This window comes from Juglans microcarpa x Juglans regia, chromosome 6D, assembly GCF_004785595.1.
Source record: "Juglans microcarpa x Juglans regia isolate MS1-56 chromosome 6D, Jm3101_v1.0, whole genome shotgun sequence".
Taxonomy (NCBI): Eukaryota; Viridiplantae; Streptophyta; class Magnoliopsida; order Fagales; family Juglandaceae; genus Juglans; species Juglans microcarpa x Juglans regia.
The window spans coordinates 2,012,121-2,084,209 of record NC_054604.1 but is presented as its reverse complement, the minus strand read 5'-3'; the positions used below and the strand labels follow the sequence as shown (position 1 = coordinate 2,084,209).

The window sequence follows — 72,089 nt, the reverse complement described above, 5'->3', positions numbered from 1 at the left end:
TTGAAAAAAGTGAATAAATACAGGATCCAGATGAAAAGAAAATTAATTTTTTAATAATAGACCCTACTCTTTTTCAAAGCGATTATACAACACTTGTACACTTCACGACTATATGTAACATTACTAAAAAAAAAAAAAATTAAGAATCCATTTTTTTAAATAGCATCAAATTGAGACTTTTACTGAACAATTAATACAGCTCTTCAATATTAGATTCTTTTAATAAAACTCTACAATAAAAAACTCTATTATGATCTACAACAGTAGTCTTAAACAGACATTAAATTTCTAGACTCATATCTTAACCAGAGATTAAAAACCTGTTTTGCTTTTTACTCATGTGTCTACAGAGGGTAACTCAGCAGCACATTGTCAGACATGCTTGGAATGTTGAGATGTGGGAAGATTGTATTCCAAACTTTCTTCTTCATAAGCTCTTTGGTTTGATAAATGTCTGTAATCTTTGTTTATCTTCAATGAAGTTGATTTTCTATCAATATATATATATATACACTTTCCTAAATATTTCTGAAACTGTATAATATTGAAATTTCTTAAAGAGGTTTTATTTTATTTTATTTTATTGTTATTATGTGGAAGAGGTGAAGCTCTTAAAAAATATGTTTGATCGAATTAATCATATGTTTGATCGAATTAATCATAAATTTTGAGATATTATATATAAATTCTAATCCTATGTGCATGCCTTCTACAAGTCATAATTCCTAAGGTAGTTTCTGTTTGCAACGATGAAATACTCTTGATATATTATAAAGTGCTTGTTTGGATTTGAGTTTAAAAGTTTAATAAGTATTTTTTTTATAAATAAATTAAAAAATTTTTTATAGGAAAAATGGTATGTTTGGAAAAAATATATAAAAAGTGCTTTAAGTTTCTAAAAAAACTAAAATTAAACGTACTTTTAAAAAGTATCAAATATGTTGAAAAGCTCATGTAGATATTGTAAAAGCTATCACAACTAACTATATATACAAGTGCTTCATTAAGGCGTATGTTTATCAACTTAGTAAACATGAACTATTCAATGGTAGATTTAAAAAAAAAAAAAATGATGACACTCATATATATCTTAGATTGAATATAAATTTCCTAGCTAATTAATATTCCTGAAACCGTAGAATGAGTTTTCTTGGAGAGATCTTATATATATTTATATATATATATATATATATATATTCTGGAGATGTGACGCTCTTAATTATTTATAGAGAAATGCTATTTATCATCCTCACACCACATATCAATATGTGATTTTTCATTTTTATCATTTTATTTAAATATACATATTTACACATTAATATGTACGTGTTTAAATAGAATGATAAAAATAATAAATCATATATTGGTGTGTAATGTAAGAGACGATAAATAGAATTTTTATAATTTAAAATATGTTTTGAGCGAGTTCATATAATTTGAGATATTCTTATTGGGATTTGTAGAAGTAATGGGTAGCTATTAGTAACAATTTGAAAATTGTTAATTATGGTTTTTCCTTTTTTCGCCCACTCAAAGAATTAGATGATTGATTAATTAGATAATATTAGTTTTTAAAGGATGAATATATAATTGTTTTCATATTTAAAACATGCATGTTTATTTTGAAAGTGATTATAAAGGTAATATTTCAAATATAACTATATAAATTCCAGAAATCTGGAACATCGATCGGAAGTACTAGAAGATCATGCAAGATAGCTGGAGTACAAAATAGGATTTTTTGGGCGGCAAAACCGCTAATGGTACATGAGAAAATAAATATAGTAACTACGCAAACAGTGAGTTGCATGGAGCAGTAAGCAACCATACTATCTGCAAAACGGCATAACAGACTACGTACTTATTAACATTATTGTCATAAAATGATAAATTTTCTACTCCTTATTGTGAAAACTCAAAAGGCAGAAAGTAGAAAGAGTACTGAAGCCCCCGGCCGTTCATTTATTTCGCCAGTGGTAACGTGATTATGAGCACAACCCCGAATCTGATATTGATGCATGGATCGATCGATTAAGCTGAGTACAGTGTTGGTATCGCATAAAGATGATGTTTCTTAGGCACTGTGAGCCCGTAAATTTCATCCATGTCCAAGTCTTCCGGCTTTACATTATCACCAGGCAACCTCCAATCAAACCAACATAAGAGGTTGGCAATCAGATAATCAAGGGAAGCTGCAGCAAATGCCAATCCAGGGCATTTCCTTCTCCCTCCTCCAAATGGGTGGAATTCAAAATCTTGTCCTCTGAAATCAAATGGGCTATTTATGAATCTCTCTGGGATGAACTCTTCCGGGTTCTCCCATACTGCCGGATCCCTATGGATTGCCCACGTATTCACAAATACAGTTGTTTTCGGTGGAATATCATAACCTGCGAATTTCACCGTTGTTGCTGTTTCTCGAGGTGTTAAAAGAGTTGTTGGTGGATGTAGCCTTAGAGATTCGTTGATAACACACTTCAGATACTCCATTTTACTGATATCATCCAGATCCATCTGTGACTTCTTGCCCACAATTCCTCTGATCTCATCTTGTGCTTTCTTCATGATCTTTGGGTTTTTTATGAGCTCCGCCATTATCCATTCCAAAGCTGTCGAAGTAGTGTCAGCTCCTCCTAAAAACATGTCCTGAAATTGTTGGAAAAGAAAACATTAGATGTGCGGGAGAGTGAATGAATATTGTAGACTATTTCAAACACACACACACACACACATATATATATATATATAGAGAGAGAGAGAGAGAGATACCAATAAAATTGCTTTGAGGTTATCTTTTGTGAAGGCAAAGTCGAGCATGCCATCCCTTTGCAGGTGAAGGAGAATATCAACGAAATCTTTCTTATTAGACTGAGCAACAACACCACTTTCCATTAGAGTCTTGTGGTCTTCAATCACTTGATCAAAGAATGTATCTAATTCTTTGAAAGTGCCTTTCACACTTGAGATGAATCCCGTAAGAACATCAACCCATGCCAAATAAGGGAAAAAATCACCCAAACAGAATTTCATCAATTGCACCATCACCTGTCTTGATAGTTGTCCAAAGGTCATCTTACCATCTTCTTCTTCAATCTTCTGTCCAAGTGTACTTCTAGAGATTATGTTGTCTGAGACTTCAATCAACATTTCGCTTAGATTAACAGGGGTTTGAGTAACGCATGCCTTCCGTATCTTATCTCCAAGTGCGGCAATTTCTTCTTCCCTTATATGCTGGAATGATTGCACTCTTTTGATGCTCAAAAGTTCGAGGACACAGATTTTCTTAGCTTGCCTCCAATACTCACCATAGTGCGCGAACCCTATGTCTGTGCAACCATAGAGCAAGATTTTGGCAGCTGTGTTCTGAGGCCGGTTTGCGAAATCAATATCTTGCGCCTTCATCAATTGTCTGGCCATATCTACAGATGAAACCACAAGGGTGTTGACATGGCCCAACTCTAAGAGCATGACAGGGCCATACTTCTTAGAAAGTGCTCGAAGAGATCGGTGTGGAAGTGAGCCAAATTGGTGAAGATTGCCAATGATTGGTAGCTTTGGTGGGGATGGGGGTAAATGATATTTGGGTTTGCCTCTTCTAAGAAATTTGAAAATAAAAAGAATTGAGAAGAGGCATAAAAGTAGAGAAAAGAGGGAATTCATGGGTAATTCGTGTAGCTCTTGCCACATTCGTTGCAACCATTGTAGCTGAGCCATTTCCTCTCTTAAGTGTGTTGCACTATACTGAACTACGTACCCAGCAGCTCTTTCGTTGTATATATATAGAGCTGAGTGCGGGCATGTACATCATGTCACGTGGTATGTCGATGACGATGTGCCAGCTACCATTATTCAACTCTTCACCTAACACATTTTGTTAAAACCAGGTGGTTGTACACCTGTGGACCCATTTTTACGAGTCTGGCCTCTGATTCTGTTTCTAATTAACACTCTTTGGCATCCGCTCCATTCTGATCGACTCAGTAAAATTGGAGCCCTTGCATCTGCATCTTTCTTTTTTATGTGTGGATTATTTTTTACCATTTAGGGGTTTTTTTAGCATTTCCAACCCCCCCCCCCAAAAAAAAAAAAAAAAAGCAAATCAATTGAAATTACTACATTGAGAAATTTATTTTTAGGGACGATGATAAATCCTTTTCGAAGTTGACTTTCTGGGACGAAATCAAGCGTCTCCAGAAAGAAATTCGTTTGGATGCACTGAAATCCATTCAAACAGTATTGTAATTTACGTTTGAATGCAAAGTTAATTGTTTGAATAATAGTCCTGGCAGGAAAGCACAAAAAAATGTGGCGGGAGAAAGTCAGAAACCATTCAAATGCTATCTTTATTGATACGAACAGTTTTTTTAGTGGGAAGATATAAATAATTCTGGCGGGATGGTTGCTATACTTAGGGCTGAGCAAAAATCGGACAATTCGACTCCAAATCCGACTCCGCTCCGGCTCCGCTCCGACTCCGATTAGTCGGAGTCAAAGTCGGAGTTTTTTTCCTCTTGGAAGTCGGAGTCAGAGTCGGAGTCAATGATGAACCGACTCCGACTCCGCTCCGACCCTCCGCCTCTGAATCCGACTCCGCCTCCGCCTCCGACTTGGCCCTCCGACTCCGCCTCCGCCTCCGATTTTATACATATTTTATAAAAAAAATGTGTTTTTCTATATATTAATCATTTAAATTTTATACAACTATATCTTATATAGTTAGTTAAACTCAATAATATACTAGTTAAATAATATATTTATACTATAATATATAGACTAAATTGACTAATAATAGTTTAGTATATGACTATATGTAAATATCATACTATTACAAATTTACAATATTACTAATTTACTACCATGTAACACTAAATTACTAATGTATAAATATAATAGCATGTAATACTAATGTATATATAATATACTATAAACACTAAGATGCATAATAACATCAACATGTAATACAAATGGATAAACACTAATCTATAAATTTATAATAACATTTAATACTAATGTATAAAGTATAATAACTAAAGTATTATTCATATAAATTTTATATAATAATATCTTGTATTAATTATATTTTTTGACCTAATAAATTCTCAATATATTCCTTTTGATAAATATATTAGTAATACTATATTAGTAATACTAATACACACTATTCATTAGTATAATAATTAGATTTATGGCCTAATACTAATACTATTAGTAATCCACTTTAAGTCTATATATAAATTACTATATAAATCACTATAGTATTAATTACTAATACTATATTACTATATGATACTATTAACTATAGTGAATCAGTGATATACTAGTATTAGACTACTAGTATACTAATACTATCAGTGATATATTTAGTATAATATTTATATTAATACTATTATATAGTTATACTAAATTAAAATCACTATAGCAAATACTAATATATAGTTATGCTAATCACTATAACTAATACTAATACTAATATAGACTATAGTTATAACTTATAGTATTATACCTATACTAAATCACTATAACTTATACTAATATATTATATTAAATTTATATAGTTATACTAAATCACTATAACTTATACTAATATAGTTATACTAATCACTAGAACTATATATAGTATTAATATCACTATTAGTATAATATATAGTATTAATATATATTACTTGTTTTATTTAATTGTATTTTTTGTTATAATCAAAAGTTTAATAAGTTTAGATTGTAATTTTAAGAAAATTGAAATTTGAAAGCCCACAATTTTTTTTTTTTTTAAAAAGTGGGTCAAATATGAAGTTAGAAAAGACAAAAAAAAAGTCCAAAAATCCGACTCCTCTCCGACTCTGCTCCGACAAGTCGGAGTCGGAGTCAGAGCGGATTCGGCACAGTTCGGAGTCGGAGTCGGAGGTCGGATTCGACCTCCAACACAGTTGGAGTCAGAGTCGGAGGATGGGCCCTCCGACTCCGAAAGGGTTGGTGCTCAGCCCTAACTATACTGTTCGGATGGTAATTTTAAGTTCGAACATATTTACAAACCATTGGAATACAAAATACTAGAGTTCGAACCGAGGCGTAATCTATGTAAATTTAATTATAGAAATTTATTGGAAGAAATTCAGTTATTTATTGAAATAATTAACATTTTGAAAAGATGACAAGTGTACATATATGAATTAATTATTATTTATGGTAAATTAAAATATACTACATATGTCGTTCTAGAAATTTTATATAATTAATTTAAAAATTTTATATGTCAAATAGTAAGTAAAACAAGAAAAATGATTTTTGATAAGAAATAAACTAACTATATTTAACAAATAAAAACGATATAGTAATAAAGTTACAACGTTCGATACAAAATAAAAAGACAGAGAGGTAAGTAAAATTACTGTGTCAGACTATCTAGGTCATCCTGGATACAGTAATGCATCCCTCAATCTTTTGCAGTCAAATCATGATGAGCGCAATGATCATCTCCATGTCCTGGATCAAATGTTTGCGATGCTCCTCGAGCATCGATCGCATCTCCTGGGTAGTAGCCTCGGCAACCTCTCTATCAGAACGGGCATTCCTAGAAGCTGGATCACGCTCCGTGCCATTACCTTGTGCCACTGCAACATTAACGCATGCCTTCCGCAAGTGACACTTGCTCTTGCTAAAAGCTAGTGATCTCTTTAAAGGGCCCGATTTATGGTTACCGCCGCTTTGTCATTAGCACTTCAACTCCTGAATCAATTAGGAGGTTAGAGATAATCAATGCATATGGTATACTACCTCCAATTGAATATCATGACTTAAATCGAATGCGCATGACAAAGTATAAAGGTAGATTAATTGGCTCTCCTTGTGCTATTTGTAACATAAATCGAGCTCGTTCTATGCTGAAGTCAGTCTTATGTTTCCTCGGATCAATATTATGAGATACAATCAAATTCATCATGCAAAAAAATGCAATACAATCAACTTGTTTGATCACCTTGCTGCTATCATACGGAGGAGCCGAATCGTGATGCATCAACTGACAAATCTCATCGTGCGTTAGACCGTCGTCTGCTGGAGTCTCATCCTCGCTTGCATCTTCACCATCTATCATTGCAGCTGCTTGTTGTGTAGGGTATGCACCAAAGTCATAGGAGATGCCAATAAAGTCAGCTTTACTGTCTACTGATATAGTAATAGTCACACCCCGAATAACGAACGAGAACGAATCCTCATTAGGATCTATTTGACCCATAGCCCGATAAAACTCTACGACCATATCAGGATAGGCCACCCCTCGCCACAGAAAAATTGGGCTCCATCCTCTATCACTAATAGAAAATAGGCTTCTTTCATCTCAAACAAAATCACGGAAGTCTTCTATACTTATCTTCTGCTCAACCAAGATCGGCCACCTCGGATGATCACTAGCTTCACTGCTAGGTTGACCCTCCCTCCCACGTTTTCTTCCAACATTGGCCATTAATTCACTGTTCGAAAACAAAATGAATATAAATAAAATGACAAGCTGTAAAAGGACAATTATATTTTTTTTTCTGACCATTGTTGAAACAACCAGGTAGACTATTCGAACTACAAAGAATATTGAACGAACATAATTGAACACAATTCAAACGATTTATGTTTATTCGAACAAAACAGAATCACTGTTCGAACGGACTATACACATTCAAACGAATAAACATACATTTCTCTTGTTGAACTTAACGTTCGAACAGGTTTACAAATTCGAACATTCCTCAAGCAAGTTCGAACGAATTATTTATGTTTGACCAAAAACCAAGTTGTTCTAACAAAATTAAAGCGTTTGAGCACTGCCTTCATTCGAAGAGGCTCAAATAAATTCATCTCGTTCAAATTAAATTTTCATGACGTCTGAACAGATACCCAACTATTGGCATAGATTTTTTCATTTTCAAACAATATATTGGGAAGAAATCGTTTTGTCACAAAAAAAAAAAAATTCCGTTCAAACGAGTTCGGACTGGTCGGCCACATTTCATCCCTAAAAGTACATTTTTGAGATGAAAAAAATTTCGTTTCCCAATACTTTTTGAGACGAATTTTTGTTTGTCTCTAATTTTATTTTGGGACAAAATTCTGATATTTTGGGATGAAATTTTTCGTCCTAAAAAACATATTTTCTTGTAGTAAATATTACAACCTTAGTTTAAGTTCTGTTTGGTTGCTCTGATATTGAGGAGCTTTGGCAAATGTGACACATGAAAATCGTCAAGAAGTTTGAAATGATTATGGTTGTAATGTCTCCTTGCAATTAGGGCTGATTTGGGAAGTGAGATGATATGACAATTTTGTGAATGATTGTAGTATAGTTTGTGAATGGTAGTGAGATATATACTTTTGTATTTTGTATTTTTTGGAGTTTGTGAAATGAGAGAGAAAAAGTTGAGTAAAAAATATTATAAAATTAAAATATTATTATAATATAGTTTTATAATATTATTTTTGTTTAAAAATTTAAGAAAGTTGAATTATTTTTTATTTTTTATTTGAACGTTTAGAAAAGTTAAAATGATTAGTTTGAAAATATTTGTATTTGAATTATATTTAAAAATGAGATGAAATGAGATAAAATGAGATAGAAAATTTTAGAAAGAGATGATTTTGGCACAAGTAGACATTTCAATTTGTTTGACACTACAAGCAGCTAGGGGTGATAAATAGTCTGGTCCGAACCAAATCGGACCGAGACTGAAACAGTCGGTCTCGGTCAACGTTTTAGAAGACCGAAAAGTTTTGGTCCGGTCCACAGTCCAAGGTTTTTCCGAACCGGACCGAATGAAAAATAAAAATAAAAAAATATTTTATATATATTATTTATATAATAATTATAGAATTAAGAATATAAAATTTTAAATATGTTATTCATACTTGTTAATATTCTATAAATTAACAATATTTTATATATATTTTCATCTAACTTATCACTATTAACAATATAAAATTTTAAATATGTTATTAATACTTGTTAATATTCTATGAATTAACTAATATATAATATCAATTAGTTAATTATATAGTAATTATATAAATTAATAATATAATTTTCATCTAATTTATTATCATTGACTATATAAAATATTTTTTTATTGAGTTTGTTACATAATTCACATTAACTATCGGTCCAGTCCGATCCTTATGGGTGTTCAGTCCGGTCCAGTCTGAAAAAATAATAGATAAAAAATATTCAATCCATCACTAGATCAGACCGAATCAGACTGGATCGGACTATTTTCACACCAACAACCAGCTTCCAACGTGAGTTGGATGGGCACATTTTTCAAGTATTGCGACTAGTTGGCACCGGTTTTTTTATTTGCTAATTATTAGTTTATTCGGGTTGACGAACTATCACATGATTATACAAGACAAAAATGATTTATGCAAGTGCGTGCAAGTCCAGTACGTCATTTGAAAAGAAAAATTAATTTAGAAAATTCACTTTTTAATTAGAAAAGTACTAGTTAAATCGATGAAAATGAACGATTAAATTTTTTATTTTTATTATTAATTTTTTTTATTTAATAGTTAAAGAAGTGAATATTAATAAATTTATATATTTTTTATTTTTTTAAAATATTTAAAGATGTATAAAAAATGATTTAAAAAATAAAAAGAATAAAAAATTAAATTTATACTTATCAGTTGATTTCTTCAGTTAATTCATCAGTCCGTGTAGAACGTACGATCCATTAAATTATATCTAATATTACTCATGATATCCCTGCATACATGGTCTTCGTGCTTCAATAATAATGCTTCAATGAGCTAGTGCCGTTACGTTAATTCCAAGTTTCCAACCATAGTTTTTTGGATTTAACCGACAATTAATTCCAAGTCAAAGTACAAGGCCGAATAGAAAAAGGAAAGGAAAGCACCATGATTGAGATGGTCCGGATCCACAAACTCAGGACTGAAGAAGTGCATCCGAATTAATTATTTGATATCAAATAATTCTATGCGCAAGTGTCTTGGCTGAATAAATGCATGATTGTGGAAAATAGTGCTAGCTATTAATACAAGTGTCCGTGATGTTGGAGCGAGGGAAGGGGGAGGCCGTATGAGATCAGGAAATTATCAAGTGATCTATGTATATATTACTATTGCAGTCATGCAATCATGCATGCATGGATCTCAACACATACATATATATATATATATATATATTTAATTTACTGGTAAATGTTTTCTATACATTCGAAAGTGGATTAATCCGTTATATATTATATTGACCTGATCAATCCAGATTCATGGTCAATGAGGCTCATGATCCTTCTACTGATCCCTAAACTTTAAACAGTCGTCTTGATCAATATTAGATTGCTGTAGACTGTAGTTTCCAATGTGTTGTGCCTTTTCGGGAGGTATTTTTAGGCCACAGGTACACCACACACTAATAAGTGATTTGTCATTTTTATCATTCTATTTAAATACGTAAATATTAATGTCTAAATACATGTGTTTAAATAGAATGACAAAAATAAAAATTATATATTGATGTGAAATATGAGATTGAGAGTAGTATTTTTCAAATAGATATTTCCTCCTCGGAGATACCTTGACATATGGGATGGTGTTTCGTAAATTAAAATGAAACTTTCTTTGAGTTTGACTCATATTTATAGAAAAGGAAATTATTTATAAGCTGACAGATCAATTGGTAATTAACACATTGAACTTTTATATAAGCTTGAGTTTTTGGGATTTTCTTGGAATACAATCATCTTTGGAAAAAAAAAAAAAAAAAAAAGAATTTGTAGAATAAATGTGTGTTTTCTTACTTAACCGGGGCAGCTTCTTGATCTTCATGTTATGTAAATTCATATCAATGGATGATTTGGCCTTATATTTTACTTATGCATGTATGTGTACGGCTCAGCCTCATAATTTTGTTCCGTCAAAGTTACCACAAGTTAGTATAATTAATGTATTTTTTTTTTCTTTTTTCTTTCAAACATTTGTTAAACATCTTTAAATATTTAAAAAAATACATAAATTAACTAGTAGTCACTTATTTAATTACTAAAAAAATAAAAATAAAATACAGTTGCAGTTAAAATGAGGAGACGACAAAACTAAAGGGCCACCTAGAATTTTTCAAAAGCATTTTGAGATGTTGGTAGTTAGTGGTTAGCATTACGGAAACAGTACAAATAACTTACGTCAGTTCTCACGTACCCTTAATGCTCTTCCCTTGGTGTTTTGACTCCAATTGTTTGTAAGGTTGTGGACATGCAGATTTGGTCCGTGTTAGAATCGAAATTTTCAGATTTGGTAAGGAAAGGCAGATGTCAGATTTGGGTTCCTGTATCAGATAATGACTGATACTTTGAGCTATTTTTCAATCTCCAGGTCTTTTTGGAGTCCATTTAAAGTCTTCTTTATGCACATGTATCAGATTTTGGGGCTTTTAAAGTGTTCTGGGCTCCAGTTCAAGCCCAATTTCTTTTGGGTTGAACCATTCAAGCCCAACATAACCAGCCATACTCCTTAACAAATTTACAATCACAAACATAAACAGTAAACTCCAACATAATGGAGGCGAAGCTCTATCTGTAACCAGCCGAAACAAAGGAATATCGGGAAATTTCGTAAAGGCCAAATCTAAAGTCATACGAACAATAGGAAAATATTAAGGGTTTTTAAGTATTCATTTGATGATCATGATTATTTACATTACTTTTGACTTATTCCCCACCATCACTCCCTCTTCCCACTTGAAGTCACTTGATCCTCACTGCATGTACAACTTTTTAAGGAAAATTAAAAATATGTTCTTCATGGTGTTGTGTGCACTTCTATGTTGATGTGTGTGTTTGAGAGATATTAGCAGCTTTGATTCTTGGCCGGTTTATGAAAATGATATCATGCATGGGTCTTTCATGATTTGATCTTCGGCCATATCTGCAGATGACACCACGAGGGTTGTAGAATGGCCCAACTATAAGAGCATCGGGGCCATATATGAAAAAAATACAAAGCACACATGAATATTTTGGTTTCTGCACCGTAAAACTAATATTGCATTGATTCTAATTTTATACAAAGTACAGTATACAAGAATAAGGAAATATACAATCAAGAGAATAACTATGAATATTTTTTTATCATGTATAGCTAGATACAATTCGAAGTATTAATACAAGAAGTCAATGGTTGGATATTTCCTTGTGAGTCTTGATCTATAGTGAGGTCCTTTGATTCAAGGATGCAGTGATCTTGTTGTCATAGCTGGAGCGGAGTATTGATCTGCATATCTATTAACATCCCCCAACAAGCTAATGGATGGGAGACACACCTTTAGCTTGTCTCTAACTAGTAGAAATTGAGTAGAAGTTAGACCTTTGGTAAAGATGTCTACAATCTGTTGAGCAGTAGGAATATATTGAATTGAGATATGATTTTGCACTACTTTGTCACGAATAAAGTGGTAATCAACCTTGACATGTTTAGTTCGAGCATAGAAGACAAGATTTGATGCCAAGGTTGTCACACCAAATAGTAGGAGTGGTTCTAAGAGGAATTTTGAGATCATGAAGTAGCATGCAAAGCCAAAATAACTCAGTTGTGGCGAGGGCAAGAGATCTGTATTCAGCTTCAATGCTAGACTTGGAGACAACTTGCTGCTTCTTAGCACTTCAACTAATGAAATAAGGTTTGAGAAAAATAGCATAGCCAGTGGTAGACCTTTTATCATCTGGATTGTCTGCCCAATCTGAGTCACTATATGCATTCAATTTTAGGGAGCCTTTGTTGAAAAATAACCCTTGAGTGATGGAACCTTTGAGGTAACGAAGGACTCTCTTAGCTGCTGTCCAATGTGTAGTGGTAGGATTGTGCAAAAATTGGCACAATTGATTCATTGCGAAGGCTATGTCGGGCCTTGTCAATGTACAATATTGCAGTGCTCCTACTAAGTGCAATATTTAGTTGCATTCTCTAAAGGGTCATCATCATATTAAGACATCTTGGGGCGAATTGGACTATTGGCAGATTTGACTTCAATCATTTTGGCACGATCAAGAATCTCAATAATGTATTTGGCTTATGAAAGGTGTAGTCCAACATCATTTATATGCACATGAATGCCCAAGAAGAAACTTAAGGACCCAAGATCCTTTATGGAAAATGTTTCCTTCAAAGAAAGAGATTAAGAAAATGATAGCTTGCATGCTATTTCCAGTCACAATGATGTCATCCACATAAATAAGAAAGAATAGATGAATGTTAGACTTCTGAAAAATAAAAGGGAGTAGTCAACCTTTGATTCAATGAGCCCAAGACTCATGAGTGTGCTTGCCAGCTTGTTAAGCCAAGCTCTAGGTGCTTGTTTAAAGCCATATATGGCCTCATTAAGCTTGCAAACATATTGTGGGAACCGCTTGTTGATAAAGCCAATAGGTTGCTCCATGTCTACTTTGTCTTCAAGGGATCCATGGAGGAAGGCATTGGGTACATCCAATTGTCTTATTGGCCAGCTAAAGTGGACTGCAAGAGATAAGATTGTTCTAATGGTTGACGCTTTGACTACTGGACTGAATGTTTCAGTGAAGTCAATGACATCCTTCTGCTCAAAACCATTGACCACTAATCTTGCCTTGAATCTATCCACACTTCCATCAACATTTTGCTTTACTCGAAAAACCTACTTTTTGGTGATGATGTTTTTATTGATTGGTCTAGGACACAAGGTCCATGTTTGATTGGCCTGAAGTGCTCCAAACTCTTCTTCCATAGCTTGGTAGCATTGAGGAGATTTTATTGCCTATGTGAGCAATGTGTTGGTACAGTAGGTAGGGATGTGGAATGAAAAGCTTGAAAAGGATGCTTGATAGAGTAGTACATGTGGTATTTTGAGAAGTCTTTGATTTTTTGAGAGCCATCTTGAGATCTGGTAACTATTGAATGTAAAGGCTAGGCAGAGACTGAATTGGATTGAGGAATTGTATTGTGTGGTTCACTGTCTTAAGTTTCAATGACTGGTGAAATTGAGCTAGTTGCTTGATCATTGGATTCTAATGGTTCATCATTAAGAAAAGTGGGAGAAGGTGAACCTTCCACATTTGAATTAACCAAAGAAACATTAGAAGGAATATAAATTTGTGAGTGCTAAGGTAAAGGACTTACTACCTGTGAAGTGCAAGTTACTGGAGGACTAGTATCTTTTGCAGAGGGCAATGTTTGAGAGGAGGTCCAACCTTGAGTTGGAAATGAGTGTACATCGAAAACAACATGTCTACCCATGATTATTTTGCGAGACATAAGATACATTCGTAACCTCTATAATCTGAAGCATAGCCAAGAAAAATGCACCTCTTGGATTTGTATAGTAGCTTGTGCTGATTATAGGGACGAATGAGAGGTAAACATGAACACCCAAAGACTCTAATAAGAGTGTAATCAGGTTATTTTTTTAACTAACTTGGCATAGGGGGATTGATTTTGCAATATTGCTGTGAGTAACCTATTAATGAGGTAGACAACAGTGTTACAAGCATCAATCCAATATTTTGAGGGGAGTTTTGATTGAGCTAGGAGAGCCAACCCACTCTTTACTATATGTCTATGTTTTCTTTCTATTAAGCTATTTTGTTGAGGAGTTAGGGACATGATAACCTTCTCATGATGCCGTTGGATTCAAGGGATCTAGTGAACTGATTTGAAGTGAATTCACCTCTTCCATTTGATTGGAATGTTTTAATTTTGGTGGTTAGTAGATTTTCAGCAATTCATTTGAAGTTAATGAAGCATTCAAATGTTTCAGCTTTTGATTACAAGGGGTATATCCAAGTGAATCGAGAGAAATTGTATATGAATGACACATAGTATTTGCAGCCATTATTAGAAATAATAGGTGAACTCGAAAGATCAGAATATATAATTTCAAGAGGTGCAAAGGTTAATTATTTGATTTAGAAAATGGAAGAGATTCAGCCTTGGCTAGTTGACAAGATTCACAAAAGGAATTATGTTGACCAGACTGAGTAACAGGAATCTGAGCAAGACTCTTTATTCTATCAAAAACAAGAGAAGAGGGATGTCCTAATCTTTTCTTGACTTTGTTTGCTGACTTGGATATGTAGATTGGGTAGAGTCCATCTTTACTTTGCCCTTGGAAAAGAATCTAGCCTGTGCATTTGTCCTTCACAAAATTGTGGGAGTCAGTCAAAAGGAACCAGCAAGAGTTATCAGCACAAAATCTTTGGATGGCAACAGCAGAAGGGCAATGAAGGATTCTATTCAATTTAAATGATGTATTGGAGTTATGAAGTACAATGGAACCTCTATTGGCAATAGACAAACCTGTACCATTACCTGCTTCCACCTCTTCATCACCTTTGTATGGTTTTTGAAGGGATAAGTTTTCCAAAGCTCTTGTTCCATGGTTGTTGGCACCGCTATCTGCATACCAAGGCTACTCTTGAGTTTCTTTTGTTCCATAATTGGTTCTAGCTACCATGGGAACAATCTGAGCTAGTGGATGTGTGCCTTGATTGGCAAAATTCATATGTTGATAGCAATCCAAGGCTTGGTTACTAGTTTTTCCACAAATTTGAATCACCATGAAAGGGATTCTTGGAGGAGTTGTTGCTGTCTGACCTTTTTTGGTTGTGTTTAAAGGGATTTTTGTTCTGTCTTGAAGGCTTTGACTTTGTAATGAGAATTGGAGTACCTTTGGCTTATGAGAGTAGAGTGCAAAGTTACTCGAGTCAGTGTTGGAAGGTTGCTGGTTTCCCAATAGAGCCTCAAAGTTGCGAAGTAAGTCCACCAAGAATGTAGGAGACTAGATCATCATCTTCTACTGGCTTTCCCACAACCATCAGTTGATCAGACCAAGATGTGTCTTGACCAAGATATTTAAAACAGGCCCGAGAACCTTGCTGCAATGTTTGAAGTTGGCGTTTTAGGTAAGCAACTCTAGATCTTGATTGAGATGCAAACCTAGAAGCCAAAGATGTCCACACTTGTTTTGAAGTGTTCAATCCATAGATGGAGGACAAAACACTGTCAGAAAGTGTGGTAGTATACCAGCCAAGGAGATACTGGTCTTTCTTTTGCCACACAGTGTAATCCGGGTTACTTACAATGGTTATTTTTTAGATTCATTAGAAAGGAATCGAGGTGGGCATGGTTCTAAGCCATCGACAGCACCCATAAGTTCATGGCTTTTGTGAATGAGCAGGAACTGTAATACCCAGTTCAAATAATTTGATCCATCCAATTTGGTGGAAATGTGGTGTGTAATGCTAGATAAGGTGAGTGTGGTTGTGTTATGTGAAGAGGATTTCATATTCAAAATAGGATTAGAGAAGCTATCCTAGGATAGCTCTGATACCATGAAAAAAAGTACAAAGCACACAATGAATATTTTGGTTTCTGCACCGCAGAACCAATATTGCATTGATTCTAATTTTAGGAAATACAAAGTTCAGTGTATAAGAAGAAGGAAATATACAATTAAGAGAATAACTATGAATATATATATATATTTTTTATCATGTACAGCTAGATACAAATCTAAATATTAATGCAACAAGTCAATGGTTGGATATTTCCTTGTGAGTCTTGATCTGCAGTGAGGTCCTTTGATTCAGGGATGTTGTGATCTTGTTGCCATAACTGGAGCTGGAGTGCTGATCAGCATATCTGTTAACATATATACATCATAGAAATGGTTTGAAAAGATTAGTGGTGTGGGAGGGTGCAGGCCAAGCTTGTGAAGATTGCCTATGATTAGAAGTTTTGGTGGTGATGGACGTAAATTGACTTTGCCCCATCTAATTATACATCTAAAAACATATAGAAATGAAAATATGAAAAAAAGATAAGGACAGAATTGATGGGTATTTAATTGAGAAAATCTTAAACTCGAATGAGGTGAAAATGTAAGATTTTCACCTTCTAATCACAAAGAGACATGTCAATGGTTTCATAAACCTATAATAGAATCAGATACTAACATTTTCTTTTAAATGTTAGTCCTAGTTTTTTTACATAAACCATTTCAACTCATCTAATAATTACAACTTTCTCATACTCCTAAACAAAATAAAAATAATAATTCAAAGTTTTCAAATCTCAAAACAAAAGTAATATTAAAAAATAATATTCTAGCAATATTTTATTCAACTTTCATTTCATCTATCTTTCTAACCAAATGAGGCCACCTTTCCTCACTCTTAGCAAACTCTTTCTCTCTCTGCAACCTACCAGACATTGAATTTGGGGAAAATTATTGGAAAAATCATGAAGGAAGATTCGAACCCATCAACTGAAATATCTATTCTCTATATAATATATCTCTGTTTGGTAGCTTCCAAAGAGAGAGAGTTTTCACAGATCCATTTTTTTTATTCAAATGTAAACAGAGAAATTTCCTTTATCAACTAAAACAATGAGGCATTTATTTCACAAATCCGGCATGGGATGCATCTAGGAAAGCTCAAATCCACAACGGTCCAATCCCACAATAAAAATCGAAGAGATAAATTACAATCCCATTAAATTGAAAAAGTCTCATCAACTGAAAACACAATCCCACCAAAAATTGTGTTGGAAAGATTTTGCTGAGAGTAAGTTTGCTAAGAGTGAGGAGAAGTTGTTAGTATTTGATTTGAGTCTCTCTCTCCCTCCTCACTTTCAATCTCTCTCTCTCTCTCTCTCTCTCATCACTGTCAGCAAACTCTTAGCAAGGTTTATAACATATTAACATTTGCAAAACAAAATATTATCGACCTCAAGATTTGAAATAGTAGTGTTACAAACCAAACAAGCCAACCTGCCTCGAGAGAGTTCAGCGAGCTACGCATACCTTTTGAAGACGTCCCAGAGGTTGCAGACTCACCGGCTCGCAAGTTACCAATTGAGGTGGATTTTTCCATGGTGGCGACTTCTGGTGTAATGGCAAAGGTCTTGAACCCCCTTGTTGAAGAGTACAACCTGTGGGGCATGTTAATGGTTGAACTTAGCGATGACAGGGTTTCCATCCCCTCTCCACCTTTTAACTAGACTTATGAGCAAGAGATCTTCTCCTTTTCTATCTTGGAGGAACATCTCCCTAGCATTCCTCATTCTGGCGGTGCCAAGAACTATTTGTTGTACACGACTGCCACAGCTAGCATGGTGCTTGACCTTGGTGCAGCGGGCATTATTGAGCTGGATTCCACTATGTTGAATGTCTCATTCCAGATGTGGAAGCCTTGCAGGAATCAAGGGAATATCCTGTGACAGAAGGATGATCATCTGCAGCAGGAGACATCGAATCGAGCGGTTCCATGCTGAAAGTGGAGGTCACATTGGGGATGCCCTCCGGAGTGCTCTCCGAGGAGGTGCCCCCACTAGCCACCTCTGCTTTGGCAAGGGGTGCATTCATCGATGCTAGTACCTCACGCTTGGCTACCCCGTCTTTCGCTGAGCCTCTTTGGCAGTTGGAAGTGTCAGGTTTTCCTTCCAAGCCAGTGGTAGTGATCTTTGGGTGACGGGACCAGGCTTTGCCAGGGTGCATGCTGAGGCCATCAAATGGGAGGCCGACAAGCTAAGGGGTATTTTCTCATAGGTACTTTAGTTTGCCCTTTCTTTGTTGCTTCCTTTGTTTATTCTCATTCCTTGTGTCTATATACACGTTCCTTGTGTCTCAGAGGGCCGATCGTCTAGCTGCTATAATCGTTGAAGAGAAAGGATATCTCAAATAGGCGGTCTGGGTGCTTTGATCCCTTTCGATTCTTGCCCGCCTCGAGATCAAGAAGGCCAATTGGGAGGCCGAGGAGGCAAATCAAGAGAGGGAGTCCATGGTGGAGACCATCACGAAGGCCGAGCAGCTTAGAGGCCAAGCTCTTGGAGGATGAGCAACCTTGGTTCCCAAATATGCTGGAGAAATGGAAGTCTGAGTTGGAGGAGTTTAGGTCATCTTGCGACACTCTGAGGTCCGAGAACAGGAAGCTTACCGACTACCATAGCTCAATTGTGAGGTCGCATAATTGGATATGGAACAAGTACTTCGAGATCACCAAAACTGCGGCGCGCAAAAAGGACATTATAAAGAAGTGGGATTCCTGCATCCAGTCCCTTGATTCTGAGCTTACCTTGGCTCGTGACGCAATTCAATCTCGACACTTGAAGATCTAGGCTCATGAGTCCATCTGGGAGGCTACCCAGGCATCTGTGAAAGATCTGTTGGCCCAAATGAAGCATGCTAAGGCAGTTTGCAACAAGGCCTAGGGTTATGGCTTCAAGGAGGGGCTCGAGCGGTTGAAGGACCATGAGCTGCAGAACCCCAGGGTTGACCTAAGGACTCTAGACTTGTCCTCTCTTTCTCTTGACCAAAAGGCATTTGAATTTGCTAAAACTATAGGGAAGGACATGATGCCTGCTGCCTTTGGAGAACCCCTTCCATGCCCTTGAACACCTTTATTGTCGTGATTTTCGTACCCCCAATTATGTTTTTGTTGTTGTTTTTTTTTTTTTTTCATTTCCCCCATATGGAATGCAATTGTCTCTTTTTTTTTTTTTTTTTTTTTTTCTTTCTTTTGCCTTATAAGCGTCTTGATCTGTGATATTATAATTGGTCCTTCGATCCATTGTTTGCTTATACAATGGTATCCCAAATGGCTTCTCGCGAGGGTGGCGGTACCAAGTCGAGGGGCATGGTTGTGACTTGTGCATTGCGACAAGTCTGGAGACTCGAAAGGTTTCCCGGGAAAGTCAAGGCACCAAGTTGAGGGACTTGGTCTCGACTTGTGTGTTGCAGTGAGTCAAAGATTTCCCGTGAGGGTTGTGGTACCGAGCCGAGGGACTTGGTCCCGACTTGTGCATCGTGGTGAGTCTAGGGACTCAAAAGGCTTCTCGCGAGGATCATGGTACCAAGTCGAGGGACTTGGTCCTGACTTGTGCATCATGGTGAGTCTGGGACTCGAAAGGTTTCCCGTGAGGGTCGCGGTACTAAGTCGAGGGACTCAGTCTCAACATGTGCATTGCAACGTGTCTATAAACTTGAAAGATTTTGTTTGCCAAAGGAACAACGCAGAGAAACACATTAAAAAATTTATACTTGTGCCACCTTGGCTTAGTACGTTTGTTAGTTTTACAGTTTACGGGAAATACTTCTTCAAATGTTCTACATTCCATAGGTGTCATAACTCATTTCCTTTGCCATCTGTTAGGCGATATGACCCTAGTCGATTGGTAGTAGTAACCATGATTGACCTTCCCATCGAGGCACCAGCTTCACTTCTTTTTGTCTGGTTACTCCAGTCTACTTTAGTACTAAGTTTCCAACTGAAAGGATTTGGGCCGTACACGCTTGTTGAGATACTGCTCGGCCTTCCTCTTACCTACTTTCGTCTGACCTCCTGTCTTTTTTTTGTCTAACAAGTCTAGTTGCTCTCTCGTTCTTTCCTTGTTGGAGTCTAGGTCAAAATGTTGAATCCCAATCTCTATGTCGCTTATGTATGTCAAGGTGAAAGGCGTCTCTCCGGTGGGTGTTCTGACTATGGTTTTGTGCCCGATAGGACTCCTGGCAGCTCCTCTACCCAAGCGCCTCTTCTATCTGTTAGCTTCTTCTTCAGTGTCGCTAATAGAGTCTTGTTAGTAGCTTCGACCTGCCTGTTCGATTGTAAGTGTACTAGGATGAAAACTTGGCTTTTATTCCTAACTCGGTGCACCAATCGTGATAGTGGCAAAGTAGAGTTCTCGCCCGTTGTTTGAGATGATACTCTCCGGGATGCCAAACTGGCAAATTACAAACTTCCATAAAAATCTTGTGATAGCACTTATTATTATGGTTCCTAAAGCTTTTGCCTTTACCCACTTCGTAAAGTAATCTACGACGATGATTACAAACTTTGCTCCTCCCTTGCTCACTGGCAGGGACCGACCAAGTCCACTCTCCATTGTACAAAGGGCCAAGGTGACATGATAGATGTCAACTATTCGCCGGGGGGGCGGGGGGGGGGGGGGGGGGGGGGGCAGTGAGGTACTGGTACGTGCACTTGACATCTCTGGCACTTCTTGACGAATTCCTTTACGTCTTCAAGGGCGTGGAGCCAAAGTACCTAGCCCTCATCACCTTTCTCGCCAAAGCTCTCCCTGCGAAGTAGTTTCCACATATCCCTTCATGAACCTTGGCCAGTATATATTGGGCTTTTGTAGTCGAGACGCGTCAGAGGAGAGGTTCTAAAAAGCCTCACTTGTATAAAACCCCGTCCACCAAAGTGAACCGTGCTACTTTATTTGTGACCTTTCAAGATTCTTGCTTGTCGTCAGATACCTCGTTGGCATCTAGATATTTTACTACGTTTGCTGCCCATTCTAGATAGTCAGGTTATATTGCCACTATCATAGCCTCGATGGCGGGAAGGTTCGTTATTCAAGAAATTGTCTGTTTGGGTAGGGGTGTCCTCTTGCCCTGATGCTGCCCGAGCTAACTTGTCCACCCGTCGGTTTTTCTCCCTCGGTATCTATTGGATACAGAAGTATCGAAAGGTATCCCATTTCACCCAGACCAACTGCATGTATTTTTTTAGTTTTTTACTTTTTGTGGCGAATCCCTCCAATAATTGACTGACAACTACCTACGAATCGACCCTTACTTCGACCTCTGATGCCCCCAATGTCCTGCCAATGGTTAGCTCGACAACTAGTGCTTCATACTTCACCTCATTATTGGTGGTCTTAAAGGCAAGTTTGATAGAGTAATCTTGTTCCTCTCTGGATTTGGTGATGATGTATACCCCTACCCCCTGCCAGCCCTGCAAGACGAGCCATCTACAAAGATCTGCCATGGCTTTCCTGTAGGCATGACAAGGGTAACCTCTGGAAAGTCAACAAACTCTGCCACAAAGTCAGCTAATGCATGTTGTCTCATTGCCTTTCGGTGGAGGTGCTTTATGTCAAACTCGTTGAGCTTGATGGACAAATTCATTAAGCGTTTGTAAGAATCAAGCCTTTGCAGCACTTTCTTGAGTGAGGTGTCGATTAGCACCTTTATTGAGTGGGGTTGGAAATACGGCCTCAATTGTCAGGATGTGATGACCAAAGCGAAGGCTACCATGTCTATCCTAGGATATTGGGCCTCTGCCCCTCGAAATGCTCGACTAGTATAGTCGAAGAGACTTTTCCCTCCTTCAATATCCTGGACCAGGACTGCTAACACGGCGTTAGGCGATATTGAGAGGTTGAGGAGTAGGGGGTGGGCTAAGTATTCCTTCAATTGCTGGAATGCTGGGTCGCACTCGGAGTTCCATTCCTAGGCTTGTCTGTTGCATGGGCAACGAATCAATTAAGCGCGATGATTCGCCCTGCCAACCTTTGAACACTGTTAATATTGTGGTGTTTTGAGATCCCACAGACGGCGCCAATGTTGATAATGTGCTTTGCACCCAACCAACTTATCGGTCCACTTGTCCTGCAAAGGTTCACAAGGGAAGGAGGTTGGGGTGGTAAGAGACACCTTCGATGCTTAAGTTAGTCAGATTATCTGAGTATATATATGAATGCGAATGGAGGAAAGGAATAGAACCGAACCTTTTTCTTGCTTCGAGAAGGGATATTTATATTGAGCCAGAGTAGTCCCCACGAGGGGAAAGGTCTGCAGATTGTATGGGAGACCATTGTTGTGTTCCACCATCATACTCGAGGTTGGAGGACTCTCATTCAAGCCCTCTGTCCTTGTTGTACCCACGACCCCACTACTCTGGCTTGGGGTGTCTTTTGACACGATTGTCATTTGCAGATATTTCTGTGTTGCCCTTGTGGCATTCCCTTGTACCCATATTAGGTGCGTGCACCAACCATTCAAGCCCTCTGTCCTTGTTGCACCCATGACCCCACTACTCTGGCTTGGGGTGTCTTTTGACACGATTGCCATCTGCAGATATTTCTGTGTTGCCCTTGTGGCATTCCCTTGTACCCATATTAGGTGCGTGCCCCGTTGGTGGTCCCGGGTACTAGGGCTTACTATCATTTCTTAGCCTACAATTCGTAGCCCAGGGGCCCAAGCACCTGCTGGCGCTTGTGTGGTTTGGGCCAAGCCCCTCCCAAGGGCCTAGGGGCCTTCGACAGTGCTGTCCAGAAGGGAAATTCCCTTCCAAATAGTATATATGATATATTGTGATAATCAGAGTGTCATGCAAATAGCTCACAACGACGTTGTTTATGAGCATTCTAAACACATTGAAATAGATTGTCACTTTGTATGCCATCATCGTTAGCAGGGCTCCTTTCACTTACATATGGTCTCCTTTGAAGAGAATCCTGCTGACATATTTAGGAAATCCGATACACCTAGTTAGTTGGGTGATCTTTTTTCCAAACTCTAATTGACTTCGCCACATTGAGTTTGGGGGAGGATGTTAGTATATTTAGGAATATTTACTAGTATATCTCATAATATTTTCATGATTTGGTGCATCTTACAATATTCCCATATTATGGAATATTCTTAGGATATAATATTTTGCCATTCGGGCTTGATTGTATTTGTATTTATCTCTCGATTTATTTCCTTATTTATCACAGGCCTAGTTGATTCAACTATAAATAGACATTTCCTGTACATTGAAATACACACTTGAATATACATTTGTTTTTATAGAACGAGAAATAAGTTAGTTACAAGAAAGAATAATTGAAAACTGTTTTTTTTATTTTTATTTTAAGTTTTTACGAAGGATTTGCTTTGCCCCCTAATTTATTCATAATATATAAAAGATACAACATTTTCACTAATTAAATCCAACAACAAATTACGAAGCTTAGATAGCTTCCACACTTGAACATAATTACAAAGATAAGCTTCAAAACAAAAAGAAAAAAAGAAAAAAACACACAGTAGCTTTTTCACGCGAAGACAATATTTAAAACGAACTTGAAAAGTAAAATGAAAGCCACCACAATGAATGCGGCAAGTTGAGCTTGATAGTACCAAGTAATTAGCACATGGCATGGTGAATTATGAGCTCCCTCCCCATTTCAGCTAGGATCATCCTCTTGCATAAAAAAGCAATATTAGGTGCAAAACCATCTCATGCAAATATGGTCTTAATGGACGGATGGAGGAGAGTCATGTAGTGTTGGTACTAGATGAAGAGGAACTTTCTTAGACAAAAGGAGGCCGAAAACCTCTCCCATGTCCAACTCCTTCCCTGATAAATTGGCTCCTGACAGCCTCCAGTCAAACCAGCATAATATGTTGGCAATCACATATTCAATTGCAGCAACACCAAATGTCAGTCCAGGACATCCCCTTCTCCCACCTCCAAATGGGAGAAATTCAAAGTCTTGGCCTTTGAAATCAATTGCGTTATCAATGAATCTCTCAGGGAGAAATTCTTCTGGCCTCTCCCATGCAGTTGGGTCCCTTTGTATTGCCCATGTATTAACAAATACTTTTGTTTTTTCTGGAATATCATAATTGCCAAGTTTCACACTTCCTGATGTTTCGCGAGGTACTAGAAAAGGAAGGGGTGCATGCAATCTGAAAGTCTCCTTTATGATGCATTTCAAGTAATCCATTTGGTTGATGTCATTCTCATCTATCTTCAGCTTGTTACCCACAACTCTTCTCACCTCTTCTTGTGCTCTCTTCATGATGCTAGGATTTTTTATGAGCTCCGCCATTAACCATTCCAAAATTGTTGAAGTCGAATCACTTCCTCCAATAAGCATGTCCTGAAATTATTCAAAAAGAAAGTTTTACATGCTGTGTGCTATTTTGAATATGTGTGTGTTTCACACAGAGAGAGAGAGAGAGAGAGAGAGAGAGAGAGAGAGAGACCAATACTATTGCTTTGAGGTTGTCGAGAGTGAGTTCAAATTCAAGCCTACCATCCTCCCGAAGTTGGTGAAGAATATCCACAAAATCTTTCTTATTCGATTTTTCATAGTTATCACGTGTGATTGTCTGGTGTTCTTCAACGAGTAGATCTAAAAAATCATCTACTTCTTTAAAAGTGGATTTCAAATTTGGGATCAATCCGGTAAGAACATCAATCCATCCCAAAGAAGGAAAAAAATCGCCCACACAAAATGCTGTCTGTAGCACCGATAGCCTTCTTGATAGCTGTCCAAACTTGCTCTTACTATCTCCTCCTTCGAATTTCTGTCCAAGAGCACATCTAAAGATTATGCTGATTGAGGTTGCAACGAACATCTCCCTTAGATTAACAGAAGTCTGTTTGAGGCACGACTCACGTAACATATTTGTTAATAGAGCAACTTCTTCTTCCCTTACATATTGGAACGATTGCACTTTTTTCGGACTCAAAAGTTCGACGACACAAATTTTCTTAGCTTGTCTCCAATACTCACCGTAGGGCGCATAACCTATGTCTGTACAACCGTAAAATAAGATGTTAGCTGCTGTGGTTCTTGGCCGATTTGAGAAAACGATATCATGTGTCTTCATGATTTCTTTTGCCATATCTGGAGATGAAACCACAAGGGTTGGAGCATGACCCAAGTGCAAGAGCATTACAGGGCCATATTTCTTGGAAAGGGCTTGAAAAGAGCGATGTGGGAGTGTGCCAAGCTGATGAAGGTTGCCTATGAGTGGAAGCTTTGGTGGCGATGGTGGTAAATTGGTTTTGCCACTTCTAAATATTCGTCTAAAAACATGAAGAAGTGAAAAGATGAAAAGAAGAGATAGGAGGCCGGGATTGACGGGTATTTTTTGTAGCTCTTGCCCCGATTGCATCAACCATAATGGCAGAGCCATTTCTTTCCTCCCAAGTGTTTGGCACCACAACAATGCCGGCCCTTCCACTCATTCATATATATACAAGTAGCTAGCTGTTAGTCATGTTTCTACGTGCACTTTCCGCAACATGACTTGGAGAATATATGGTAAAATATATAACAAGTGGAAGAATGACATGGTTTTGCACATGTAAAAAGTTTCCTTAATTCGCATCTTTTGCTCGTGCAGATAGACATGAAGTAGACACTTGATCAGCAGTAGACATCTATACCATGGCGTAATTACAGTCACATCATGCTAGCTAGCTAGGTGCATGCATGGGTCCCAACTTAACCAATCATAATTGCTTTTTACCATACAATTATGTAATCTTTGTTGTAAGGAAAAAATAAGATAATATTTTTTATATTGGCCGATCAACTCAAGGGATCAATCAATTAATGCATATTGTACACATGAAGCAGAACAAAATCATCTTTGGCGTAAAGAAAAAACAGCATAATATTTTTTATATTGGCCGATCAACCCAAGGGATCAATCAATTAATGCATATTGTAAAAATTGTGCGTCGATCGATTATTTATTTAATATCGTGCTGATGAAGCACAATGTCCCTTTCTTAAATAATTTATCATTTTAGATATACATCAATTTATATCTACTATATATACAAGTGCGAATCAAGATGAACAATATTTTCGTATAATAATTTTTTTCCATTTTACCCCTACTTCTATTTTCAAATTCTCGTTTTGCCCCTGGTCTTATTCCCATTTTGTCCCTGCTTCTATTTCCAAATTTCCGTTTTGCCCTTGGTTTTCTCCTACGCACGAGCCCCTCCTCTCCTCTCTCCCGTCCGTTTCTTCGTCTCCTGCAGTGCGCCGCCGCACTCTGGTGCGACCAACACCACCTTGTCCATTCTCTTACCCTCCAACCGACGTCCTTCCCGACCCTTCCAATCCCCCCTTCACTCATTCATATATATACAATTAGCTAGATGTTTTTCTTTTTCTTTTTCTTTTTTTTTCTCTCTCTCTCTAAAATGACTTCATTATAAAAAAGAGCACTAGTACAAAAGTAGATTATATTACAAATCATTTCTTGAGATTATGCTTCTAATACCTAAGGGAGGGTCATTCCCACTATGAAAAGCTAATAAACATGGTGGTATTTCTATCAGATGGATTTTTCCAAACTTATTATTGGAATATGCCCATTGTACTAGTGAATGCGCACATCAATATTGTGATCAATGTATCTTGACTACTCTCCATTCTTCTAGCTCTTTTAACAAAAATTCGGTATCCCTTGCTACTCCTTCTGATTCCCAATTATTTGATTTTTGTGGATGATTAATGTTGTTGATAACATTCAGTGAATCTCCTTCTATGATAACTTTGTTAATATTTCTTGTGTATGATAACTTTGTTAATATTTCTTGTGAATGTTTCTTGAACTCCTATGTAGGCTGACATTGCTTCACTCTAATTTGGATCAGTACTTTGTACAAACCTAGTCACTACAAATTGAACTTCTCCATTTTTTGATATGCAAACTGCTGCTAATGTACTACCATGTTGTCTCACTGCAGCATCAAATGTGATGGAGTAGGTGTCTTCAAATTCAGGTGGTTTCCAGTTCCAATTTGAATTGGGTTCTGAACATTTCCATTCCCATGCTTTACAATGTTCCTGATACATGTCTTAGGTTTTTTTTGACAAATTGATCTACTGCTATCTTGCTGTTTGCATGAATTTTTTGATTTCTAGTGAACCAAATATTATCCATTGCCACAATAGTAAAAATCTGAAAATAATGTGCTTTCTTCATCAAAGAGATTTAGTTTAGTAGGGTTAAGAATATTTTCATTCTAAGTCCTAATCCCTAAAGTTGGTTTGAATGCTTCTATGTCTACTGGCCAAGGTGATTGTCTCTAAAGATTTTCTGAGGATAAAAAATCTATTCTATTTGCCATGAGGAGGAGGAGACTAATAAGCATCTTTTTCTAAGCTGTTAATCGTGTTTCTATATGCACTTTGCGAAACATGACTAGGAGAATATATGGTTATAAAATATATAACAAGTGGAAGAATGACATGGTTTTGCACATGTAAAAGATACATTCTAATCTTTTGCTTGTGCATATAGACATGCAGTAGACACTTGATCAGCAGTAGACATCTATGCCATGGCATTTAGTAAGTAATATTCTTACAGTCACCTGATGCTAGCTAGCTAGGTGCATGCATGGGTCCCAACAGTACCAATCATAATTGCTTTTTACCATATAATTATGTAATCTTTGTTGTAAAGAAAAAACACCATAATATTTTTTATATTGGCCGATCAACTCAAGGGATCAATCAATTAATGCATATTGTACACATGAAGCAGAACAAAGTCGTGCGTCGATCGATTATTTATTTAATATCGTGCTGATGAAGCAAAATGTCCCTTTCTTAAATAATTTATCATTTTGGATATACATCAATTTATATATATATATATATATACACACTAGCAATGGGATTACGTGCAAGACAGGTTTGCGTTGTATTCTTATAAAATAAATTACTCTAAAATATAAACATTCAACATAAAAGAAGAAAATTTATTGATAAGATCTACGAGGATAATATAACTAATCCCAATTAGAAACTACAAATTCAAACAACAATAAATTTAACAAACTTATGACTCAAATCCAGAACCTTAAATCTCATGAAGTATTGATTGAACTAAATTATTGCATATTTTATACATCTAAAACCAATATATTTCAATTATTTCATGACATTATATTGGTTTTAGATAGAAATTGGTTAATAGTATGATTTTATAACTTGTGATTTACTTAGGCAATACTTTTTCACATGCACAACACATTTTTGATATTTTATTCTTCATTTTTATTTGTTTTCTAGTTTCTATTTTTTTTTAGGCAGGGCCAACTCTTCCATTAGGCCACTTAGGCAATTGCCTAAGGCCCCTAATGAAAGAAGGCCCCCTAAAAAGAATAAAATATAAAGTAAAATTTTTTAAAAAAATATATATACCCAGTAAAAAAATTTTAATTAACTCAATGAGAATGAGAATATAAACAAGATAAAATAGATATTGTATCATTATTAATTTTTAAAAGTATCACATATAATAATTATTTTACCTATTCTCCTTCTAAGAATACACTTCTATTTATTTATTTATTATTAGTTTAATATATAATTAATGTGAAAATTATAAATAACAAATTTTAATTTTTCAGTATTTATAAAAGGTTTTTGTATAATCCTTTGAAGAGGCAAGGGCCCACTTTTTTTAAAATGTGTAAGTTGTTTATAGAACTTTATTGACGATAAAGATTATAATTATGTCTAAGAGTCTAAAGTACTTGTAAATCTAGATTTGATAAAATTCTCTCAAGATAAAAAATTTCCTAATAAAGATTAAGTCAGTTATTAATTGAAAATGTGGTATAAAATCTTAATTAATAATTTTACTTTACAAAATGATAGGAATTATTTTTAAATAAAAATATAATATAAAAATAAAAATAAATTTATTTAGTTTTACCTTTAAAAAAAAAACCTCACTCAAAATTTTAGCCTTATGCCTCAAAACATACTGAGCCGACCCTGTTTTTAGGCCTATAAATGCACAATATTAGAAGATAAAAAATGAAAAAGCAACATTTTTACAAACAAATAAAGACCCCTTCAATCCCATTGTGCACGATTTACTCATTCAACATATCTAGATGCCTACAAATAAAATATTCTGCAGTGTAATTGAAGAGTGACTCAAATAGATGAAGGATATGGGTTGCAAAATATAAAAGTAAAAGTGGTCTGGAGGAAAAAAGAAGGCAGCAACTTTATTTGAAAAAAGTAGAGTTTTGCATAGGGGCATTGATGGAAAACAAAAGTGTCAAATATAAAATATTGTTCATATATCTATACCCTCTTTTAGATATACGATATACTAGCAGTGGTTTTAACATGCAAAGCACGTTTGCCACATTTGTCTAATTGGAAAAAAAAAATAAGATTTTTGAAAATAATGTGCCCAAACTGTAAATAAAGTGTGACTCCCTATATGTAGTACATAATCTTGAATAATTGAATTAGATGTTAGTTCACAATCATCAAGATTAAAAGAGTACATAAGATTGATTAGTAAATAGCCTAATTATTATGAGATTTAAATTATGTTAAAATTTATAATTATTTATATGATTTTACTCTCTTAAAAATATTTAGCAAAATTAAAGTTAATTTTAAATGTATGATATGATATTTATATTTTAATTATCTATTTAAGTTAATTTATTTTCAATGTTTTAACCTCTACCGTTGGATCAAATCTAGATACTCAAGATGAAGGATTGGCTGACAAAACCGGATGACTAAAACCGTAATGACAAATTAAATAAGAGTGGCTGACAAAGTGCAAATGGAAAAAGTAAAATACAAAAAGTAGGGCTAAAATTGTAATAACACCTAACTACCAAGGGCATTGATGGAATAAAAATGTTAAACAAGAATTACTATTTATTACTGTTCATCACTGTTCATATCTTATAAACGCTTTTAAGTATAACTAGCAGTAGTTCAATGTGCAAAGCAAGTTTGCTACATTTACCTAATTGGAAGAAAAAATAAAATTTTTGAAAATAATATGTCTATACAGCAAATAATGTGTGACTGATCCTTACATGCTGTACATAATTTTGAATAATTGAATTAGTTGTTAATTCACAATCATTAAGATTGAAAGAGTACTTAAGATAGATTAGTAAATAGCCTAATGTATATGAGCATAAAACCTAATATAAGCAAGCATCTATGAATTTTCATCTTTCTTTACTTTAATAAGAAGAGTTTGTTCCAACCGCAAAATTTCTATGAATTTCACTATATTTCCTTTGGGTTGATTATCTGTTTGTGAAAGATCAATTACGATCACGTGTTAAAAGCTTTGCATTGAAGTTTCAACTCTACAAATTAGCCATATTTTACGGTAGAGATCAATACATGCATGTCATCTTATCTACAACTATGCGAAAGATGTAGCGAGCTCGTATGAAGCAAATCCACTCTCTATGTTCCTGTTCTCACGTTCTTTCATTATTAAAGTAAGCCTCTTATATTTTAGAAGTCCTAAAAATATTATAACTGTAGAAAATTATTTTATCTAAATGATTTTAGTTAATTAAGAATATTATGAGATTTAAATTATGTTAAACACTCTAATTATTTATATAATTTTATTTTCTTAAAAATATTTAGCAAAACTTCCTCATTTATTTAATGATAAAAGATTAGTATTTTATAAATTAAAGTTGATTTTAAATGTATGATTTGATCTACCGTTGGATCAAATCTAGAGACTCAAAATGAAGAGTTGGGATTTAAAGGCTCAAACCCTAACTTTTCCCCTCAATTTTCCCTCTTCCCTCTCTCTCCTACCTCCTTCCAGCTAAATGCCTCTCTCTCTCTCTCTCTCTCTCTCTCTCTCTCTCCCTCACCCTCTCCCTGCAACAGGCCGAAACCCGTAGCCCTCTCTTCCTCTCCCTTTGATTTCCCTCCATCGCGCCTCCACCGCGCCGCCGTGAACAGCTCCTCACACAAGCTACTGCCACCTCTTCCCCACAACGCGGCTCCCCGACGTAGCGCCCGTAGCTCCTCCCTAGCCCTACCACGCAGCGCCTCTGTAGGCACGAGTTTCTCCCCGTAGGGCCGCTGTTAGCCAAGCCCACGCCACCACACCACCACGACGGCCTAGATCCGCCGCCTATAGCCCACGACGCCACCACCAGCTTTCCATGGCACCTTCTCTGCTCCTCCATGCCCAGCCGAGCCTCTACCTTTCCCATTTTGTGATTTTGTAAATTTATACATTTTGTGATTTTATAGAATTAGGATGATTTACTGTGAGTATGTGATTATCCTACAGTAATTTTGAGATGATTTACAGTGAGTTTGGTCTGTGCTTGCTGTGATTTTGTAATCTGTTGTGATGATTTTGTGATTTGTTGTGGTGATTTGGTGATATTTTTGTGGTGATTTTGTGATCTGTTGTGGTGATTTTGTAGTATTTTCAGAAGAACATTGCTGTGAGATGTAGAGAGGGACGAAGAAGAAAAGCATAAAATAAGAGTACTGTTCATTACTGTTCATTAGCCGATAGATGTTTTTAAGTATAAGAAGATAATGATATATATATAATATATCTATATACTAGGTGGGAGTAACGTGCAAAGCATGTTTACTTAGTTTTAATGATTATTTCTAAAAAATAATATATATTTTATAAAAATAATTGATTTCACTTAATAATTTAAGGCATGGTAGAGAAAATATCAATTTTATTGCACGGGGGACCGTTTGTCAATCAATATCTTGATTATGAGATTATGTATTGATTATGAAGGGTAAAATCTCAATCTTATTGCTTAATAATTATCGTTAACTTGACGTTATCACCACCTTAAAACAATGATTTAAGCCTTGCAAATCTCATTGGCTGGTTGGATTGCATGAATAATTTAGTCAATAAGTTAATTGGTAGGCCTATAATAATAGTATAGGTATATCTGATAGACTCCGATAATACATATATTAATATTTGTGAAGTCATATCCCAGATGAGCTCAAAACATTCTCACCTTCATTATGACGATTGAATGTAGAAAAATCAGTTTCGTTAATTATTAGACATCTTCACGTTTTAGGTAAAATTACATAGATCATGATAGCTTTCAAGGAATAGAAATCTCTTATTCAAACGTTGATCGGAAAATTAAAAAAAAAAAAAAAAAGATGAAAACTTGAACATCTCACTTGGCAAACCTCATTGAAAATACAGAGATTTGAAAACCAATCTCTAAATTACTTGTACTAATTGTGATAAGGGTTCTCTTCCTCTTCTCTCAAGACATTTGACTGCTTCGCTACGGAGTTCATCCTGTAGTTGCAAGCAGACCCAATCCAGCAATGACTCCAAATCCTTAACATAGTCAAGTAGATACCAATCTAGTACCTTAGGGATAATTAATTTATTTGTCTTGGTAAAGCCTATTGCTGCCTGCAAGTAGTCCCTATTTACAACTTCCAACTCTTCTTTCACTTGAGATGCTATGTACACCCTCACCTTCATTCATAAGTCATCGGTTTGACCGATTCTCATGGTTCAGTAATGGTGCAGAGCTCCTCTGGTATTGTTTCTTTCACAAAATCATCGTGGAGATTGAGAGATCCTCCTGCACCATTTCTTTCTTTATAGTAATTGATGCAATTGTTGCAAGTGTGTGCAGTTACTATATTCCATACAAGCTGGGAAGTAGTATTATGCTAAACTAATTATAAGATAGCACTTTTGCAAGGGATGGAAGTAGCAACATAAGATTCATAAGAAAGATAATCACCAAGTATATAAAATAATTAAACTCAATATAACAGTTGAAAAATTATGACGAGTATTTATATAAAAAAAAATCTTGAAAAAGCAAGCTGAGAATGACAAATATATATATATATGTATATACACACACACACACACTCTATTACACATTATTCCTATAATATTGAAAATTTTAACTTTTTGAAGTCTAAAGTAAACTATGATCTGACACCGTGACAAAAATAGAAATTGCAAATCTTACCATCATTGGATTGACTTGGTTATCCATATCATATTTCCTCTGCTTCTCATCATCTATGAGCAACTCATAAACAGCTTGAATTTTAATAAATCTAGGCTCAGTCGTTTGCCCCTCCTCAAAAGTCACTTTACCGTCATAGGCTTGAAACATGAAGATAACTAGATCAATACAGTGCCCAAGACTGGTGGCCGCCAACTTTCAAGCGATCACCAATACACAACAGCTAATAGGAACTAAGCTTCAAAGAACAATCATGCTACATCCATAATAAAATTTCAAAAGAAACCCAGATATAATGCATATGAACCTTCCGATTAAGTGAAACCATGATAAAGGACAAACCATTTGGATGATAAAATTTGGCCAAGCACCTGTAAGGGAACTTTATCTGTTCTTCATCAGCATCTCTTTCTAACTCTGTTTTATAAAATAAATTTCAGGTAGAATTTGTCAACCACTATGATCACGATCAGGAAACTTATATCAGAGTAACAGACTATTCCTTTAAACTCCATTTCTCTATAATGAACAGAAGGAAGCACAATCAGTGCATTAAGATTTCATTTTTCTTGTCCTCTTTCAGATAAAAATCTTATCACATCTTTGAAAAGAACCCGCTATCTTTGTGTGGGGTTGTGTGTAGATATTCATAAACATGCATTCAAATCAGTATCAAATACATATATATATATATATCTATTACTTAAATATATGGGTATTAATTATTATTGTTATCTGATATCCAACGAAGCTCATTGAGTATAATTTTAGTCAAGGACACGGTTTACCATTCCCAGGACACATCCCATCGCTTCAAAATGGGCCAGTCCAACCCAGTTTCCTTAAAAAAATTACCATAGGGTATTCGTAACTTGCTCTATTTTTTGTGCAAGAAATAGGGGCTTTCCGTGAGGTTGAGAGTGCTGTTTTCAGACGTGTAGGGTGCTGCACGGTGGGCTCGTCCGTTCCGGTTAAAGTTGACGGCAGCCTCATAGTCTATGTAAGGAAGTCCATCCTTAATCGATGAGGATGATTGAACATCGGGGATTGACTCTGTTTCTATAAAGTTGTAAAAAAAATTTGTCTTTCAACTGGGTTTTTGTTAGGACAGCCTTAAATAATACACAGGAAAAAAAACTTGCCTCAGTTCGTTTGTGTACTAAAAATTTATGATGATGAAAGAAAGAAGCTGCAGGCATAGCAAGCCTTAACCTGAGACGACATGCAGACTTCTTATAAACAGTAAAAAAAAACTTGCCTCTGTCTGTCTGTGTACCAAAAATTTATGATGATGAAAGAAATAAATGGCAGGCATAGTAAATCTGGTGATTCTTGGCCACTTCGCACCGTTGGTGGAGGAGACGTTTGGTCTTCAAACATGTTGAAGATCATCGGTGAAGTCGAAGGGTCAATATATCTGTAGTATATTCAATTGGCGTTTCAGTAACTCTTCACACTGCTTTTAATTTTACCATACAAATAGAATTAACGGGAGTTAACGAAATATAGTAAAAGTTAACAGAAAAACAAGAAGATATGTTAAAACAAGAATTTTTATTAGATAGCCACTTTATATATATAAAGAGATGTCTATTATTTCATTTGCAACCTTTAAAGCGCTTCATCATTTGCAGGCTGAAATGATGAATAACAAGAAGACAGCCAAAATGATGCATGGTTCAAAAACGTCGATTTAAAAAGGGAAAAGCAAGGCGTACGTGCAGCTTTCTAGTTATATCTCCCTTATCTTAAAATATTGTATGTGATGATTTTTCCTTTGGCGTTGAGTCAATGGAATATACGGCCCATGGTCTGTTTGTCAGTTTTATTTCTCAAGTTGTTTTTTATTTCAATAATTTTCTCTTCAGTAATAGTTGAATTGAGAATGATAAATGATGCTCAGGAGTAGCTGTTTTGGGATCTACGTATCGAATCCCCATAATCAAGCCCTCAGATGGGCAATGCCATACTGGGTTTCTCATTCTCTATAAATACGACAGGTACACCCTGAAGAGTCTTTGAGATCTAAATTATCAATAACAATATCATCCTTAATTTCTAACTTAAAGCATTGGAGATTTCCCCTTTCGGGTCCCCAAGCCTCTGCTCTGATTGCAAGTTATTGAATACGTGGTAGGCATAGCCGGATATTGCACTAACATTTGCCACATTTATGGAATCCAACAAAAAATTAGTAAAATATTTTAGCCATAAATGGATTATACAAAAGTAAACTCACAATGTAGCTTGATGTAGCACGTCAGATTGTAAAGTTACTTTTATTATAAAGTATATCTAATGGATTCTATGAAGCCACGTCAGTTTCTGGATTTATTTTGTGTAATTTCTTTGTATCTGTAGCAGTTCTCAACAAATTAATTTGTTGGTAAATTAGCATGATCCAAATGCATGCTACCACACGCTCACACACAGCTCGTGAAAGGAAGCTGCTACGATAGACAATAATAATACTGAGTTTGGATAGGAGATTTGTGGAGATGAAAGAAAAGTTGCACTAATTAATGGCACTAGAAATGGAAGCCTAGCAAAAAGAGAAGAACGCCTTGGAGCGAAGGGAAACTGAATATGAAAAAGGCGAAGAACGGGGACAAGACAAACATCATGATGAAGAATCACACGAGGGGACCGGCCCAAAGCGACCAAGATGAAAAGAGAAAAATGCATGACGATCTATGGGATCTCATGAAAAACCACAAAGACATAGCGAGACAAATGGGGAGCGTTTTCATCAAACAATAACCTACTTAGTAGTAAAGACCAATCGTATAGTAGGAAGATAATGGTAGTCCCCTCCCGCCAAAAGTAAAGGTAGCACTTATAAACCTCTATGATGGATCAAGAGATCTAGTAGAGCATCTGAAAACTTTCAAAATCCATATGAACCTACACGAATTTTTGGGACAAATCGCATGTAGGACTTTTCATTTGACCCTTAAAGGTGTAGCAAGAAGTTGGTTCGGGAGTTTACAAGTAGGCTCTATAACTAGCCTAGGAGTCCCTTCATGGCTAATGTTAGGAACCTAAGGTGGAAGTTGCTATCTGAAGTTGCTACTTGAGGAAACGACGTCGCGAGCTTAAAGGCACAACCGGAGCTGATTTCTATTATACGGCACAGTTTTAATAAATGTAGTGTAGTATTTTAAAAGCAGTAAAATGATGTAGTTTTTCTTATATTTAGTTTGTTATAGTTTAAGGGTACTCTAGTCATTTTCTAGGCTTCTGTTATAACCCACACGTGAAGGGTGGGAGACGGTATCTTGAATCGGGAATATTTTGTAGCTTGAGTAATTTTCTATAATGGAGGTTGGGAGCCCTTGAAACACTCTCATAGCAATTTAGTGTTTCTTTAGCATATTATCAAACATATTGTGTGCATCAGTGTTTATTGCAGTAGCCGTAGATTTCTATTTCCCATCATCTTCTTCATTACAATAGAAATCATAAAGAGTCCAACAGCAACCGTAATTCCTCCATTCCCAACATCTCCTTGTCATAACAACATTCACAAGCAGGTTCCTAACAGCTAAGTTGGCAAAGAAGACGCCGATGACTCTAGGAGAGTTCATGGATAGAAAAGATAACATTTTAAACCACCAAGGATACTCTTATGGCATTGATTGATCCCAGGGGGACAGAGGTATACAATGCTAATAAAAGGGCGAAAAAGGTAGTTAATAATGGAAAAAGGTGAGAAAAGGATGAGAAGGTAAGAAGCAGGTGCCACAACCGGAGAAAGGAAAAAGTCTCCCAGTCTCACCACCAAGGTCCCAAATGACACAAGCAAGACAAGTAGTCCAGGCATTGGGCAATAGTTGGGTAGATGCCATCTCCAAATAATCTAAAATATCACGAAGGGGGTGGCAAAAGGGAAGCCTCAACCCCCTTCTCAAACATGTCAATGTAAAGTTTGACTGGATTCGTGATCCCATCAGAGTTCACCATACCATCACGAGAATCCGGAAGGCTTAGCCTTACTGAGTTAGGGACATAGAACCACTCGTTTACATAGTTTAACTCTATTTGGGATGTGGCCACCACCCATCGATTCCGCTCGAAATCAATGGGTTGAGAGGGTTTGAAGCACCCGAGGTGCATAGCGACAAGAGAGAAGATAACTCGAGGGCAAGAGAAAGAGATGAAGGAAGCAGAAGAAAAAAGGGCATGGCAATTAAGAAAAATAAAGCCTGTAGAAAGGAAAAGAGAAAATAGCCAAACACGAAGATGACTTGGGAAATAGGGGAGGAGGTGAAGAGTGAGGAAGAAAAAAGGGCATGATGGTTATGGGTAGACGGAACGACAGAAGGCACATGGCTTAAAACCAAGGAAAGAACGCCACGTGTCGAGAATAGAGGAAGCACGCAGAACAATTCCCTTATTTTGCACTGCAAGATGTGCCTGATGGACGTCGAGTTTTGCACTGCATGCTAGGCCTGCAACCCCATCTTGCTAAGTCAGATTTGGACCCGATCCAACCCGGTCCAATGAATTGCATAGTGTCAATCGTAACCGACCCGACCTAGGTAGGTCACCCTTCTTTATTAATTAAAAAAAAAAAACCGGTATGCGAGTTATGACGTGGTGAGTTGGGACAAAAGCGCACACACATATGAGAAAACCCAGAAACCATAACTACCAAAAGAAGCTCCATGAAACCTGCCCTTGCTTTGTATAGTTGTTTTTGTAATTGATATCAATGCAAGATGTAATTTTAGTTTTATTCTTTTAAGAAGAAAAGAAGATAAGACCCAAAAAAGGGCTTTGGGTAGAGAAATATATAGGATAAAACTAGTACGCCTCTTCACTTTGATCGCTCCATTTGACCGTTTTTCAAATTCTTTTTTATTTAATGATTAAAGAAGTAATTTTATGTATTTTTTTTATTTTTAAAAAATATTTAAATGTATTAAAAAAAAATTACTGAACGGTACGTCTAGCGGTAAGAGTGGGGCGGCATAGTAACCCCACTCAAATATATATAATCTATGCCGCCCCACTCAAATATATATAATCCACTCAAATATATATAATCAAGCAACAGATCATCATTTCAAGCAACAGACCGTAAAGATTGCTTTGTATAGTTGTTTTATGAAGAGTCAGAAACCCAATAATGAAAACTAAGAAAGGGACTTTTTCCCATAATTTCTCGCTATCCCTTTCTCTCTGTTTGGTTCAACAAGAATCACTCAGCTCACAATAGACATGCAAAGAGACCCTTACCGGTCACGATCAAAAGAACCAGAATGGCATTCACCAAATAGAGCCAGAGAAGCCCAGTTTGAACCTTCCGCTAACTTCTCTTTGATTCCATCTAATCTATAAAGCCCTTACACTCTCTCTCACCACACCTATTTCATTTCCTTCAAAATCATATATATATATATATATATATATATATATCTTCTCATTTCTCCCACGAAACAGACGTGTGAGGAACTGAGGAAAATTATAATGGCAACCGATGAAGAAGTCATTATTTTAGAGACGGGGAACAGAGCATGAACGGCAGGGAGAAGATGGGGCAAGGGCTAGGGTTCGACGTAGAAGTGAAAGTAAAGGTTAAATAGCTGGGTTCCAAATAACGACTAGACATTCATCGGGTTCGATAGAGTCATAATCGACTTTTGGTGTTAATCCGACGTTTTCGGGTTAGGTGTAATCAGGTCAGACGGGTTGATCAGCCCTTCGGGCTTCTTGCATAGGTCTATTGCATACCAATAAGCAAAGAAGAAAATCTTGTACAAGGACACATGTCAAGAAAAGCGCATAAAATTTGAAAAAAAAAATGAAAAATCAAGATAGGTGTTGGGCCTAAATTAGTTTGATAGGCGAGAAAAGAGTCATAGGCAAGTAAAGACGTGGTCACCCAAGTTCGACATGCATTGAGGCATCTAAGGGAAAAGCCCAACGAAACATAGCTTATGACAACGAGAATCAAAACCCTTAATCAAGCTTGATCTGAAATCACCGTTGTGAATGGATAAAATATACCAGGCTCAAAATAATTTTCAAAGCTTAGCCCATCATGATAGTCATCACTAAAAGACAAAATATGAGAGAATGAGAGAGGACATGAAGGGACTAGGGGGTGAGGGTGTCAGGAGGCATGAAGATGTCAAGAGAAAGTGGGAAAGGGAGAGCGGGTCAAACAAGCAAAACAGACATTCATCACCTCTACCGAGGTGCATGCATGAAGAGGGTCAGATAAAAGGGACAAAGTGCATATGGTTTCAGGGACTCTTGGACAACTTCTTACTTTGGATTCCTATTCTCCAGCAAATAGATATACACCTCCTAATGTATAGGGAAAAATGAGAAGTTCTGAGAAACTATAAACAAGTTTATTATAGTGGAATCTCCACTCTCCAAAACTCCCGTGGACGTAGGCCTAGTGCCAAATCACATAAATCTGTATACTCATCTCTTCTTATTTTCTCTGTATTTAAATATTATTCATCGTTATGGATGTATGCATCGACACTGTAAAACCGCACCGGACAACTGCTAGGGGCTCCACACATCACTAGGGGAGATACTCGCACCAGATCAACCCTATTAATGGTTGAGTCATGCTCCGAAAGGAAAGTTATCGTATCAGATCCCATAATCAAGTCTTTAGATGGACAATGCCATATTGTGTTTCTCATTCCCTATAAATACGTCCACAAATACACCTTGAAGACTCTTTAAGATTTGAATTATCAACAACAATATCATCTTTCCAAACTTAAGCATCAAATCAGGTTTTCCCTTTCAGATTCTCGAGCCATTAATTTGATTGCAGGTTATTGCACCAACACCTCCCAAGTGTTCGGAACTACAACCCGACCATTTCACTTATATACATATATATATATATACATACAATTAGATATTGATGCCTCCACATTCAGTACTTCTGGAAACACTACAAGAATATGTTGTAAAAGATATAATATGTGGAAGAATGACATGATTTTACATGCAATATGACAAGGGAATTTCTGCACCTTCAGCTTATACATACGTACGTGTAGACATAGAAACTGCCCGCAGTCTTTACTAGACACTTGATCATTAGAGACCTATATCAGTAGACACCTTTTGGCCGACCGACTACTTACCCCAACTCCCATTGCAAAAAATAACAAATTAGCCCCACGGTCGTCCAAAGAAATTACCTCATCGAGGGTTGAAGGTGCAAGTTGGCCCAAGGCCTCCTGACCTCTCCCCGATGGAGAGCGGGTTAGGTCCTTCAACCGCCTGAATACTACACTAAAGAATGTGGACATCAACAACCTGGTAAAAAAGGGCAAGCAAATCATGTCATAGGCCAAATGACCCAAGTTTGCGAAGTCTAACTCCTACAAATTTTAAGTTAAAGTTATAATGACATATCTATCTTTCAATCAGCAATTAAATACGCAATTCCAACGGGGGGCATGTCCAGTCCCAAACTGTCCTAACAAGCTACCCTCCTGTGAACCAAGGAGACAGGCTGAGCTAGAGGTCGCCTTGTCTCCCTTCGGCAGAGAGCTGAACCAGCCTCACGGCTACCTGAATGACCTACCCCTGCCCTCAATGTAGCAAAGAGCAACCCAGATTACTATATTCAACTCCACAGCTACGGTGCTACTTGGAGGGGCATAAAGGTAATTACATGCCAAAATAAATCACATCAATGCAAAATGGAAGAATTAAAGGACTAGACAGGGTAAAGTGTATCCGAAAGACAGATGACAAAAAGGAGGAAATTGGCATAAAGAAGAAGTGGAGAGACATTGGCCTTGTCAAACAATATCGCTAAAGGCCCCAAAAGGATAACTGCCTAACAAGGGTGAATGAAGACAATATAAGCAGAAGAGCTATTGGCTAGTGGGGTCATCAAGAATAACCTAGGTGCTGGCGGAGTGGATCATAAAGCTCTGTATGACTGCCTAATGCTAAGCCCATAATTTCCTACGATAAAACCCCCAAGCCGGCCATAAAAAGAAAAGAGGGAAGAAGTAGAAGGAAACATTGAAGAAGAACATGAAAAGACAAGTAGCCTGGCACAAAAAAGTATAATGCAGTTTGATCAATGATCAGATGTTACACACGAGCCACATGGTAGTGGTGCATAGGTAAATATAATTACAAAAATAAAAAGAAAGAGAAAGAAGAGAAAAATGAAATAACAACAACAACACCAAGAGGCTAGGGTGTAGAAATGTCAGGCACCATGCTCAAAGACCTCGGCATCGGGAGCTTCAACCTCAGGGACATCAGGCTCAGGATCGCTGTGTTCAGAAGCAGTAGGCTCGGGTATGGCCGGGAAGGCAGGACCAGTAAAAGTATTAGTGATCACATCCATTCCTAGCTTGCAGCCGAATGCAAAGGCTTTTCTGTCAACGACAACCTGGGTAAGGTCAAGGTCTCGTAAGTATTTCTCGAAGGTTTATGAAAATAACTAAGAACTCTCGAGAATGTGGTCCCGCATCGACCTAAGGCCCTCAACACACCCATGCGCACAAGCGAAATTGCAAACGTTCAACGGACAACTTCAACTGGTTGTCCAGGCAAGAGGCAACGCCCTACACTCGAGACAAGTCGCTCTAAGCCCCCCATCTACTGGGTTTCTTCCTTCACTTTCTCATTTAGCTTCTTCTGACAATGGCTAAGCTTTTTAGTTTTCTTATTACATTCCTTCAAGGCAAGTAGTACCCTCCTCAACCCTTGTTCCAGCCGCTCCATATCAAATGGCAGTTAGGGTCATCTTGTGAAGGGTGTGATTTTTCTACTCAACGGCCTCTTGGCCATCCACGATGAAGGCTGCTAGATGAGATGAACTTTGAAACAAGAGAGCCAACATGGGAAGGTCAATAAATGGAATTTAGAAAACAACAAAAGAAAGGAAAAGGACAGAAAAAGAAGTTGTCAAACCTCTTGAAAGAAGCTAGATAAACACTTGACAAGCACTGATGGCTTCCACGCAGCACTCCCTATTTCCAGCCAGGCCAAAGTGGGGATAACTTCCCTCGAACCCTCTACATCAAGCTCTTGTGTGGCTGCCTCGATTTGACTAGCTTCGTCAACAATCTCCCTAGTTGCAAAGGTCGAAGGCTGACCTTCGATGCTTTCTATGAAGTACGTGACAACCTCTTCAGCAATCATTCCTTCCTAGACAAGTGGATCTTAGCATGGACCCGTCGAACCTTCGCTGACTACAACATCCAGAAGAAGCCCACCTTCTGCTTGGCGTTCCACCTCCGTGACACGGTTATTCGAAGTAGCAGCAAGCCACCCTTATAATGATGGAGTCCAAGCCTCCAAGTGACTTGAGCACCTCTCCACTCCTCGTAAGAACTGGATCATCCCGTCCATGGCAGCAAGCAAAGACATTGTAGAAGGCGTTGCTGCAGAGCGAGGGCCCCTGAGCAAGCCTAGGCCTCGCCTTCAAAAGAGCGAGTGTTGACAGCAGAAGGAGTATGGGAGACTACCGGGGGACACTGCCCCGTGTCAGCATGTAGGGGGCCTTGACCTCCAAGATTTCCCAGAGTAGGGCAGCAACATCATTAGTTTCCTGGAGCACGCCACAAACTTCAGTCGATGTGGACTGCACTGCAAGGACCTCAGTTGAGGGGTATGTTATCGATGGATCCAAGGGCTTCAAAGAAGAAGATGCCACCAACGCTTGCACGCCAACAACACAATGGGATGCTTCCACCGGCGTCACCAGAACAACGAGACTATGAGCCTCAAGCGTAGCCAATGCTCGCCCTTTAGGAATCGAGGCTCCGGAAAAGGACCCGTTGTCAACCCCAGCCCATTCCAAGCGAGGTTTCTTCCCCTTTCACGTTAGAGAAGAATTCAAGGGACATTCCGAGCAAGAGTGATCCGAGCCAGGACAAAAATCACCCTGTCGTCAAAAGGAACATGACTAAGGGGAGGCAAAGAAACCCTTAGGCTCTCCTCAGAAACAAGCCACCCACTCTCTAACAATGGTGATAGGCCTCAACTAGGCATGGGTAGCTGTTGGAAGAATCGCTTTATCCTCAGGAACCCTTCCCCAATCAGTTTAAACCGGGAACTTGCTACCCAACCAACCGAGAATTCCCATCCACGGTCGGACACGAAGAAGAACTTTGGAGACTAGTCCTTCACCTTGCGGTATTGTGACTCTAGATTAATGAGGGCATGCGTAGTCTTGAAGCTGCAAACGTTCCCCTTTCGCCGCAAAACCTTATGAGTGAGAAGGAACTCGCAGTCGGTGAGGTTAGTCTACTCTGGGCTCAACTCCAGTAAGGCATGCCACCAAATGACGCTGCAGCAAATCGAAAGCCTACAAGCATTTGGGTGAAGTTAGGATGGGGTCCAACCAAGGCGATCTAGTAAGTCATGGACGGGGCGGGGAAAAGGAAGCCTTAAGCCACATGTAAACATAGAAGGAAAGAAAGAAACTCTGGAAGAGTGACCCTCGGCGTCGACGACACCCTTGTGTGGACCAGAGATCTCAAAGATAACTGATGTCGGGACCTGATAGGTAAGGGCAAGAGATGCCAACATCGCCGCTTGGACATTTGAATGCCAACATCGTCACCAACCTCTAGTGCGTCTCCCCCACTGGAAGCCGTGGGTTGGATGGATTTCTCAAGTGCCATTGACGAAGAGGAAGAATGTAGTAGATAAATGAGAAAGGTGTATAAGGGAAAAGGAGGGCGAGTTAGGAGAAAAGGAGGGCAAGAGGATTAAAGTGCAGAGAAAGGAGACAAGACCATGATCCAATCGCACTTATAAAAGAGGAAGGCAGTGGTTAATCTCCCATGCCCTGTGGCAAAAGGAAGAGGTACGAGACACTACGAATCCAGGAAAATATGCACCACAAAACGATGTGAAGGCAAAATGCCACCTGACGCCCTCAATACTAACACAATTGAGAAAATACCATCAAATGCCAATGTAGTTATCAGTAGACGTGCCAACAAAGGTGGAAAGGAAAATGGTAGCAAGGTTGCCAAGCGAAAAGGCCTCAGACTTCAAAGCCAAGCACACGTCAACAGAGGGCCCCTGACCTCGACATTAAGGGGATTTAAGATTAAAAAAAATTCTCACCATACATGTCCGATGAGAATTAATGAGGTATCTATAAGGAGTCCCCCCTTCACTCTCCCCCCATGCGACTTTGTAGGCCTAAGAAGGGCAACTAAGGGAATAAGAAACAAAGGCCATGCCCAGAACAAGTAGACTCTTTGGCCTGGTCCACAGGTAGACCTTCGAGGGATGGGACTCGCCATCCTGAAGACCCCATGAACATCGTCCAACCCTTGAGTACTTGTTCACATAAACGAGATGGAGGTAAGGGAGACCTTTGATCCTCTAGCAATGAGACATTGACGAACCACTAAGGACACTGACAAGGTAAGGTAAATTAGGGGACCATGTCACATTAATGGCACCACTACCCGAGCTATATGCCACATCAATCTTGTCGTCCTAGAGACATACCGCATTAAAAGACTCTGACAAGAAAAATAGTAAAAAGGGTACAGACTCCATGGGGGCAGACACGATCTGTCCCCTCCAGACTCCTGGTCTAAATAGCTACTTCCAGGTACAAGAAATGCTCTCAGATTCTTAGACTCTTTCTTATTTACAAATTTCCAAAATACTTTACTAATTTTGGTATCGGAGACTCCACAGCCCCAAGGCTACACTCTTCCAGCTTCTTTCTTATCTATTTTTGCAAAATTCGTTCTAGAGACTTGAGTTGTTGGAAGTTGACCTAAAGGTATACGAAATATGACGTTAACAAGTTTATTCCATTAAATGATTGTCATTCAGGGCCAATTATCAGTTGCGATCTTTACTAGATGACACTTTTATCTTTGGGAAATCACCACGAAAAGTTAAGCTGAGGAAAATATTTAGATAATTAGGTGAATTGTAGAGTCAAAATCCTGATATTATGTGAAATCACTATTTTTTTTTATAAAGTTAATTTGTTGGAAAAAGCTAGATTATTATATGTATAATTTATCTTAACAAATTGTAAGTGTAAATTAATATAGAGGGAATCTTAAAAAAGTAAATTAACCAACTGTAAAGATATATACAAGTTGTTTAATGATAAACTTGAGTTTGATTGTTGCAAGAACATGAATTAAATAGATAAAATTGGAATATTTGGTATCTGTAGTCAAGTCTAGGTTGTTATCTGTCTGGATTCCCGAGTTCTAGACCAAATCGAAAAAAAATTCAGTCTGGATCTGCAACCTTAAATAGTCCGTACACAAGTCCACCCAATTAATTGATCAGTGATTACAAACTAAACAAGCAACAAAAAAAAAAAAAAAAAGGAGAATAGTCTCAGTAGATACAAAGGTGACTTGACAAGGGAGAATGCAATAATGGGTGATCTACAACCTAAATCTATTTAATGTTTGTTGCAAATAAAATCACCACAATAAGTATCCTTTTACAGCAATTTTCAAGTCGTCGCACACTTTTAACATCGATGTGCGATTTAAAGTCGGTGGTTTCGTAACTTTGTTATTTGCAATGATTTTGGGCATTATAGCGGCGAATTTGTTCGCCGAAAGAAGAAAAAACTTTTTGCAAAGGATATATATCGATGATATTGGGTTTAGGGTGCCAACACACTCGAAATATTTTATTTTCCCCCCCAAACCTTACCCCAGTTTGTTCCCGAGTACACCCTTTGACGTTCTTCCCCATTTTCCTTAACCTACAAATCCACCCACCCCCACACGGTTGTTTCTCCATTTTCAAATACACCTCGAAGCCTCTGCTCCACCACTTAATTTTCCCTCCATGGAAGCTAGGGTCCTTGTTTCCTCTCCACACAAAATCTGTGCCTCTATCCCTAGTCTCGGATTGATTTGTTTTCTTCGATTTTTGCTTATTGGAGGTTGAGATAGTCCAGCTAGTTTCCACTTCCATTTACCTTCCATCACTATAGGTATATATATTTGCAACTAATTTGTCTATATCTCCCCCTTCATCTAGAGGTGTGCATTCAGACCTGTTTTTTTTCCAGTCAGGTCCGGAACTCAAAAAACCGGGTGTATCCGGGCGGTTATCCACCCGGATTACACCTGGGCGGGTGAGAAGAACCCGGATCTGGTTACGAATCCAGTTATGTGACCCGATTATCTGTAACCTGGTCATTTAAAAAACAAATCAGCCATTTTCTGCCCTAAGCTTTCAAATCCTTTCTGCGGCTTTGCCTTTCTGAATCCCTTCTGCCTACTCTCTTCGACGCATGCGTCTCTTCTCCTTTCCGATTACATTCTCATCTCCTTTCCGAATCCATTCTACATTCTCTTTTCAACGCATGCATCTCTTCTCCTTTCCGAATCCATCCTCTTCTCATTTTCGAATCCATTCTACCTTCTCTCTTCGACGCATACGTCTCTTCTCCTTTTTGAATCCATCCTCTTCTCCTTTCCAAATCCATTCTGCCTTCTCTCTTCGACGCAGGTGTCTCTTCTGCTGAATCCCTTCGTCTTTCGAAGTCCTTTGTAGTTTGCGCATCTGGGAGAGCGACGTGCATATGGTATGGTCATCTCTCTTTCTCTTTTTTGTTAGTTTCTGTAAATGATGGGTTTAGTGATTTTTTATTTTGAGTGTTGGGTTTTTTTTTTTTTTTTTTTTTTTTTTTTTTTTTTTTTTTTTGTAAATGATGGGTGTTTTGGGATTTTTGTGTTTTAGGGTTTTATTGTATTTTTGGGTGTTTTAGGGTTTGGTTGTAAACGATGGGACCGAGTTATGAAAGAGAGAATAAGAGGGGCTTTTTTTTCTTATGTATGATATGAGTGGTTGTTTCAGATGAGGAGGGTTTGTTTCTATTTTTTGGGTGTTACTTTCAGTAGACTTGTTTCAATTAAAATGAATTTTTCAGTGGGTATAACTCTGTTTCTTCTATAGAACACTCTGCTGGTTGTTTTATTAATTTATACATTATTATAGGGGTAGTTATTGCTAGTGTACGTGAGATTGATGTAATTCTTGAATTACATTAATTATTTAGTCTTAATTTCCAAGCAGAAGAAGTATCTTTCCCATATTGATACTCATTGTCGTAGATATTTGGTAGGCAATTAAAACATTTATATGGTCCATTAACAGTTCAGTGGCAAGCTTGACAGTTTAGATTATGATGGGTATTTTGCTCTTAAACATATTCTTGTAGATCTCTCGATTTGGTATCATTCTTATATTAAATTCTTATTTAGATTATGATTGGTCTTTTTTTTTCTCCTTCCTTTTTCTCTTCTGCATTTTCTTCTTTGCTTTCCTCATTCTTTTCCTGCTCCTTGTTTTCCTTTAGCAAGAGAAAGCATTGGGATATTTTTTCAGAAATGTGAGCTAAGAATCGAACTCTCGCTCCACCCAAAACCGAGTTGTAAAAACAAATAACATAGCACAAAGTAAATGGAATAACTAATGTCTTTACATTGAGTACTTTGGTCCTAGCTTACATGACTACATTGGTTCTGGTTTTTGTACAATTTTAGATCACAAAAACTATTAATAATTAGCTTATACTCTTGCATAATTATTCAAGTTATGCAGTGCTTTTTTAATCTTCTGCACAGTGAACTTGGGTCATTATAGCTTACATGACTACATTGGTTCTGTGTTTTGAAAAAGTGTAAAATGTGAAGAAAATTATGGTACGACAGATTTGTTTAATTGGCCAAGCTTGTTTGAGCTTTTATATGTAATCTCACCCTCTTTCTCACTGATTATATTTGCTGTCATTGTTGGTTTTGATTATATTTGTTGAAGCATGTACATTATTAGAGTTGAGATTGTATAATTGAGATTGTAATTCTTTGCATGCTAACATATTGTCATGTTTCCATCCCCATACTATGCAATGGCATTGTATTTGCTGAAATCTATCAACCTCCTGAATTTATATTGGACTTATAGAACAAATAGTAAGAGAACAAATTATTTGTTGGCTTACAAACTGCAGGACCTTAAACTTATAATATTGTAAGAGAACAAATAGTTTCAGGACCACAAGCAGTGTTATGCAAACTATTTGTTGAGTTACAAACTAGGAGCAGAACCCATACTGACCCAAACCCAAGACAAACTGTATATATATTATTTTGTTAAGAATATCTTTTATTAAACTAAATTGTGTCTTCATTATTTTGTTGGACTGTGAACTGTGGTGGTGCCTAAAAGGAATGTGTTGGTATTTATTTGTGGATTGTGTTGCACAATACTAATGTTCATTTTATATATGTTGGACTGGACTGTGTTGAGGATACTAATGTTGGACTGTGGATTGTGTTGGTGCCGTGTTGACCGTGTTGGTATTTATTTGTGGACTGTGTTGCTCAATACAACTAATTCATTTTATACATGTTGGACTATGGACTGTGTTGAGGATATTAATGTTGAGGATACTAATGCTTATTAACAAATAAATATTTATTTGTTAATTTTTATTCAATACTAATGGCAGAACTTTTTATTTATTCTTTTTATTTATGAAGTGTATTTGTAAAATATAAAAAGAAAAAAAAATTTGTCAAAAATTATTAAAATATATAATATTATATTATTATTTTCACTTGGCAATGGCTAGGCCATTGCCAATACTCTAAGACAGAAATTATTGTAGTGTCTTTGTGAGGTTTTGTTTCAAGTTTTATTCTCTTGTTCATTTTGACTTATTGTTTCAAGTCATTATAGTTTTCATTTTTCTGTTGTAATTGATGTTATTGGCAGCTTATGGAGAGACAGTCCAGTAGAAAATTTCCCCCCAATTCCATATTCAAGATGTGAAGACTAATGCATTTCGTTCTTTGTAAATTTATGTTTTAGTTTAATTAGTTGTGATGTATTAATATTTCTTTTGTTCTTTGTAAATTTATGATTTAGTTAATTAGTTGTAATGTATTATTATTTCTTTTTTTTTTTTTTTTGTAAATTAATGTTTTGCATTGTGATGTAACCACAATATTATTTATTTTACATTTTTATTTATTTTGTTCTTTAACTTTGTTTTTATAAAAATCTTATAAAAAGTGTTTAAATTATTTTTTTTTAAAAATCTGGGCAATTTAAGCATATCAGATTTTTTTTTTTTTAAAAAAAAGTGCTATAAAAACACGTTTTTGAAGTTTTAAAGTCTTTTTTAAAAAATAAATAAATAAATAAAACCGGATTAAATCCGGTTATAACCTAGATCTGGATTGAATCCGGTTATCCGCTCAGATTAATCCAGGCGGTTATCCGTCCATATTTTAGCATCCGGATTTGGATCCGGTTAGGGCCGGATATCCGGATCCGGATCCGGTTGAACACCCCTACCTTCATCCAAGTGTAGAAGCTTTACAAAAATTGGGCTTTTTGTTTGTAGACTAATTTCTAGACTAATGAATCTGAAAGAATGTCCTTTTTTGCACGAGTTTTTTTTGTATAACCTACATTATCTTTACATGTTGATGTGGGTGTTAGATGTTCATAATTTTTGCCTAATATTTTGTATTTGCATTGTAATCTTAAGGGTGTCAATGGTGATGAGGACAATGACGAAGGCGATATCAGTGACGATACCCAAGAAACTGGCTTTGCTGCAAAAAGTAAGGAAGATGGTTTGCGATTCCTTGCATTTTGTTGTTGCCTTTGATAATTTTAAGTGGTTTCTATTTTAAAAGTATAGCTGAAGCTATTTGTCTGGATCATTTTTTACTAAAAATACTTGAAAAAGTGCACTTATAAACAGAGAGAAGCTTGTACTAGGATGATTTAGTTTAATAAAAAGTAAAATATATTAAGTCATCATATCACTCAATGGAAATATATTCTTCTTGTTGGGTTTGGCATGGGTCAACATTCTTACAAGTGATTGTCATTATGTATGCTACAAATACTATGAGTTATCGCATCATATGCATCTTTTTAAAATTTGGTGAATTATGGAAAATATGTGTCAGCTAATGACTCATCAATAATATACTTTAATCATGTAAAGATATATTCTGGAAACCCTACGAACCATAGGGATGGGGTGGGTGGGATTGTTAAGCAATTGCACTAGTTTTTATCGGGAGTTTTTTTATACAATGCATGGATTCATCCATTCCTCTATTTAATCACTATATGTTTTAATTTTGATTGGCTGGCTAGTTGTAAAATGTGTTTTTTAATACTAATGGATAAAAAAACTGTACAAAACAATTCCATTATTTTTCCAAAAATAATGTTGAATTATTTCACTAATATGATTAGATTATGATCTAAATGTTCACTTATAAAAAGAAAAGATTATGTACTAAATGTTTAAAACATGTTATCATCTATATATTCCTTGTGTGCTAGGGTGTTGTCTTTTTTATAGATGGGTTTATGTGGGATGAGCTACGGGGTATGAAATTTCAAGATCTTCATAATCTTGTATCTAATTATCAGCTTATGTGATACTTGGATAATATATATATGGAGATCGGTTTATCTGATACATTAAAGATTACATTTATAGCTTCATTGTTTGATATCTTTCTTGGGTGAAATAAGAGCATTTACTCCAAGGAGAATCTTTTTTATCTTTTTCCGGGGGGGGGGGGGGGGGGGATGCTAAATCATCTAGGGGTATGTAGTATACCTATTTGGCTGTTACATTGATAGGATTACAACTTTATTAATTACAAATACTCTCTGTAGTTGCTAGGCAACATAAATTTTTATGGGAAAAGTTGGTGGTGTTGAGGATGACATGCATGAAGATAAGGACGAGGATGAACAAGAAGTCATATGGGGTTGTTATTCATAAAAAAAAAAAAAATGATTTTCAGTAAATTTTCTATATGTTGCAGACAAATCTAAGAGGTCAACTACATTTACAGAATAAGAATGTAAACTAAATGAGACTATCTACTACTTAAAAAATAGTTTAACTAGTGCAGTGCAGATAAGCTGAAATATTATTCAAGCCATGAATGTAAGGTTGAGAATTATATTAAGAGCAACTGAACTTACTCCTTATATATTTTAGATGTTTCCATCCTGAATTATATTTATTGAAATGATAAATTTTAAATAGTTATTTATTTAAGTAATTGACATTCAAAATCATTTATAGGGCATCATATCAGCATATGTGATTGAAGATGACAAGATCTAATTAGATCTATTAGATGAAAAACAGCAATTATCTTTATTTTTTTCTTTCTGAGTTAAGAGAGTTAATTAGATGATGAATGAGTAGTATTGAAAAAATATAGTTCCTAAACATAGGTTTACGTGTGTATAATTAGGAAAATTTAAAGGTTGAGGTAAAGAATTGGAGCTTTCTGTGTGATGGCTTTCTAAATCTGTCTTCTAAGTGCAAAAACTATCAAAGTAGTACATGGAGGAGTTCCAAGGTCATTTCCATAGGGACAACAGTATTCATGCTGAGCAAACATATAATGAGTTGCATTTTGTGCAATGAACGTGTTTGAGAAAGGGGTTTTTGCAAAGTTAAGGAGAGAAACAAGAATATATGCTTATGTACTAGTTTGGAGGGTATTGAGGAAAGGATGGTTATGATCTTTTTATAAAATGGTTTTCTAGGTGTTTGTAAATTGAAGGAAGTGAAACAAATGAATATTAGTGGGGTGTGTGCAGGAAAATTAGAAACTGCATAAAAATAAATACCAATGAAACAAATTATCAAGCACCTAGGATGCAAGTTTCACCTTTTCACAGATTGTTAATGAAAAATCCTCAAATCCCTATTTACTCAACCACCAACCCATTCGTAAGGATCATGATTGGAAAATATAATAAATCATGCACAAGTTATGTATTAGCCCAAATTCCCTACTGAGTTGCAAAGTTAGATGTACAATGAAAAAAGTTTATCAAAATCTTGCATCAGTTCAAGTATCAGTTGTGCCTAGCATCTACAACAGATCAAGATTCATGAGAAAGAATTCCAAACTTCTCTAAAAATAATAACATTGCAACTCAATAAGTTGTGAAATGGAACTCAATGGAAAAAAGAGCAAATCAAACCAATCTATTTCTAGGTTACTCTTCAAAACCTAGGCTTGGAAATTTAGCCTAACATCACTGAATCCAAACACTCCATCCACATTTTTTTAATCTACCCAAAAGAGATTGAAGAATAAAAATGGCCCAGATTCAAAAGAAAATGAAGAATAAAAATGGCCCAAAAGTTTGAAACAAAAAACCAAAAGAAAAACCAAGAAAGAGTAAAAAAAATCCCTTGAAAAGCTTGGCTTTATATTTTTCTCCCGTAAGCTCATGATTAGCTGGCTCCATTTCCCTTTCATGTTCGTACGTGCTTGCTCCTCTTTGGTTGTGCTCGTTTCTCTGCTACACTTCAGTGCTTAAGGCCAGCTGTGTGTGTGAGTCTGCTGCATCCACTGCACTCTCCTTTTTTTTTTTCATTCTGTTTTTTTTTCTTGTGTTTCAGATCCTTAGCCACGTTCCAGAGTCTTCCTTTTGAGTGTTGCACGTTTAGTTAATTATTTTCAAGAAGACCCCTGTGCTTCAATGTCCTTCTAAACTTGGGATGTCAGCAACTCTTTTCCAATAATACCCTACAATATAAAAGTAAGATATGAGAGAAGTAAAATTTGGGGTATTAATTTTGGTGTGGAACAGCTGCATTGTAACTCTTTTCAAGTGCAACATATCAGAATTTATCAATTGACTCAAGTATCATAATCTACTGCATAATTAAGTGCTTAACTCAATTTTTGGTTAAACAATTTATTCATTTAAGCTACTTAATTATGCAGTTTTAACACTTTATCACACCCTCCAACTAGGTTTTTTGCTAGTTTCTAGCAAATAATGCCAGAAAAAATGAAGGATCCAAGAGTGAGCCACCGAACTCAAAACTCTCTACAAAAGATCAAATCATATTGAGGTATTGGGCATTAGATTGTAGTCCGGTTAGGTTAGAGCTCAACACAAAAGTTTATAAAATTCTCAAGAACTCAAACAAGGAAAATGTATTTAAGCTGCAGATTTTTGAGTGGATCAAATGTGTGAACAGATTTCTATTTGTTGGTTTCCAGATTTCTCACAATAGTTTCAAAGCAACTTTTTCAAGAAAAACCAAAAGGTCTTTACTCCAATTCAAAACTATTATATTGGTGGCTTTCACGCTATCACACTTTGAAAGACCCATTTCTTTTTCTTTTTCTTTTATGTTTTTATTTTTTTAAAAGAATCTCGGTGATAGGCAGCATTTTCCAATGCACTTGCACTAATTGTTTTCCTTGATCTCTAGCCTGTCCCTTTTCTCAAATATTTTTACCTCCCATTTTTTTTTTACATCTACAATGAACCATACCTTAATGGCCTAGGAAAAGTGAAACCACTGATTAACATCAAACAAACAGAAAAAGAATATGCTTGTGTCTATTTAGGTCATCAATCAATAGCTTTGAAATACATTGCCTAAGTTTGAGTTGCTAAGACTATCATAAAGTCCTGTGTTGAACTTAACCTATACCAGTGGGAATTAGTGTAGCCCAAGACTGCAACTATCTGATCTTAAGTAAAAAAGTGTGAAAACAGTAACTTGGTAGCAAAAAGAAAAAAAAAATTCAGACCCCACAATTATAAATCCTGAGAGACTAATGGTATAAGACTCTCCATACCCCCAACTAAAAATGGGCAGTGTCCTCACTGCAAAACATGAATAAAACAAGGCATGAAAGAAAATAGGGCCGAAGGAAATACCTGAAATGGCTGAAGGGATCATGAAAGTAAAAATGAAAATAGAAAAAAAAAACAGTGTTGAACCTGAAAAGAGAGAATGAAGAAAAAGAAAAAGAAAACAAAAGAAAAGAAAGAAAGAAAAAAGAACATAGACGTGAAATAAACAACCAAAAAAGGAAAGAAAAAAAAAACTAAAGCAAAATAGAAATGAACTAAGGATCATTAGAATAAGTAGGATCTTCCAAAGGAATGGAAGTATCTTCAGGTGAAAGTGTTGCCAAAAAATGTTTAAGTCGTTGGTTATTTACTTTAAAAGTATTTCTATTTTGAGGATTAGTAATCTCAACAGTTTCATGTGGAAACACAGCCTTAACTAAATAAGGACTACTCCACCTCTATCTTAATTTGCCTGGAAATAGATGGAGGCAAGAATTGTAAAGTAAAACTTGTTCATTAGGCTCAAAAGTCTTTCTCTAGATGTACTTGTCATGTAACATCTTCATATGCTCCCTTGAAAATTTGAAATTGTCATATGCATCTTGTCTAAGCTCATCCAACTCTGAAATCTAAAACTTTTTCACAGAACCAGCATGGTCAATAGAAAAATTGAATTATTTAACAGCCCAATATGCCTTATGTTCAAGCTCAATGGGAAGATGACATGTTTTTCCATATACCAAGCAATAAAGGGACATGTTAAGAGAGGTTTTAAAAGTTGTCCTATAAGCCCAAAGTGCATCAGTCAGCCTTAAATACTAATATTTTCTGTTGGGATTGACTGTTTTTTCTAAGATGTGCTTAAGCTCCCTATTAGCTAATTTAGCTTGCCTATTTGTTTGAGTGTGATATTGAGTGGAAACCTTATGGTGTATACTATATTTTTTCATGAGGGCAACAAAGGGTTTGTTTCAAAAATTGGTTCTATTATCACTAATGATAGTTCTAGGCATGCCAAATCTAGCAAAAATATTTTCTTTCAAGAACTTAAGCAGTACCTTATGGTTATTTGTTTTACATGGAATGACTTCAACCCACTTAGAAACATAAGCAACTGCCACTAGGATATATAAATTACCAAAAGAAGATGGAAATGACCCCATAAAATCAATCCCCAAACAATAAAAAATCTCAATGACAAAAATGGGTTGTAAAGGCATCATGTTCTTCTTAGTGACTGCACCTAGTTTTTACATGACTCACAAGTTTTGCAAAAATTATATGCATCCTTAAACATACGAGGCCAATGAAAACCACTTTGTAAAATTTTTGCAACGGTTTTATGTGTTGAAAAATGTCCCCCACAATCCTCAGTATGACAAAAGAAAAGAACAACTTGTATTTCATGATCAGGCACGCATTTTCATATGATTTGGTTAGAATAATATTTAATCAAATAAGCATCATCATAGAAAAATGACTTTACCTCATGCTTGAATTTTCGTATGTCTTGAGCACTCCAATTGGGTAGAGTTTGTCTTGTCACAAAAAAATTAACTATGTCAGCAAACCAAAACAAATTTTCAATTGACATTAATTGTTCATAAGGAAAAGAGTCAAGGATATGGACAGTGTGCTCATTTTCAGCAAATGTAAGCCGAGACAAGTAGTCGGCAACTACGTTTTAAGCACAATTTTTGTCCTTGATGATAAGGTCGAATTCTTGGAGAAGAAGAATCCATCGGATCAATCGTGGATTAGCATTCATCTTTGACAATGGATACTTTAACGCTGTATGGTCAGTGAAAATAACCACTGGAGAATCAAGAATATAAGTTTGAAACTTGTCTAACGCAAAAACTACAGCAAGCAGTTTATTTTCTGTGGTAGAATAATTTTTTTGGGCTCCATTTAGAGTTCTACTTGCATAAGAAATGACATGTGAGAACTTATTTCTACGTTGTCCAAATACAGCTCCTATGACTGCATCGCTAGCATCACACATTATTTCAAAAGGAATAGACCAAATAGGGGCTGCATGATAAGGGTTGTAGTAAACGAAATTTTCAGCTTATCAAAAGCATTTTGACAAGAAGAGGTCCATTCAAAAGCAACATCATGCATAAGTAACTCACATAAAGGCCTAGAGATAGAACTAAAATTTTGAATGGACCTCCTATAGAACCCATCATGCCCAAGAAATGATCTGATTTCTTTTACTGTTTTGGGTATAGGAAGCTTGGAGATAAACTCAATCTTAGCATTATCAACCTCAATACCTCGGGACGAGACTATGTGACCAAGAACTATGCCTTGTTGAACCATGAAATAACACTTTTTCCCAATTGAGAAGCAAATGTTTCTCGTCACACCTGGCTAAAATAGCTTGTAAGTTAGTCAAATATGCATCAAAAGAGTTACCAAATACTGAAAAATCATCTATGAATACTTCCAAACTATTTTCAATCATGTTGCTGAAAATACTAATCATACATGTTTGGAAAGTAGCCGGTGCGTTACATAGTTCAAAAGACATTCTTCTAAATGCAAAAGTGCCAAATGGGCAGGTAAAAATTGTTTTCTCTTGATCCTTAGTTGCTATTTCAATTTGGTAGTAACTAGAAAATCTATCAAGAAAGCAATAGAAATCATGGCCAGTAATTTTTTCTAACACTTGATCAAGGAAGGGCAAAGGAAAATGATCTTTCCGAGTAGCGGCATTCAACTTCCTATAATCTATATACATTCGCCAACCAGTAGAAATCCTAGTGTGAATTAGTTCATTTTTCTCATTTTTCACAATAGTAAGCCTAGATTTTTTTGAAATTACATGAATGTGACTTACCCACTTGCTATCCGCAATAGAGTAGATATTCCCACATCAAGTAGTTTCAAAACCTCTATTTTTACGACCTCTTTCATGGTAGGATTTAGTCTTATTTGCATCTTCCTAGAGACTTTAGCATTTTCTTTTAAATAAATCTTATGAGTGCACACAAGAGGATTTATACCTTTTATATCCACAATTGTCCATCCAATAGCACCTTTGTGCTGCCTCAAAACTTCCATTAGTTTCCCTTCATTGTTATGAGTGAGCTGAGCTGAAATCACCACTGGTAAGGTGTTGTCAGGACCCAGAAATGCATACTTCTGGTCAGTTGGCAATGGCTTCAACTCTAGTGTTGAGATTTCATCTGCTAAAGGCTTCAAACTTGTTATCAATGGCAGTAGCTGCTCAACTTTAGGTCTCCATTTAGCTTCAAATTTATTTTCTACATTAAAAACAAGAAAAGCATCAGTGGGGGTGTCATTAGTGATGAGATCACAAATATTTTCTAATTCAAACAGTAGGTTAGTGGGTTGATATGCCAAATAGGCCTCTTCCTCAAGGATACTCTCTAGCAAATTGACTTCTTGTACATCTTTCAAGTCTTGAGGTTGCCTACAAATATTAAAAATGTTTAGTTTGAGAGTCATGTTCCCAAAACTCAATTTTAAAACACCACTCCTACAATTTCTCAATGCATTTAAAGTAGCAAGAAAATGTCTCCCAAGAATCACAGGTGCTTGAAAAGAAGATTTTGGTGTCAAGTGAACATCCAACACAACAAAATCTATGGGGTAAAAACATTTATCCACTTGTACTAAGACATCCTTAACAACCCCTCTTGGCATTTTGATTGATATGTCAGCTAGTTGTAAAATTATTAGAGTTGGTTTTAATTTCCCTAAACCAAGATGCTCATATACATTATAAGGTAGTAAATTCACACTTGAACTAAGATCTAACAATGCTTGACCAATTTTTGAACTTCTTATAACACAAACAATTATAGGTGAACCGGGGTCTTTATATTTTGGTGGAGTATTACTCTGAATTATGGCACTGACCTGCTTAGTAAGAAATGTTTTCTTTTGCACATTTAATTTTCTTTTAATAGTACACAAATCTTTTAGAAACTTAGCATATGTGGAAATTTGTTGAATAGTATCCAACGAAGGATGTTAATCCTAACTTGTTTGAATATTTCTAAAATTTCATATTAGTGTCTGTCTTTGTGCAGGCGAGCCAATCTTTGAGGAAAATGAGTAGGTATAGGACATGAAATCTTTTCAGTTTCATTTTTAGTTTCAGTTTGTCCAACCTCACTCTTTTCAGCCTCATTTTGTATAGGTTTAGAGACCTTACCAGCCTTGTCTGAACCTTGAGTTGGAATGTTCACCACCGTACCATTTCTCAAAGTAGTGACTGCCTTCACTTGCCTTATATTTGAACTCTGAACTGTTTTTTGAAGTGGCTGACTTTGCAAGGAAATTTTTCTTTTTCTTGGGAGCTCCAGGCCATAGTCATCTTTGTAAGTGTGCTTCGAATCTCATTTATTGCTTGAGAATTTTGGTTGTTTATTGTTGTTTGACCTTGCATAAACTGCTGCAAAAGTGTTCGATAGTCGATGCACCGTCTCCTCAAGTCCATTCTTTTGCATCAGAGGTGCTTGAATGAGTTGAGAGGGTCCTGGAGCCAAGGTTGTTGGAGTTACCTGCTGGTCACTCCTCCAAAAATTTGGGTGGCTCCTCCATCCTGGGTTGTTAAAATTAGAATAAGGACCAGAATATAATTTATGTATCATATTTACAACATTAGATTGGTCCAACAATACTTTTTTGAAAGCGGGGATCATGGGACATTCATTAGTTGAATGCCCATGATTCTCACATATGCCACACTTCTCAAAACTTTTCGGGACAACATGCACTCCATTTACTTTTTTCAATTCTATGGCTTCCATTTTTCTGGATAGCAGGTTAATATAGCACGTAAATCATCATCTTCTTTTAAAGTATATTTTCTATGACCAAACTTAACTTGCCTGGACCTATCATGCACATAAGTTGTGTCCCAAGATTGAGCATTTTCAGCAAAGTAATCAAAATATTTGAATGCTTCATCAAGCTCTTTGTCGAAAAATTCTTCATTACACATGGTTTGTATAAATTGGCGCATTTTAGGTGTCAAACTTTCATAAAATAAACTTATCACTCGCCAATTTTCATAACCATGACGAGGACAAACATTTAAAAGATCCTTGAACCTTTCCCAGCTTTGATAAAAAGTTTCAAGATCTTTTTGGGTAAAGTTCATGATTTGTCTTTTAAGTGCATTTGTCCTATGTATTGGAAAGAATTTATTCAAAAATTCAATTTGCATTTCCTACCATGTGCCTATGGTTCTAAGTCTTCATGAATTCAACAACGTTTTAGCCTTATCTTTTAAGGAAAATAGAAACAACTTTAGTCTATAACCTCTTTAGTGCATGTTTGGTCCATGAATGTAGAACAAACCTCTTCAAACTCTTTAATATGAAGGTAAGGATTCTCGGATTCCATGCCATGAAAATTTGGAATCAATGGAATCATTCCAGGTTTGAAATTAAAGGCATTTGCATTTAAAGGTTGGATTATGCATGAGGGGGTGCTAGTTCTAACAGGTTGTAAGTAATCTCTAAGTGTCCTGTTCTGATTTACTACTTCCCTATCATGATTCTCATTTTCAGTCATGGTGCTGTGAGTGTCAGAAGATGATTCAAGAGAAAGGGATGCAGAGTTAAAAGATGCTAGTGATTTTGTCCTAATTAATCGAGAAGTTTGGTCTCTAGTCCAACCAGTCATACAAACAAGAGCAGAAAATAAAGGAAAACATAAGACAAACAGAAATAAAATAAAATAAAATAAAAAGAATGTCACCCAAGCTGTGAAGAGGTTCATAGAACTACAAATGTCTTTTCAGTAGCAAGGGAATGCTCTGATAAACATCAGTTGTCCCCGGCAATGGCGCCAAAAACATGATGGCTTTCTAAATCTGTCTTCCAAGTGCAGAAGCTATCAAAGTGGTACATGGAGGAGTTCCAAGGTCATTTCCACAGTGGCAATAGTATTCATGCTGAGCAAACATATAATGAGTTGCATTTTGGGCAATGAACATGTTTGAGAAAAATGTTTTTACATAGTTAAGAAGAGAAACATGAATACATGATTATGTACTGGAGTGGAGGATATTGAGGAAAGGATGGTTATGATCATTTTATAAAATGGCTTTCTGGGTGTTTGTAAATTGAAGGAAGTGAAACAAATGAATATTAGTGAGGTGTGTGCAGGAAAATTAGATATTGCAGAAAAATAAATACCAATGAAACAAATTATCAAACACCTAGGATGCAGGTTTCACCTTTTCATAGATTGTTAATGAAAAATGCTCAAATCTCTATTTACTCAACCACCAACCCATTCGTAAGGATCATGGTTGGAAAATATAATAAATCATGCACATGTTATGTCTTAGCCCAAATTCCCTACTGAGTTGCAAAACTAGATGTACAATGAAAGAAGTTTATCGAAATCTTGCATAAGTTCAAGTATCAGTTGTGCCTAGCGTCTACAACAGATCAAGATTCATGAGAAAAAATTCCAAGCTTCTCTGAATATTATAACATTACAACTCAATAAGTTGTGAAATGGAAATCAATAGAAAAGAGAGCAAATCAAACCAATTTATTTCTGGGTTACTCCCCAAAACCTAGGCTTGGAAATTTAGGCTAACATCACAGAATCCAAACACTCCATCCACATTTTTTTTAATCTACCCAAAAGAGATTGAAGAATAAAAATGGCCCAGATTCAAAAGAAAATGAAGAATAAAAATGGTCCAAATGTCCGAAACGAAAAACCAAAAGAAAAACCAAAAAAAGGTAAAAGAAAAAAAATTCCTTTGAAAAGCTTGGCTTTATATTCTTCTCCCGTAAGCTCATGATTGGCTGGCTCCATTTCCCTTTCATACTTGTACGTGCTTGCTCCTCTCTGGCTATGCTCATTTCTCTGCTGCACTTCAGTGCTTAAGGCCAGCTGCATGCGTGAGTCTGTTGCTTCCACTACACTCTCCTTTTTTTCATTCTTTTTTTTTCTTGTGTTTCAGATCCTTAGCCACATTCCAGAGTCTTCCTTTTGGTTGTTGCACGTTTAGTTGAATATTTCCAAGAATACCCCTGTGCTTCAATATCCTTCTAAACTTGGGATGCCAGCAACTATTTTCCAATAATGACATGCAACATATAAGTAAGATATGAGAGGAGTAAAATTTGGGGTATTAACTTTAGTGTGGAACAGCTGCATTGTAACTCTTTTCAAGTGCAAAATATCAGAATTTATTAATTGACTCAAGTATCATAATTTACTGCATAATTAAGTGCTTAACTCAATTTTTGGTTAAGCAATTTATTCACTTAAGCTACCATTTTTTTTTTTTTTTACGGAAGAGCAAGTAGCCACACAGTAGTGACCCCTCCCAAGTTTATTAAAACCCTCACTTATAGATGAGGAAAACCGTGGTTACAAGCTAAGTATCTAGGAGAGCACTCCTCCCAAATACCAAAACCAACGCAAAACAAGACAAAGATCTAAACAGGCGTAAACAGTAAAGCAAAAATTCTAAATAAGCCTATTTGACGAACACCGAAGGATAAAATTCTAAACAATCCTTGTAGAATCTATTTAATCATGTAGTTTTAACACTTTATCACTGTGTAAGAGTCTTCTTATTAGATTGGCAGGGGTACCCTTTTGAAGTAATTAGTGTAGACATAAAGTTCATGAATTGATACCATTCCAAAGTTGGCATTTGGAAATTATTGTTAAGTCCTCCTGCACCACCCGAATTGATATATCGACATTAATGTCTAGTTCTTTTTTATTTTATTTTGTATTGTTTTTGTGGCATAGACAGTTTATTTATATTAGTGATGGGACTATTTTTGGCATTTCACAGCTGTTGGTTTGGGGTGTTTTATTGTTAATTATATATTGATTTGTCCGTTAATATGGGGGTGGGCCATTTTTAAAATTGAAATAGAATTTTACCCTGGCCTGTTATATTCTTCATGTCATAAAGAAGTTTCTAATTTTTACGAGACGTTGTCGTGTTCCTCTAAACTTTGCGATTTAGATTTCGAACTTTCTCACTTTATTTATTAGAAAGTATTTATTGTTGACTCAACGTCTCTGTGTGCCATCACACCTGGAAAAAAACATATTGCAGGAGGGAAATAGTTATTGTTTCTTGCTTCTTGATCATGAAGTGTTGGGATATAGTTAGCATGGATATTTTTGTTGAAGTTCTACGGATTTTTTCCAGGGTCAGCCTCGTTCTCTCTATTTTCTTCATCTTTATTAGATAACGTTTCTCAAATGCAAATTTTTCTTAGAATAATACTTTTTTTCTTTTTGAGAAATATCCCAAGTTTTGATAATGAGAAACCTTATTCTAATATTTTCTTCTCTTTGGGTAGGATTCATTGTTATAGCTGTAGGGATCTCTAGTTTTGTTTTCTTTTGAATTTAAGATTTGGCAGAGTATTATACTACCACATATTATGCACTACTTGTTTGACTATTTTTTAATGTGTTCTGAATGAATATCACTACTAAATGGATTTTGCAACTCACTTTAAGTTCAGTGCTGAACAGATATTGTCTCATTAGCAACTTGGTTCACTTCATTGGACACATACTTTAAATATTCTGAGGTATTTGTTGCTAAACAAAATTTTACCTTGGCCTGTTGCTGGTAAACAAAATGCGCAGCTTGAGGTATTTGTTGCCCTTTTTTAAGGGACGGGGTGATATTGGTTCCTGCTCTGTTTCAGGATTGAATGGATTATCAATTAGCTATCTTACTTATAAATGATTTTAATCTAATGACTTGCATAGCATTTTTAAATGATTTTTTTCTATAAGAAATTTTTTTTTAAGATGATGACATTGCATTGTCTCAATATTGCTTGGGAAAAAAGAGTATATATGGTTTTGTGAGCTTGTGTGGTACTGCTAATTATCTTATTGCTTCTTTAGTGTTTGGGCCATGCATAAGTGCGGTGGAGAGTGGGATTGTGTTGCCCCTACTGATATCCTTTCTACTTCAAATAGTTTATAGAATAACTCATAAACAAAGTGTCAATTCATTTTTGCCATGATTTTTCATGCAATTAATTTGATTCCATTGTTTATTGTTCTTAGGCTCCAGAGTTGCACATGGAGATCCACAAGTATGGGCTTGGTCAACAGACTATGGGTGGGCATCTTCTGCTTCTGCTTCTGTTAATGAAAAGGTTAGATTGTCAAAGTTTTCCTTCACTTTATAGTTTATGCAAGATGATTCTGTAGGCTGTAATTGTGTAGAGCCTATGGACTTGGCCCGAAACCCTTGTCAAGGTTGAACAAATCATTGACCAATGCCTTTCGTTTTTTATTCCAAAATTTCTAATAACATAAAATATTTCTCTAATCTTGTAAAGTCACTGTTGGCTTTTTGATCAGCAATTTGTTGATTGTGTTTGGATGTCAAATCTCTGTCATCTACATTAATTATCCAATTGCATTTTCAAATCTCTAATAGCTCTCTCTTCTATGTTCCCCCTTAGACCTATTTAATTAATTTAAATGTACATGAGTATGAGAAGGCAATGTTCAACCACCAAGCTTGTTTTTTTCCCTATAATTATATTAAATGCTGCAAATAAAGATTAAAAAAAAGAAAGAAGAAAAAAAAAGATTAAGTGGACAAAAATGATCTGATTTCCCATAACCTATAGGTGGATAATTAATGCAAGCTGCTGTTAAATTAAAATATATAAATCCCTATTGATCTAATACCCAGTCCTCTGCTATAAAGATCCAAATCGGGAATATCTGAGTGAGATTTGTAATTTTCATGATGATAAATTCATAGGGAGCACTTATAATATGAAAACTGGAGTAGGAGTTCTTGGATCTATTTATCAATAATTTGACTTTTAATTGTTGGTGGTACCTGTATCTCATTTGCTTTCTTCCAAAACTCATCATTTTCTGTGGGGCTAGAAGTCTCAGCCTTCCATTTATGTTTCTCTCATTTGTGATAAAGAAAGATGGATGCTCATTATTGGTTTAAAATCAAGGTTTGCCTTTATACTTCCTAAATTTTCGATTCAATCAAGCTTTCAAGATGTTGTCACGCACCATTTGCTATATGTCCCCCTTTTCTTGCTGGATTTTGGTGATATTATACCTAGACATGGTGGAATTACATATAGAATTAACTTCTAGGTAAGCACTGATGAGGTTTGGATCCAGCAGATTCCTATGAACTACTTAATTGTAGTATATTTTAGATATCTACTAATTGTAAGATTTTTTTATAAGTACGAATTATCCAATTTTTTATTATGGCTTCTCATAATTTTTCTTGTTCTACTCCTGGTTAATGTAAATTTTTTTACTCAAGATAAATTTGATTATCATCCCCAATGTATGTGTGATTATTCATAATGTCATTCTTGGCAGGAAATCATGATGTCATGCTTGTTTAATTGCTACTTGTAACCATAAATTATGTTTTACACTTAGAAACTTCTATTGAAAACCAAAAAAGAGATGTGAAAGATGAGTTTACCAGGATGAGCCTGAAACTTTCTACATAAAAATGTGTTATACGAATAGTTGGAAGGCTAGGTACACCGAATACTTTAGAAGCCAGAAGTAGAGCATATTTGATAACCCAGCAACAATATTGGTGAAGAATATACTGAGGTTGATTAAGATTTCATGCTATATGCCTGTAATGGGTTAGGACCCTAAGATTTGTGTACACTTTGCAATCCCCTTGTATGCTAGTTGACTAGTGAACAAAAGGATCCCAGCACATATTTGAGAAGTTTTAACTGCTTACAATATGAACTATTATATGGAAATAGCAAAGTTGGGAAATGTTTCCATTCCTTTCATGATCTTTGCCACCTAATTCAGTTACTATCCTATACCATGCAGTAGTATTCGTTAACAGAATGTTTTACTGTTCCAAAAGATTTGGTTACTTTGAGCTCAAAAGTGGTTTTACTCCATCAAGGAAAATGAAGGAAATATATTTTAAACATTTTCAATTAGACTGAATTCATTTATGTTGGGACCGACCAGATGATGGTCTTCGTTTGTTGTACTAGGGTGAAATTCGAGTGAGTGTGTGCAGAATGTATCTAGTTTTTGTGTTTTACGTGCAAGGATAATGTTTTTTGCAATTGTCACTATATGCAAGATGCAATATATAATCTTGTATGATTGGATAGGTTGGTGGACAAAACAGTTTCTGCAATTGCCATTGCATGAGATGCGTAATTAATTTTTATTGGCTAGGGTGGTGGAAGGTTTGCGAAGTTGAGGGTTTCCTTTGCTATTCAGATGCCAAGTATATAGGGAGGGAAAGTATGCAAGACGCAATGCACTTGGCAAATTTGGACATGTGGTATAAATGACTATGTACTTGATCTGTTGGTATCTTTTTATTTTCTCATCAAGTGCTGGTGTTTATATCTCTTCTATCATCACAAAAAAGATACTGGTTTTCTTAATTCCAATGGGAGAATTTTTTACATAAACCAGGAGATAACAACCTCTTTAAATGCTTATACTTTGGCACTTTTTTTCTCACATAAAATGGCAATGGTTATTAACAATGTTTTGAATATCGTACCAGATGTCGTACCGGTCAAGGCACTGGAACGAAATATTTCAGTACTCGTACCGTTTCGTGTACTGTTTCGGGGTAGTCGATATCTGAATAAATTATATATATATAAATATATAAATTATATTCCAAAATAATAGTCTATATATAAATACATATATATATAAATTATAAATAACCTAGTCTGAATTGAGAGTCAAAAAATAAGCTTGTAGTTTGAAAAAATGAAAAAAATGAAATAATAATAATAATAAAGGCCGAAATACAAGCAGATACGGCCGGTATTTGGGCTGGTATGAAATATATATGATACCTGTACCGGTCCAGTGGCCGGTATGGAAAATACCGATCATATCAACCGATACGGTACGAGATTAAAAACAATGGTTATTAATCCACATGCTTTGTAATCTTGGTTTTAAATTATTGCTTACAGAATGTATTAGGTAGTTGGAGTTCAAAACTTAAGTAGTTGCTTATAGAAAGTCTTGGTTTAAGATTATGTTTATAGCTTAGTAAATTTGTTTCATGTGGATTAACTTCTTTACCTTCTTTAAAGAAGTTAATCCACATTTATGATACTATAAAAATGTCACTTTGTCGTTGAAAATCCTTCTTTGCGACCATTAACGTACGTCGCAAAATATACTTTAGCGTTGAAAATTTTCAATGGAAAGTCAATAAATATTTGCGAGGACTTTGTGATTGATGAAAATGTCTAATTGCGGCGAAGAATGTTCATCGCAAAAAGTGTTTATGGTTCCCTTAAGCTTTTAGCGTCAAAGCATATATTCGTTGTAAAACAGGCTATTGCGGCAATTTTTAAGGTATTTGTGGCTAAAATTTGTTGCCGTAAATACATTTTCTCAACGATTTCTTATGATAATGGAACACACATTTTCGGCAAATTTTTAACTATTTCCGACTAACTTAATTGCAGGAAATAACATACTAGTTGCGACGACTTCCTTGGTTCGTTGATTTAAAAAAAAAAAAAAAGACCAAAAAAAAAAAACAATTCCAATGAATATGCGGCAGGCGGCGATTGAAAATTCGACCAGAATGAGCATTTCCAATGATGTTCCATAGTATTAGCAATGAAATGTGGTGCTGAAAAAAATCTTTTCTTGTAGTGGCTCCAAGAAAAACACATGAAAATTTCTCTGCCAAATTTTTCCTTTTTATTTATTTAAAATATATATATAGACGGTACATATCATTTTGGCCATATAAAGTGTACACTAAATAAAAAGGCAACCTTCGCCAGCTTAATTAATGGCTTAAATGGCTCCCAACACCTGAGCACAATTATTAAGAAAGGATCCCAAACTAAATTAAAAACAAAGAAAGCTTTTCATGCAAATACAATATTGATTGGGACGAAGCTCATGATCAACACTATCGTGATAACATTAACCAGAGTAAAAGCCGCAATCATGTGGCCGCCATCCATAACCAGTTGTCAGCAAATGGAGAATCGCCACTAGAGCAAAAGGAATATTACGTGCGTAACCAAAATCAATCTCATCTTTAATGGCTGGATGGATGGTTCAAGGAGAGTGTAGTGTTGGTACCAAATGAAGGGGAATTTTCTTACCCACAGTGAGCCCATAAACTTCTCCCATGTCCAAGCTGTCTTGCCCCTTTACACTAGCTGTCGGCAACCTCCAATCAAACCAACATAACATGTTGGCAATCACATACTCAACTGAAGCGAGAGCAAATGACAACCCTGGGCATCCCCTTCTTCCACCTCCAAATGGGAGAAATTCAAAGTCTTGGCCTTTAAAATCGATAGGGTTGTCAATAAATCTTTCGGGGAGAAACTCTTCTGGCCTCTCCCATATTTCAGGGTCCCTTTGGATTGCCCATACGTTGACATATACTCTTGTTTCTGAAGGTATATCATAACTTCCAAATTTCACCCTTGCTGATGTTTCTCGAGGTACCAAGAAAGGAACTGCTGGATGGAGTCTGAGCGTTTCCTTGATAATACATTTCAAGTAAACCATTTGATTGATGTCATTCTCATCTATCTTCAACTTGTTGCCCACCACTCTTCTCACCTCTTCTTGTGCTTTCTTCATAATATTTGGATTTTTTATGAGCTCAGCCATTAACCATTCCAAAGTTGTTGAAGACGTCTCACTTCCTCCCACAAACATATCCTGAAATTGTTGAAAAAGAAAACCTTACGCGTGATTGCGTGTTGGTGTGTGTGGATGTGTCAAAGTGTTTGAGAGAGAGAGAGAGAGCGATACCAGTAAGATTGCTTTGAGGTTGTCTTGAGTGAACTCATAGTCAAGCATACCGTCCTCTTGAAGTTGCAGAAGAATATCAACAAAGTCTTTCTTATAATTTGGTTGGTCAGGATCATGATCGCTTCTCATTTTCTTGTGTTCTTCAACAACTTGATGTAAAAATGGATCAATTTCTCTGACGACCGCTTTCAAACTTGGGATTAGTCCGGTAAGAACATCAATCCATCCTAGAGAAGGGAAAAAATCTCTGACGCAGAATGCTGTCAATAGCACCATTAGCCTTCTTGCTAGCTGTCCAAACCTACTCTTACCATCTCCTCCATCATACTTATGTCCAAGCGTACATCTAGAGACAATATTGTTTGAGGTTGCAAAGAACATTTCGCTTAGATTAACAGAAGTTTGTTTGAGGCACGACTCACGTATCCTATTTTTTAATAAAATAACCTCTTCTTCCCTTACATATTGGAATGATCGCACTCTTCTGAGGCTCAAAAGTTCGAGGACGCAGATTTTCCTTGCTTGTCTCCAATATTCACCATAGGATGCGAACGCTATGTCTGTACAACCATATAGTAAGATGTCAGCAGCTGTAGTTCTTGGCCTGTTTGAGAAAGTGATATCATGTGTCTTCATGACTTCTCTGGCCATATCTGCAGATGACACCACAAGGGATGGAGCATGACCCAAGTGTAAGAGCATTACGGGGCCATACTTCTTAGAAAGGGATCGAAAAGAGCGATGTGGGTGTGTGCCAAGCTGGTGAAGGTTGCCTATGATTGGCAGCTTTGGTGGGGATGGAGGTAAATTGGATTTGTCACTTCTGAGTATACGTTTAAAAACATATAGAAATGAAAAGATGAAAAGAAGAGATAGGAAGGGATTGACTGGTATTTTGTGTAGCTCTTGCCATGATTGCAGCAGCAATGGTAGCAGAGCCATTTCCTCTCAAGTTTTAGCACTGGCAGCCTGGCTCTTTCGGTGATATATATAATGGCTTTTAGTTTTTCAACACTTCACGCAATACAATATATAATTATATCTTCTAAAATAACACGATGCAGAATGACATAACGTAGGATGCAAGATGACAAGGGAGTCTTAGCGTCTTTTGCTAGCCCTCTTCACCTGGACACTTACAGTTAACATATTTAAATCCCCAATGAGTGTTGACGCAAAACTTGGTATTTCAATATGTGAGAATCATGTGGAGTTTTTTGATATTTCAGTTAAGAGTGCATTTATCTTTGGACAAAACTTCAGGTTTATGAGTAATGCTTTACTCTGTTCTAGTGTTTAGATACAAAAATGTATCTGCTCTATTTTCACTGTTTTTGGAAAACCTCCGGATTGGAAACTTATCTCAACTCAGCTCAACGCATCTCATCTTATCATTACAACTTTCTTAAATTACCACACAAAATATAATAAATAATTTAACTTTTTCAAATCTTGAAACAATAATAATATTTAAAAATAATATTCTAATAATATTTTATTCAACTCATCTAAAATCATCTTAACTAATTTTTTAATCCAAACTGGCCGCTGAAATACAAAAAAGCATCTGCTTTATTGCTCTATTTTCAGAATAAGTTTTGTCATCTCTAGTCACATGAACGGTGTAAAACATTTTAGTTGATTGTATTTAAATGATTGACCAATAGAATCACTTCTAATATATTATATCAAGATATAAGTGTAATCCCACGCAGCTTGTTTAATCTTCCATTGACACAAATAGAACATCATAATCATTTGTGAGTTTTGTTGTCTCTAGTCACATGAACAGTATAATTCATTTTAATTGATTGTATTTAAATGATTGACCTATAGAATCACTTCTAATATATTATATCAAGATATAAGTGTAATCCCCATGCATCTTGTTTAATCTTCCATTAACACAAATAGAACATCATGATCATTTGTGTGTGAAATGAGAATTTCTGTTTTTCAAAATAAGTTGTCTTCTCTAGTCACATGAACGGTGTAATTCATTTTAATTGATTGTATTTAAATGATCGACCTATAGAATCACTTCTAATATATTATATCAAGATATAAGTGTAATCCCACGCATCTTGCTTAATCTTCCATTGACACAAATAGAACATCATGATCATTTGTGTGTGAAATGAGAATTTCCACTTTTTAGAATAAGTTTTGTTGTCTATAGTCACATGAACAGTGTAATTCATTTTAATTGATTGTGTTTAAATGATTGACTTGTAGAATCACTTCTAATATATTATATCAAGATATAAGTGTAACCCCACGCATCTTGTTTAATCTTCCAATGACACAAATAAAACATCATGATCATTTATGTGCGAAATGAGAATTTCTATTTTCAGAATAAGTTTTGTTGTCTCTAGTCATATGAACGGTGTAATTCATTTTAATTGATTGTATTTAAATGATTGACCTATAGAATCACTTCTAATATATTATATCAAGATATAAGTGTAGTCGCCACACATTTTGTTTGATCTTCCATTAACACAAATAGAACATCATGATCATTTGTGTGTGAAATGAGAATTTCTGTTTTTCAAAATAAGTTTTGTCTTCTCTAGTCACATGAACGGTGTAATTCATTTTAATTGATTGTATTTAAATGATCGACCTATAGAATCACTTCTAATATATTATATCTAGATATAAGTGTAATCCCACGCATCTTGCTTAATCTTCCATTGACACAAATAGAACATCATGATCATTTGTGTGTGAAATGAGAATTTCCATTTTTTAGAATAAGTTTTGTTGTCTCTAGTCACATGAACAGTGTAATTCATTTTAATTGATTGTATTTAAATGATTGACTTGTAGAATCACTTCTAATATATTATATCAAGATATAAATGTAACCCTACGCATCTTGTTTGATCTTCCAATGACACAAATAGAACATCATGATCATTTATGTGTGAAATGATAATTTCCATTTTCAGAATAAGTTTTGTCGTCTCTAGTCACATAAACGGTGTAATTCATTTTAATTAATTGCATTTAAATGTTTGATCTATAGAATCACTTCTAATATATTATATCACGATATTAGTGTGGCTGGGGATTACAATAAATAAATAAATTGATGAGTAACATTAATAAATTAATAATGAGTCTAATGATCTCTACCCCCATCAACTTTCTCAAGTGGCTCTAATAAAAATCTAAGAATAAGAGTTTGCATTAATTAATTGTTAACATCCACATTCTTTAAACGAATACAATACACTACAATACAATACAAACGATTATACTTGTTCACATGCACTAATATTAACAAATAAAACATTTTGTCCACGCCCTTCTTTGGATCATCAATTGCCATCAACACTAATTGTACATGTAAAGGATCCATTTACCAGATCAAGAGATGAATATAAATTAACCAAACTTTTTCTGATTATGTAAGCATGCATGATATATAAGATCGATGCAGCTTATATAAATTAACCAATATATAATATAAAAGAAAAATGATTTATCATTGCTGTAAATCTATGATCATCACAACCTTTTGTCTCTTTCTCCGCCATCTCTTTCCTCTTTAATTGGGTACTTTGAAAATTTATAAACATCAACGTCATCACTACCGTTATTATTATTATTATTGTCGAATGGTGACCTGCTAATCCGCGTAATACCTGCAACTAGCTAGTAGCAGGCCAGGAAAGACGACACGTTCAAATCTTTTATGGTATTTGATATTCCTCGAACTTGTTTTTTAAGAGTAGTGATCTATCGATATTGTCATAACCCAGTTTTTGTGTTATAAGTTCAGCCCAAAGCCCAACCCATTGTGAAGCCGAACACCGTCGTTTTTAAACAAAAAACAACGTCAAAACGAATTTGCTTTTGGAGATGAAGGGATTTGACCTGCTAAGTGAATTTTGAAAATACTCATAAGAAATCGAATTGGATAGATGGGTCTTGCTAAATTCGGGTCATAGGTGAATTGGGGTTGTCATAGAATTTTTAGTATGATCTGTTTTATTCTTAAAAGCATGACCAGTTATGTTAACTCATAGATCGTGTTAATTATGTTTGGGTGTCAATTGATTTACGATGGGCACTTTTGTGAGGTAATTTAGTGGTAAAAGTCAAGTAAGCGGTGCACATCTGCTAACTTTACCTAAAACTAATCGAGGTTGAGTTTTGAGAAAATTGCATATTTTGTTACGAAAAAGATACATCGGTTATTTTCTGCACTATTCTCCATATCTAAACATTGAAATGAGATATTTTTATCATTAC

The 72,089-nt window shown here is 35.9% G+C and overlaps 3 protein-coding genes and 1 non-coding gene across 4 annotated transcripts; 1 reads left to right on the top strand and 3 right to left on the bottom strand.

Annotated features, from left to right (window-relative positions):
* Window positions 1-1,709: 1,709 nt before the first annotated feature.
* LOC121234507 (cytochrome P450 71A1-like) lies at window positions 1,710-3,786 on the bottom strand. Its single transcript, XM_041130458.1, has 2 exons — window positions 2,770-3,786; window positions 1,710-2,646 (listed from the first exon to the last, which is right to left on the bottom strand). Exons 1-2 carry the CDS (start codon window positions 3,712-3,714, stop codon window positions 2,032-2,034), a joined length of 1,560 nt encoding a protein of 519 aa, XP_040986392.1. The 5' UTR covers window positions 3,715-3,786; the 3' UTR covers window positions 1,710-2,031.
* Window positions 3,787-23,688: 19,902 nt separating this feature from the next.
* LOC121268858 (cytochrome P450 71A1-like) lies at window positions 23,689-25,792 on the bottom strand. Its single transcript, XM_041173122.1, has 2 exons — window positions 24,791-25,792; window positions 23,689-24,684 (listed from the first exon to the last, which is right to left on the bottom strand). The coding sequence occupies exons 1-2, from the start codon at window positions 25,727-25,729 to the stop codon at window positions 24,055-24,057; spliced, it is 1,569 nt and encodes a 522-aa protein (XP_041029056.1). The 5' UTR covers window positions 25,730-25,792; the 3' UTR covers window positions 23,689-24,054.
* Window positions 25,793-59,068: 33,276 nt separating this feature from the next.
* LOC121236241 lies at window positions 59,069-59,175 on the top strand. Its single transcript, XR_005934682.1, has one exon. It is a non-coding gene; the product is annotated as a small nucleolar RNA R71 (small nucleolar RNA).
* Window positions 59,176-66,810: 7,635 nt separating this feature from the next.
* Window positions 66,811-69,105, bottom strand: LOC121236023 (cytochrome P450 71A1-like). The gene is made up of 2 exons (XM_041132511.1): window positions 67,824-69,105; window positions 66,811-67,730 (listed from the first exon to the last, which is right to left on the bottom strand). Exons 1-2 carry the CDS (start codon window positions 68,763-68,765, stop codon window positions 67,113-67,115), a joined length of 1,560 nt encoding a protein of 519 aa, XP_040988445.1. The 5' UTR covers window positions 68,766-69,105; the 3' UTR covers window positions 66,811-67,112.
* Window positions 69,106-72,089: the final 2,984 nt, after the last annotated feature.

Bases quoted from the DNA above. Each gene is read 5' to 3' on its own strand.
- LOC121236023 (XM_041132511.1), bottom strand. From the start codon at position 68,765: ATGGCTCTGCTACCATTGCTGCTGCAATCATGGCAAGAGCTACACAAA. The intron at 67,731-67,823 runs GTATCGCTCTCT...CAACAATTTCAG, and splicing joins ACCTCAAAGCAATCTTACTG to GATATGTTTGTGGGAGGAAG.
- LOC121234507 (XM_041130458.1), bottom strand. From the start codon at position 3,714: ATGGCTCAGCTACAATGGTTGCAACGAATGTGGCAAGAGCTACACGAA. The intron at 2,647-2,769 runs GTATCTCTCTCT...CAACAATTTCAG, and splicing joins ACCTCAAAGCAATTTTATTG to GACATGTTTTTAGGAGGAGC.
- LOC121268858 (XM_041173122.1), bottom strand. From the start codon at position 25,729: ATGGCTCTGCCATTATGGTTGATGCAATCGGGGCAAGAGCTACAAAAA. The intron at 24,685-24,790 runs GTCTCTCTCTCT...GAATAATTTCAG, and splicing joins ACCTCAAAGCAATAGTATTG to GACATGCTTATTGGAGGAAG.